Genomic DNA, 72,089 nt, shown 5'->3' on the forward strand with positions numbered 1-72,089 from the left:
TTTTTTTCATGCCTAAAGAGGAATAAAAGCACTCAGGAAAAAAAATCGACTGAGGTTCTCATAATTCATGCATGAAAGGGTTAAACTGGTCTGAATGTGGGACCTGAACTAAAATCATTGATATCTTCAGTGTAATTTTTGCGTTTCACAAATTCATCCCAGGGGCCAGACTGGACCCTTTGGCGGGCCGGATTTGGTCCCCGGGCCGCATGTTTGACACCTCTGAACTAGGGGATCTGGACGAACATCCATCCCACAGTATCTCTATAGTGAGTTCTGCTGAGTATTTATACGTCGTCATCACAAAACCACTCCAATGTGACCACGTATACAAAAGTCTGCTGCGTTTACTGCAGACGTCAGGCCAGTATCCGTGCTCTCTGACCCTAAACATATGAATGACACTGCGCCCGACCACCCAACAAGCCATAATGTGAGTGGTAGCCAATCATTTTTCAGGAACGCGACACTGCTACTTGACGAGCAGCCATTCTATCCAATCATAGTTTAACACCAGGCTTTACGTCCCGCCTTTTTTCCATGCGTAGCCAATCAGCACGTATCACTAATTACTAATTCATTACATTGCAAAGGGGAGTGACGCAGTTATTGTAGATCTATAGACACTCCATGCTTTTTCATATGACCCGAAATAACATTTTTTTCGTAGCTGTGGAAGTGTAGTATTTCGTAAATATTAGCGCAAAAAGTGGGGATTTCCGCCGTCATCTGGAGGCTGTATGTCGAATCTGTCCGCTCCTTGAATTTTATTTTGGATGCCACTCCGGTTGGAGGTTGCGGTAGACCCCGAGGACTAGATGCGATAACCAGAAGGAGATATGCCGCAGCCAAAATCACGAAAAATCGCCATCCTCGGGTACAGATCCGTAGGTGAGTCCCCGATGAGACGAGGCGCGGCGGGGAAAACGACAGGCTCGAACTGAAAGGAAAGTAGGATGGAATGGAGGAGGAGGTGGAGGAAGAGGAGGAGGGGGTAGATTTATTTGAGCGGCCTTTCGGGTCAGTTTAAGTCCATTATGAGAGCGGTTTACGCCTCCTGTAATAGACTTAGACCACAGGGGGCTAGGATGCGTCACGCGATCTATCAACAGCCTTGTCTGTTTTAGCATGCTAGGCCTCCTCCACATCGTCCAAACATACCATCATTAGCTTAATAGGGGGCCCTAGTGGTTCGTTTCCATCACTGTGACCCTAACCCTAGCGTTATTGGTGCCCTGTTCTGCTCTGAGGCCTTGAGAACTGCCGGATTTGACGCATTATTCCGCTCCGTTTTTTATCGTATAGGAATCTAAAGGGATTGCAGTTTGCGCGAGCTGAAAAAGGATGCTCACGATGGCAAGATGGCACACTCTGATAGCATGATGGAGGCCCGGGCAGCACAGCAGCACCCAGCAAAAAGAGCTGAATATTCACACCGGGACGGGGTTTAGTTTTATTGTTGCTGCTCGGTTTGTACATTACTGTAAGAAATATCGAATGGCAAGTAGTTAATAGTCTCTAGAAAGCCAGAAGTAGGTGGTTTAAAGTTCACTCCTTTCCAAGATGTAGTAATGCATCACTCATTTTTGGGTCACGCTATAGAAACGTCCATTTTTCTACAGTACAGTAACATTACACCAGGAAAGGCATCTTGTACTATTAGACCTTCAGCAACCATTACCCCTTAAATTGCTCATTCAGAATTATACATAGGAAACTTAGATCCATTCTTGAGTAAAAAAAAAAACTAATAATTATTAGTTTTTTTGGTACTTTGGTACAATATAAAGATCTTTTCTCTTAAATTATCTCATTTATTATGTTAGCTTTGAGTCCAAGTCGCCAACTTTATTCTGAGGGAGCTTCAAAAATATAAATGTCCAAAAAAAATCTGTGCTGTACATTTCATGAATTGCATTTTTTATTAAAATCACTGGATAGATAGATAGATAGATAGATAGATAGATAGATAGATAGATAGATAGATAGATAGATAGATAGATAGAAGTCCTGGAAAAAGATGTGCATGCATAAAGATTGCTCCAAAACAATCAATATAAAATAATAACAATAATAGCAATAAGTAATAAAAACTGCAATGCCTATATACAAAAAAACTAATAATTATTAGGGTTTTTTTTTTTTTTTTTTTTGGTACTTTGGTACAATATAAAGATCTTTTCTCTGAAATTATCTTATTTATCATGTTAGCTTTGAGTCCAAGTCACCAACTTTATTCTGAGAGAGCTTCAAAAATATAAATATCCAACAAAAAAAAAATCTGTGCTGTACATTTCATGAATTGCATTTTTTATTAAAATCATTGGATAGATAGATAGATAGATAGATAGATAGATAGATAGATAGATAGATAGATAGATAGATAGATAGATAGATAGATAGATAGATAGATGTCCTGGAAAAAAATGTGCATGCATAAAGATTGCTCAAAAAGAAACAATATAAAATAATAACAATAATAGTAATAAGTAATAAAAACTGTAATGTCTATATATATATTAAAAAAAACTAATAATTATTAGTTTTTTGGTACAATATAAAGATAATTTCTCTTAAATTATCTCATTTATTATGTTAGCTTTGAGTCCAAGTCACCAACTTTATTCTGAGGGAGCTTCAAAAATATAAATGTCCAAAAAAAATCTGTACAATTCATTTCATGAATTGCATTTTTTATTAAAATCATTGGATGGATGGATGGATGGATGGATGGATGGATGGATGGATGGATGGATAGATAGATAGATAGATAGATAGATAGATAGATAGATAGAGAGAGAGAGAGAGAGAGAGAGAGAGAGAGAGAGAGAGAGAGAGAGACAGATAGATAGATAGATAGATAGATAGATAGATAGATAGATAGATAGATAGATAGATAGAGAGAGAGAGAGAGAGAGAGAGAGATAGAAGTCCTGGAAAAAAATGTGCATGCATAAAGATTGCTCAAAAAATAATAAAAGCAATAAGTAATAAAAACTGTAATGTCTGTATACATATTTGCAACACAGTGGAATTGCAACATGTCAAATCTGAACTGTCCTCATTGTTTATAAAAAACTACCAAAGTTTGTATCCCTTTGAATCACTTCTCTAATGCATTTATTATAATAAATGCAATAGAGAAGTGATTTGAAGGGATACAATTTGTAAGCCAGCCTCCATCTTTTTTTTGGAGTAATGTATATTCTGATGTGGACTGGGAGAAAGTATGGTTATTACCTAAGAAGTTTTTTATTTTGACTAAGGTGAGAGAGGTATCTCTAAAACTTACACAGGTGTCATCCAGTTAATTCAGATTTGGTTAAGTATAAGATCAATGTCGACCCTCTTTGCTCATTTTGTCACTATACGGATGAAACATTAGCTCATTTGTTGTGGGAATGTGCCTTCTGTCAATTTTTTTGGTGTGATATCAGTCTTTTTTTAAATAGAAAGCTGAATATTTCTCTAAATTTCAAAATTGAAGATATTTTATTTGGTTTCTTTATTAATGATTTACCTGCTAAGAAATGGTTTATTCTTACTCTTATTTCCCTATTAGAAAAATTTCATGTACATGCAAGCAAATTTGCCAGTCAGAAACCCAGCTTTGTGGTCTTTAAATCTTACTTAATATCGTACTTGGACACACTTAAATTTTGCACTAACCCTAAAGCTATGAAGACTAAAGCCTTATTTAACAAATTTAAGTTGTAATATTTTAATTGTATTTTATTTTTTTATTATTTTTTATTTTTTTCTTGTTTATTCCTTTACTTTTATTTATTTAATTTACTTAGCTATATATGTATTTATGTTAAATTTCTTCCTGCCTCATCTTGAGCATTATGTTTTCTCCATGCCATGTTCTGTTCTATTGGTAAATGGTATTACGTAAATAAAGTTTGAAAAAAAAAAAAAACACCAGGAAAGGCCTCACAGGTTGTAATAAAAATATGTAACAGCATATTATTTTAACAAGTACAGCTCCAGGTATCAATGTGTCCATTTCCAAAGAACAGCTTTAGAAACAGTGATTACTAGCACCTATTATTTTCCATATATATTCAATATCACATACCTTTAAACCAGGGGTGTCAAACTCATTTTAGTTCAGGGGCCAGATCCTCCCAATATGATTTGAAGTGGGCTGGACCAGTGAATTAATAACATAATAATATGTAAAATAATGGCAACTCCAAATATTTCAGTGTGTTTTATTGTGAAAAAAGTAAAATTACATTATGGAAACGTTTACATCTATAAACTGTCCTTTTAAAAATGTGAATAACATGAACAACCATGAAAAAACTGACATTTATTAAGAAAAATAAATGCGATTTTAACTATATTTTGCCTCTGCTTATCATTTGTAAATGTGCATTACAACTTACAGATCACAATGGATCTGCAAATACACAAAATATTTTAGTAACTGGCAGAAAATTAGTAAAATTGCACTTACTTCTCTAAACACATTTCTAGTTTTTCATATTTTTTGTGAGAGGCTAGTTTGCAAATTTACACATTTTCATGTAATTACACTTTTTTTTTTTACACAAACAGGAAAAATTTGGAATTGTCATTATTTGTAGGTTTTTATGGTAGCATTTTACTGATCTGACCCTTGAGACTAAAGTAGGGCTTAATATGGGCCCTAATGTAAAACAATTGATTGTTAATATCTTAAGTGTAATTTTTGCATTTCACAAATTCATCCTACGGGCCAGATTGGACCCTTTGGCGGGCTGGTTTTGGCCCCCGGGCCACATGTTTGACACCTGTGCTTTAACACAACTGTTTGATAGTATGTAACTGTTTCTATAGCTCTTAAATTATATGTGACATGTCATTGAGAACATGGGGCGTCCTCATGAATTTAAATAGAGTTGATTTACTACAGTTAGTACAGTATGTCTTTTGTCAGATTCCCCGCCTCACATTTACACAGAAGAAAACTCTAATGGATTTACAAATCACATTTATGATAAATAGAAGTCCAGGTACCACATACATGTATAGAGTTTAAGTGTCATATTAGAAATTTAAACCACAGCAGTGGTAATATAATTTTAATTACATGATGGAAATGATGTCTTAGAATGCAGAGTATTATAACAACAATAACAATAAATACAGGGTGTCACTGGTGTGTCTATATACATATTTGCAACACAGTGGAATTACAACATGTCAAATGAGAACTGTCCTCATTGTTTATAAGAAACTACCAAAGTTAACATTTCTGTAGAATGACCCCCAACTAACTCCCACGTACAGCCACCACTGAACAACAATAAATACTTGAAAAGCTTCTGATAATATTTTTGTTGAACAAAAAGTGTCCAAGGGTTCTCCCTCCATTTTAACAGGCTGCTCATTGTTTCTACTTGCAGGAAAGTCCTCTTTGACAATTCAGTTTGTGGAAGGCCAGTTTGTTGACTCCTATGACCCTACAATAGAAAACAGTAAGTGGAGATTTTATGCTCTATTACATTTTGATGTGTAAATTTCTTTCCATTTTATCTGTGTATGTAATTATTGTGCCCTCCACTGATTTCCTTTTCCAGAAAGTAGTGTTTCATTTGTCATCACACTGACCCTTCAGATACACAACATCAAAAATGGCCAGTTGTAATTTCCTGATATTTCATGCATAGCTCAATTTTCCGTTCCTGTATCTTTTGAGGTTGAATTTTAAAAGTGTAATATACATGTATAAATTGCTTTTTCTCCAGAACAGATCAGACGAACAGATTGTAACATACCTTAAAAATTAGCACCTTCCAGATCCATAATAACAGTCCCAATCTGGATGTTTTTGCTTCTGATCCCATTCGATTTTTTTTTATGATTCGTTTTGCCGATACTGATCCGATACCGATACTTTTTACTATGAAATTTGAATTTGGAGGTAGTATTTATAGATTATGCTATTATTTTACTTGAGATCACAGTTGGGCTGAATGTGAAACCTGAACTAAAACAAGTATGACACCTTTGACTCTTAATAACTGGTGGGCCGGTTTTGACCCACGGGCCATATGTTTGCAGCCCCTGCTATAGCACGTCTACGGACAAGTCCATCCAGGGATTACATCCAGGGGTCCGTGCTGTACATACCTCACAATGAGTATGCACAGACTATATGACCATACAAAGTGAAAGTGAAATGTAAGAGGCTTTACTAATTCCTCTAAGTCTCCCGCTGTTGTGCAGCTCATTTTCCCTATCTTCAGAAACATTGATTTGAGGGGACAGGACATTTGTTTAAGGGGGTATTGCCCCCTCTTGCCCCCCCACAGAATCAGGCCTGCATGGGCCCGATCTTGTGACTAAATCTGATTTGATTTTCTCAAAAATGCCAGATCGGCAGCCGATACCAATCTTTAGATGGGATCGGGACATCCCTGCTATGTAGTGGAGTCATGTCAGATTTCACAATAGCAGCTCTAGCTAATTTTAGGTTACAACACATAAACAAACCACCAGCTTCCAGCACAACACAAACACAAACAGTATTTCTGTACGCAGATATGTACACTGGAATGTTACATATTGAATCTTTAATATTGCAAGTATTCATATCATATTCATGGTTTAATGATCTTAATAATAATTTTTGTTTTCCTTTTTATACATTATGAAAAAAAGAGCTTTGTATAATTACACACAAGTTATATCTATATTATCAAGGCAGAGTGACTGAACAGACTCATACGCACAGCGCTGAAGGGAATAAAGTGTTTTATTAACAGAAAATAACGTGAATAAACAACACAAAACCTGGGGGAGGGAGATAATGCAGAGTCCACAGGGTGACGAGGATCAGGACGATGGTGAGAATGTGCAGGTTATGGCAGTGAGGAATGAGTCTATGTAGAAGCAGTAGCAGCAGCAGCAATGATCTGGCACTGCACTGGAGCAGAAGAGCCCCGTATATGGGGCCCTGATGGAGATCTGCTCCAGGTGTGGTGCCAGCAGGTGATGATTTTAATGAGTTTGAGGGAGGGGTCAGCGGTAATGCACCATGACACATATACATGCAAGTGATTTGATAATACAAATTGAAGTGACTTTAATTGAACAAAATCACAAAATTTGTTAAATGACTTTATAATGACACTACATTTAATATATTCCAATACCTGAGGCCACATTAACACTAATGCATTTTCATTTTAAGATGCTATGATAAAATCTTCATCCCTATAAGTGTTGTGGTACACTCAACATTATTGCAAACAACTTACCTGCTGTGGATGTACTCAATATTGTCATGAATAGAAAAACAGAAAACACAAAGACAGAATAAGCTTTAATTCAGTAACCAAGTAGAATCAACGGTTTTGTACAGTTTTCTATGCAGGGGTCACATGAAAGCAGTGCAGTGAATCAGGGAAGGATAAGTAACGACTGATACGACCCAATCAGGCAGCAAATGTGGGTTTCCGCATCATAATTTCTCTCTATTTTGTCTGTTCATATTTCAGCAGCATTTCTGACCATTTACTGGTGAAGGGGGCTTAATGTTGATTATCTGGTTCCAGTGGCACCTTTCAGTGGGTGGGATACAATTAGGCAACAAGTGAACATTTAGTCCTCAAAGTTGATGTTTTTAGAAGCATAAAAAATGGGCAGCGTAAGGCCCTGAGGTCAAATTATGATGATCAAAAGACTGGATCAGAACATGTCCAGAACTGCAGGTTTTGTTGGGTGCTCCTGGTCTGCAGTGGTTAGTACCAACCAAAAGTGATCTAAGGATGGACAGGCACGACTACAACCCAGTCAAACATCTGCCTAATGTTCTGCAGACCTTTACCTGGCAGTGGTCAGTGTTTTGGCCGGTCGGTGTATATACTTATATATAAGCCACATCAGACGGCTTAATGTTTCTGAGTATGATGGCTCTAACATGTGGCTTTCATTAGCAGTTAGAGGAACACAGTTGCCATGGAGCTACTCTGCCCATTAGTGTATGATGGAAGTATGTGAAGTATTTCATGGGCTAACAGGTAGAGAATGTAGAGGCACATCAAGTGAAAGGTAATAAAGGTCAAGGTTTATTTATATAGCACATTTAAAAACAGACACTACTGCCCCAAAGTGTTGTACATAATCATGAAACAGTATTACTAAAAGACAAATAGAATAAAACAATACTGACACATAGTTCATGCATTAAAAATGTTAAAATAAATATAAACACTTAACACAATAATTTAAAACTTTAAGATAAACAGTAAAATGTCCAGCTCAGCTCATTAAAAGGCAGTGCAGAAAAGTTAGTTTTAAGCAGCTATTTGAAACTCAACAGAGGTAGGCGCTCTAATGTTCAGGGGGAGAGAGTTCCAAAGTCTAGGGCCAGCAACTGAAAAAACCCTGTCCCCTCTGGTTTTCAGTCTAGACCTGGGATAATCCAGGAGCAGCTGGTCAGCAGACCAAAGTGCCCTGACCAGAGTGTGCAAAGTTAGCATTTTAGTGAAATAGGAAGGTGCAAGTCCATGCAGAGATTTAAAAATAAAAAATAAAAATTTTAAACTTGATTCTAAAATCAACAGGCATCCAGTGGAGAGAGAAGAGTACAGGTGTGATGTGTTCCTAGTGCCAAGTCCCAGTGAGCCAGAGTGCAGCAGCATTTTGGACTAGTTGGAATCTACAGATTGCAGGGTTTCATTATAGGGTCTCATTCCCACTGAAAAATGCAGCAACTGAGCTAATTTTCGAACGTGGGTCTCTAAAAGCACTGTCAACTTTGTGAACTTATGTTGATAAGATATGAAATCCAATTATTTACATCAGCAGAGCTCCATCTTCACTTTATTTGGCTAAAATATTTTTTTCTCTATACATTTATATGTTTATTTTTACATATTTATTGCAAGTAACTGTGTTACTATCTTTTAATTGTTTTTATAATGCTTATATTTTATAACTTTTATTCTCGATTATATCTTTTAATCTTTTATACTTGTACTCAGAGAGCGAATAATGTACCTGAATGTGTACAAATGGCAAATAAACTATCTTAGTTCTTAGTTCTCTTTGGTTGTATTATTGATTTTTTTTTTTTAGTATTATTAAAAAGCACAATACCACAACAGTCATTTGATACTGATATCAGATTAATATTTGTGTCTCACATTTTACATATTCAAACATTCAAGGAATAACGTTACGCAAAAAATCTAATAATCCCCCTGATGTTTAATGTCACTTTGTTTTTCTTTTTTTAGATAACGCATGTCATCAGTAATGAGGGTTATAATTTTACTGACAAGTGATAAAACTAAATTAGTCCTTCTGGGCCATTGCGTTGAAACACTACACAGGTTTTTATTGCTTCGCAACATGAAGACAAGAAAAAGAACATGTGCAAGAACAAAAGAATAAAATTGCCACTAATGATGAATTGGAGGCTCATTGGTGGCGGAGAGAAGGCTGTTAGGGTGCCTTGCTTTAAGGCACTTTGATGGTATTTTCAGCTTGAGGACAGAACATTAATCATCAGCCTCCTAAACACACATATTCTTAGACACTCCAGAGGTTTGAGGCTAACTTTACCTGTAGGCTATTTCTCTTTCTCCTGGCATGTTCACTCACACACCACCCTGTATTTCTCAACTATGTGGTCTGTGTCTATAAATATGCTCTGCATGGTTAACATAGAGTGAAGTGTCATCGACGAGAAGCCGCAGGCAAAGCAGCTTCTCGGTCGTGAACGTACTTTATATGAACCATCTTCAGGAACATATTGGTATCGTTGGACTGAATGAACTCGGTGACGCAGATAGTGACAAATTAAAGGAAAAACCCAAAGAGGAGCGGAAAGTAGATACTTCCACAAAGCTGCAAGGCCCAACTGAACATTTAACTTCTAGTCAGGTCCAACTGCCTGGTGTTTCAGTAGAAGCAGTGACTGAAGTGACATCTGCATTATCATCTGTTATAAAAGTAAAATAGAGTGGTTGATAGCACGCATTTGATGCTGATACGTTAGAGTTTTTCTTGATTGCTCTGATGCAGTGGGCAACTCAAACTCCACATTTTTACAACAGTTGACACGCAGGCCTAAACAGTGGCACTCATGGTCAAAATGACACAAAAGGTTTGCAAAAGGCTCTAACTGTGCCAAAACATTGAAAAATATGAAACAAAAGCTAATTTTGCTTTGAAACAACACAACGTGCAAACAAATGCTCTTCCAATCAGTCATTACACAATGGACAACAAAATACAAAATATAGCCGTCAGTGTGAATTAGTGCTTGTAATTGTGTTAGCTCTCATGCCTGTGCCATTTGTTGTCTTTTCCCGTAGGCTATGGGCCAAATTTGCCATCTTTGCAAAGAACTGGATCCAGAATCAGAAATGCTTTGAAGCAAATTTTATTGATTTCATGGCATGCTTTTTTCAAATAGTCGCTGAAAACTGAAATAGTGTAAATATTACAGAAAATAAACCATAATAGAAATGAGTTTAAATGGCCACTATGGATACTCAGTCTCCTGCAGATAGATTGCTAATTGAATATTTGTGTGAAGGAGTGTCAAACAGGTGCTTCAGTGATTTCATATGAATCTAGGCAGTTTCTAATAGTTATTAATATATGGTTTCTGTTTGTTTACCATAGTTAAAACAATGGAGTTTGGGCTGCTTGAATGACATCCATGTTAAGTGTTTTGCAAAAGGGTGTAAAAAATGTGGCAATCCAGTAAGAAAGGGTTAATGCATTTGCAAGAGAGGCTTCTTCTCTGCTGAGAAAGTGATGATGAAAACCAAGTGGATCCCAATTTCTTAACCCTTTCATGCATGAATTATGAGAACCTTAATCACAATTTTTTTCCTGAGTGTTTTTATCCCTCTTTAGGCATAAAAATAATAATTCTATTGATTTTTGTTAGCCTATTTTTATGGAGTTACAAAAATGTCCACTCAGGTGGACACCATGCATTCAGTTTTAGACCCAAAGAAACATGTATTTACTGATATACTGTGTGAAAACTATGAAATAAAAACATTTTTAATGCTGCTAATCTGATGTTTTCTCACATTTTAACATACCTGCATGGAGATAATATGCAAAAAAAAAAACCCTGTTAATTACAGTCTAATAACAATTAGCAGTTTTTTTACCCTCAAACATCTTACTGCAGATCAGGTTTATCTAGACCAGCAAAGTTACAGTAACGGTATGAATTGCAGTGTATGGGATGATGCATAAGCGTCCACTGTGTTGGCTGATATGGAACTAAAACAACAAAATCCATGAATATACAAGAGAACACTTTTGAACAGCTGTCCACTGTAGTGACCAGTGTGCATGAAAGGGTTAAGCAGGTCAAAGCAATCAAGAAAAACTGAGCTATTGTTCCACAGCAGACATGCTTAAATGTTTTAATGTTATTTTGTGATACTCTTACTTTCATGACACTATTTCCTCTTCCCTGTGACAGATGGTGTTGTATTGATTGTGTTGTAATCTGTTTCTAGGTCTGGCCTTTCATTAATTAGGCTTTATTTTGATTACATTGTCAGCTAAAACATTAAAATATTTCCATCTTTTGCTTAGTTTTGCACATGTATTTTAATGCTAAGAAAATATTTATCATCTTTAAAACTGTGTGAATGTTCTACATCTGAAATGTTCCATTAGTTGATGAGTGTCTGTTATAATCATGAAACACAGTTATAAAACTGAATGAACCCTCTGATTTCTAACTTCAACTGTCACTCACGACCAAAATCAGCCATTTGACATTTATAACAGACTCTTCCACTCCAGTGTAACACAGTAAATCGACGCGAGAACCTGCAGTATACTAGGACAGTTTTCTTATGACTATATGGGAGAATGTCAGCGTGCTTACAGTATAGTGGCCCAGTTTTGTGTTATCAGATTCTTGGCAAAGCGTAGTCGTACTCCGCAGGTAAGAGAGACTGTAATCGCAGGATCAGAACTTACATACACAGGGATATTATAGTACGACTGCAGTGCATAAACCCCTCATTATGAAGATGAATGCACATTTATGAGTCCAGTGGTGCAAAAAAACAACAACAAAAAAAACATCACTTGTCTACAGAGGCTGTGGAAAAAAGTGATGGCCAGATGAGTCATCCTTCATCATGTTCTTGACAAGTGGGCGAGTGCAAGTGTGGCGTACAGTACAGTAAGAGAACAGTACAGGTCTGAATGTTTGACCCCCTCTGGGTGGGGGATCTGGGATCTGTCCTAGTTATGGTTTGGGTCCCTTTTACAGCAGGGGTCACCAACCCTGGTCCTTGAGATCTACTATCCTGCATGTTTTAGATGCTTCCTTCTTCCAGTACACCTGACGGTCAATATCAGGCTTCTGCAGAGCTGGATGGTAGGCTTATCGTTTGAATCAGGCGTGTTGGAAGAGGGATACATCTAAAACGTGCAGGATAGTAGATCTTGAGGACCAGGGTTGGTGACCCCTGCTTTAAAGCGTGGGTGTCAAACTTGTAGCCCATCTAAGCATCCAATCTGGCCCATGGGATGAATTTGTGACATGCAAAAATTACTTTTTTAAAGTCAGATGGCCTTGTGCAGTTATAATATCTGAGCACTTTCAACTCTAAATATGTATGTAATGTTTTACCCAAAGACAATCTAATCTAAATTATAGGGCAGTAACTTTAAACAGAATCTTACACTATATTTGGCCGAGGGTTTTAAAAGTGCGCAGCACATTATGTTTTCTTTTTGTTTAGTGCGAAAAAAGTATATTTACATGATGAAAATGTTTTTAAATCCGAACTACCTTTTCACAAAAATGTGAATAATCTAAACAACCATGAAGAACCTGAAAGTAAATAAGGGGGACTTTAGCAATATTCTGCCTGTTACTAAATGTTTTTAGATCCACTGTAATCTGTAAATTGTAATGTACATGTGTAAATGAGGAGCTGAGGCAGAGTATTGGTAAAACTGCACTTATACTTTTTGTGCTAAATAAAAGAGAAAAATTTGGAGTTTTATTTATGGGTTATTGTGTTGTTATTTTACTGGTCCGGCCCACTTGAGGTCATATTGGGCTGTATGTGGACCCTGAACTAAAATGAGTTTGACACCCCTGCTTTAGAGGATACAGTCACGTGAATCCAGTACAGTTTTCTTCACTTATTAGTTTGTTGAAAATGATGTGAATCATATGCTGTGGTGTTCACAGATACACTACAAGGACAAAAGTCTTGAGATACACTAAATGCAGAGGTTTTATATCTAACAGGGGTCTGACCTACAAAAACATAATGTCAAATGCCACAATTTTACATTATGGTAAATGTCATTGTAATGAACATTTTCGTGTGAAGTTTGTTGACATTTTCATCTGGAATACTTATAAAATGCTTCAGAGTTTTGTTTTTTTCTTCATTTTACTAAATGTTGATTTTGTTTGCCCTAATTATTATAATTGTTTTAAATGTCATACTTCTAGATTTCCGATATACTTGTCTTGTTCTAACCATAAATTATTGTTTTAAACCACAAGTAACCATCTGGTTTCCTCAACTCTCTGGAAGAAAAATAAGCCTTAAAACTTTGAAGAAACATTGATGTGACATTTATCGTAATAATTGACAGCAATTGAGAAGAACATTTTTATCATAATCATATTTCAGATCAGTGGGAATGGGAAGTCCTACAAGCGGAACATGGGATGTGTCTGATTATTTTAGTCTGTATAGTTTAACAGATGCCATCATCACACCAAATGAGGGAGTATGTTTTGGGAAGAGTGGTGTTTTTTCCTCTTGAATAGATCATTTGAAACTGTCAGCACCTTACTTATAATCCCATTTACAGTCACATGATCGTAGGACCAGTCCTGTGCTGGTCCTGGGTTTGGTTCAATTGGTGCAGCAGGGGTGTCAAACTCATTTTTGTTCAGGTTCCACATTCAGCCCTTTATGATCTGAAGTGGGCTGGACCAGTAAAGTCTTCTCTTTCTTTTTCTTTTGGCTGTTCCCTTCAGGGGTGGCCACAGTGAATCATTTTCCTCCATAATAATAAAAGTTAAACAAAAAAAAAAAAAAGGAAAATTACAGTATGGAAATGTTTACATAGTTTCCTGAAAAATGTGAATAACATGAACAACCTGAAATGTCTTAAGGAAAATAAGTGCAATTTTAACACTATCCGGCTTTACTTTATCATTACAACTTACAGATCACAGTGGTTCCACGAAGACACAGAATATTTAGTAACAGGTTTAATATTGTTTAAATCACACTTATTTCTCTTAAGACGTTTCAGGTTGTTCATATTTGTTCATGTTTTTCACATGTTTTTTAAAAGTAAACCTTTTTGTGTACTTTTCCTTTTTTACACTAACACAAAGACAAAAATTTGGGGTTGTCATTATTTATAGGTTATTATGATAGTATTTTACCGGTCTAATGCACTTGAGATCATATTGGTTTGTATGTGGAACCTGAACTAAATTGATTTTAACATCCTTGATTGTTAACTTCTTCTGTGTAATTTTTTGCATTTCACAAATTCATCCCAGGGGCTGGATTGGACCCTTTGGTGGGCTGGGTTTGGTGTAGAGAGACACTATTTAGCCATATAATTATGCCAAAGTTTTAGGTGACTTATTTATTTATTTATGATTTATTTAACTTTTATTTTACCAGGTAGGTTAATTGAAAACCAGTAGGCAGATAAAACAGAAAAAAATGAAACAAAACAAAGAAACACATTACAAAGTCACATAACAAACCTTAATAGTGTCAAAAGAGAATTATTTAGTTATGTATCTATATTTTAAAAAGAGTAGTTATTAACAATAAGAATGTAATAACGGTTAATACAGTTTTACATGCCGTACCAGTGCGAAAAGAAACCGATGGGGACATGTTAAAAAACAAAATGGCTAAAAGCAAGTGCAATGATCCTGTAGTAGCCTAATGGTTGTACAGAGTGTTGTAGGGAGTGATCACACAGTTCTTGGTTCTGGACCAGCAAAGTGTTGGTGCTGCACTGGGATCAGTTTTTGACTCTTGGTTGGGAAAACCAGATTTAGTGGTGTTGAAATGCAATGACCTAATAATTTGTCACCAGTATATACTATACAATTCAAAATAGATCCATAACTTGGTTGTATGTTTTGAAAGATTCAACATAGGTGTCAACTGATGGTTGATTTTTAAAGACTGATATGATATGATTGTGATTGTATGATTATTCATGTCTGAAATGATCTTTTTCACTTTAAAAACCAGATAGATAATTGTTGAACTGTACATCAAACTCAAATTATAAATGTATAACTGACCAGGAGTTATTTATTTATTATTTCCAATGTAGAAACCCAACTAGCGATGTCATCTTCTGCTGACACCAACCAGCTGTACCTCTTAACTGTTTGCCTTCCATCTATGTAAATACTTTCATTTGTTTCTTTGCTACAGGCTAACATTGAATGTCCTTTCCTTTTACCTGCAGCATTTACTAAAATGATCACAATAAATGGACAGGACTACCATCTCCAGCTGGTAGACACAGCAGGACAGGTATGACTCAGCCATGACTAAATGAGACTGCAGACAGTTTAGTAGTCTTTCAGTTCTTTTTTTATGGAAATTGAGGTGGATAGTCCTCAGGTGATTGTTGTTAAAGCCTGTAGAGCAGACAAGTACCTTATTTTTGCTGGAATGATTTTGCTTTTATTTGAAGGCCTCTAACTTCACATACTAATTATGTCATAATGTCTGTCTCTTCAGGATGAGTACTCCATCTTTCCACAGACCTACTCCATAGACATCAACGGTTATATTCTGGTGTATTCAGTTACGTCTAATAAAAGGTATGTTTTCAGATGTATGGATAATGTGTTTTAAATCACGGTCACAAACACTGACGTGCAACCTTTTTCTTGCAGCTTTGAAGTTGTACAAGTTATCCATGAAAAACTGTTGGACATGGTGGGAAAAGTTCAGTAAGTAACCGATTCCTCTTGTTTTGCTCTCCAAGGCTGTTCAGTATGTCGGCTCATTCATGCTCACTTTACATACGTAAATAGGTACGTCCATTTTTAATATTGTCAGGCGTCACTACCTTAATACTTCCATGCGTCTAGTGCATTGGAATGAGTGTTTCTCAATCAATTCACCAGAGGACGCCGTTCTTACTTAACATATTGACCGAATACCATGAAGAAGAGTAACGTTTTCTGAGAGGAAGAAGAAGAAAGTCAACAATAATAAATGTGGCGACGACAGAGGAGGTTTTACAAATGTGGATACTAATGTTAATATTGAGAAGCTGTCATAAATGTGTCAGTAGTTTTTCACTAACTCACACAGTCGCTTTTTGAAAAGTTCCACCATTTCTGGAAATTATTCTCTTCAGTCTCAGCACTACCTCTGTGGTTCCCGGTGGTACTGCTTCGTATTCTCCATTAGGGTTCGCATCTGCAAACTCGGACAGAAATACACACGTAATGGACCGAACGCTCCGTCCGTGTCCATCTGCGTCTTTAATGTAGAGCATGAATGAGCCTTATGTGTAATTTATCATGCCTATATGACAACATGCATTTACTTTTCCTCCGAAACAGAGTACCAATTATGCTTGTCGGAAACAAGAACGACCTACATATGGAGCGGTATGTCCTAACACACACTTATTTATGTATTTTAACAATTGAGTCAGTTAATTTGCACAACAAAACAAAGCCCAAGTTGTTTTATCTTTCAGTTACCGGAATATAAAACTTAAAATGACTGAAATATTACACACAAACAGAAATTCAGAGTAGATCGTACTGTTTGTCCTTTTGCATTTGTATAGCGCTGCAAATGCGCTTTACTCAGATTTATTAGGAATTGAACTCTGTTGGTTAGTCAAAGCTGACACTGCAGCCCTAGCCTGAAATATTTATGTCTTTTATCTGACTCACTGCCCCGCTGTCCCTGTATTATTTAGAGTAATCAGTTGTGAAGAGGGAAAAGCATTAGCTGAATCCTGGAACGCTGCCTTCATGGAGTCCTCAGCTAAAGAGAACCAGGTAAGAGCCAAAATTAGAACAACATACCTATAGACATGTTCTGGTATCCTATCTGTTTTGTCCACTTTGGATTTATTCAAAAAATAGGTGTGTCTGGGTCAGTAAAATTCATAATTATATCTAGAAAATCATTTTGGACCATGTTCAGTGATGCATGACTCAGTTGCTGAAGCAAAACAGAAATGTCAAGCATCTCCAAAATGGATCCCTTTTAGCGTGATAATGTCTGTAATACTAAGTCTGGAACTCTTTTGTATTAATAGCGACATGATCTACTCAACTGGAAAGGAGTTCCACTAACGAAACAAATACTTATGATCCTAATAACAACAAACATTTATAAATAAGACATGTTTAGGTGACCAACTGGGATGTTACATTCACTTCTGCATGGAATGTATAATTTTTAAACCTTCTTTGCCTTAAAATTGAACATCTTGCCCTCTTCATAGATTCTAAAGCTTGATATATTTTACATATAAATATAAATATAGTGTGTTTAACATATTTAAAACAATAGAATCTACAAGGTGGGCAAGAATGTTATTTTGGATTTTACAAGTCAAACCTAATGATTTTGCTGTATCTTCCAAAATGATATTCAAATGATGACTGAGGTCAAAGGTCATGTTTGGACATTATATGGAGCTGGATATGTATTAAAGGCCCTATTTAAGTGTTATATGCATGAATGATATATAAGTTGATAAAATTGCATAAGAGCTTTTTCTTTTTTTGACACTTTTTGTTTATAAACATTTTAGTTTCCCAAAACAAGAACATGAAAGTGAGGTGTAGGGATGACACTTCTAACATTAACATGCATACATCAGCTGTTTTTATTTAGTACTGTCACCGTTTGTAAAGTCTGTCCATTTTCTCCAGCGTCTTTTTCCCAGCTCCTCCTGGAGCTGCAGGGTGAAAGTCATCTGTTCCATCAGTCTAATGTTTTCTACAAAAATTGCATAAGAGTTTTGATGTGATTGGTAGGAAATATTACTGGTGTAAGGTGATGGCAAATGGGGGTGAGTTCAGCTGCTGCTGTAGCAACATCTGGAGGTTCAGATAGTTGGAAAATATCAATATATGGCATCATAAGATGGATCCATCTTGGAATCAAAGATTCAACTATTTCTGAGTAAGTCTATGAATGTGGGCCAGGTAGGGAAAGAAAGGAGACAAACCCTTACAAGTATTTATTTTAACATCATGGAATAGTACTCACATGCATCTGTTATTCAAGTAGGAACAAATGTGCAATGTTACTGGTCTGTCAGAAGAAAAAAAACAGCAGTGCGGTGTGTTGAGAACATGTTTAGATGTATCATGGGGAGCATAGGATCTTTATTCTTATTTTCTTTTTTGTTTAATTTCTTGGTGGTTTACTCTAAATGTTCTTATCTGCATATTTTTCGAAGCATACAGCTGTTCAATAGCAACAAACTAAGCTCCAGATTTAATGCTAGCCTCTCTGCTACCTTTATGCTAAATGTTGTACAGTAAGTTAATATTAATGGTGTTAGTCTCTGATTGGTTCCACACCAACAAAGACCTCAACTCCAAAATGAAGCAAACCACGAGTATCTTAAGGTACACTGCACTTCTCTCTAATCGTCAGTCATTGAGCCAGTCTCATTCATTTCATGTGGACCCTCTTATAAGAGTCTATCTGTAAATTTGTCTTCCATTAATCAGATCTCAGGTCCATTTGAAAGCTATGATATCTGCCGTGTTGTGCTTTGTTTGACAGGTCTGTATGACAGCTCATTCACCTGCCAAGTCAGAATTTGAAAGTTTCTGTTTAATAAAATAATAATAATAACAATGATTATAATAATATTTTTTCCCTTGACTCCAACACAGTTTCTGCCAACAACACTGTAGCATTCCCTTTGTTACACAGTGCGTAATTAAGTTTACTTACTTAGCATTAGCTCACTCATGACCCCTCACATACGGCCTTGAGCCCCCTCTCTCCTGCACCTCTGGCTCCAAGAAGCCAACATGGAAATAATCAAGTACATCATATACCTCATAACATCAATTCACCAACCAATAAAAAAGCAAAACAAAAGCAAAACAAAAAAACAAAGACAGCCAGAGGGAAAACACCAGGCCACATCCTATTTCCTCCATCCATTAATTAAATACATCTAAGCTGCAAAAGTAAGTGATGTTGTTTTTTTTTTTGTTTTTTTTTAGCGTTGACCAGTGATAGTCCACATGTCTTGCTTCCCTCCCTGCTAGCATTATGATTCCCATTCTACGCCTCAGTTAGTTCTCTCCAAGTGAGGTAGTGTTTTCCCTTTATCTTTCTTCTTTTTTTTTTCTTTTTGTTCGGTAATTGGCATTGTTAAGTTGAGGCAATGTTTAAATACATGCTATAAGTGTAGTTTAGTTCCATGAAATGAAACACACTTCATCCATAATAAGTGGGTTCAGTGTGACTGTCGCATTGTGAATGCTCTTATCTGCTTATTTTTCATTCTGTTTTCGGTGCAAAAGCTCTATAAAACCGACTGAGTGAAACCTGCCCCAGTTTTAGCCTCCCTACTAGCTCTCTTTTGTACGCTTTATGCCACGAGGTTAACTTCAGTTGTGTTGGTATTTTACCCGTCGTTGTTTTTTACAGTAATTGGCTACACTAAGGTGAAAAAAGGTTCACATGTTCACATACATGTTTTAAGTAGGGTTTCATGAGATAATAAGATTCCTGGAGAACTGTACAAGGCTGAGCTGAATAGAACTTTCTAGCTCCCAGCTGTAGCTCATTTGTATGTGTTTATTTTTCAATCGCAGCATATAGCAAAAAGCTCTAAACCAGTTAAACAAAACCCACACAAACACAAACCCGTCTCACAGCCAATGGCCAAATTTTGTCTTACCTTCTGCTACACGCTCCATGCCCTAGAGGTATTTTACTTCAATGGCCTGGTGTTTTCCCTCGAGCTGTCTTTGTTTTTTTTGTTTTGTTTTTTTTACAGTAATTGGCTCCCCTAAGTTGAAGTAAGGGCCATGTACATGTTTTCAGTAGAGATCTATAAGATCCAACAGGATCTATCTGGATTTAGCGAGGCAGAGTTAATGCAACTTCCCAGTTTCCAGCCATCCCTCAGAGTCTTTGAGTAGCAGGTTTTCATTTTTCTTTGGGGAAGGGTTAAGACAGCTAAAATGCTGAGTACATACTGAAAGGAATATTTCAGTGTTGTGTTTGCAGGTTATTATGCATTCCTGTTAAATATATGGCCTGTATAAGTGTAAAGTAAACAACCGACCTCTAACACAGGCCTGTTCAACCTGCAGCAGATAGGCCTGATCCAGCCCTTTGAAACTTTCTGTGACCCACAAAAAGCTGCCCATACAACAGGGTGGAGTCTAATGTGATAAATAACACTAAGGTCTCTCATTTTGAAACATCTGGAGTTTTATACCTGTCTCATCACCTGCCATTCGTACAGAAAACCAGCGTTAGTCGTGAAAACATCCCCAATTCCCCTGAATCTTAGTAAAACATCCTGTCTGTGCTGATTAAGTGACTAAACCAGTGAATCAGCTTTTAGCTCACCGGCAGACAGGCTGTGAAGGCGCTGTGTCCGGCATCGTCTTTGTCATTGTCGTCGTCATCGTCATTGTCTTTGATAGTAATTTCTTCACACATCTTCTCTGATGAAACTACTGGTCAGGTTTATATCTAATTTAATATGTGGCTTCCTTGGGACAATGTCTACAAAATTTGTTCTCAGTTTTGAGATACTTTGATTTTTGGAATTTTTGATGCATTTTTTTATACATTTAAAATGTGCCTCTCCTTATAATGGTCCATATTTTGATGGCTTATAACATGGAAATGGTTACAGATATCAATATAGTTAGTATTGAGCACTGATAGGAAGTCATATATGGACTTTCATTTAATTAGCTGAGTTCTCCTCCAGTGAAAATACCACCCACATTCATTGGGAGATTGATCTCCTGCATCAAGACTACAGAACGCCAGCAGAACCTGACAACCTCACAAATTCAACTTGTTATTGATTCTTGATAGAGCATGGCGCTGAGATACAGAGACGTCGGTCCTATTCTGTTTAAAAGCAGCCTACGTGTCTACTTATGCTTAGTCTGATGCCTTCTGTTTTACATCTGGCTTTAAGTAAAAACACCTCACGTCTGCTCATAAATGTACTTTTTTTACAGTTCTGTATTTAGGCCGTTCTGTGGAATTGATTAAAATACAATTAAAGAAGAAAAACGTGAATGACTAGTGTGTTCCACGTAGTATCTGTTAATATGCTGCCAGCTGAGTCACTTATATTCTGTGTGACTAGATACTGAAGTCAAACCGCCCTGCTCTGACATGTGCAGCACAAATCCATCACCATACCGTGTAAATGCCTTTTCCCATAAGCTGTGTTTCACATTCATGCATTCTGCTTTGGTTCCACGTCTCTGTCGCTGAGTCTCCACTGGGCATAATGTGCACCGCTGTAAATTTCATAACACTACGACTGAAACATGCATTCTATAATTGTGTTTGGTCTGTCTCGACCTCTCTCAGACGGCCGTGGAGGTTTTCCGGAGGATGATCCTGGAGGCAGAGAAGATGGACGGCGGCGTGCAGCCAGGAAAAACGTCCTGCTCCATGATGTAGAGCCGCCCAATCAACACACAGGACACTGCACTGGGATATCCCGTTACTTGAAGGCTAGCTGCCAGTTCTCCTCCACCTCAGCTGATTCCACCCCAACCCAACCCACCCCACCCCTCCAGGGTCCTAAATAACCAATACTGTCTATTTATGGCTCTGATTCCACTGTTATTTATCAGTATTTCCTCTTCCCTTTTTGTCATCCTTGGTTTTCTTTGTGTGTTTGAAAAAAAAAAAAAAAGAGGATGAGTGGCGGTTCCTTTGTCTTCTATGTCCCACAGTCCACCCCTCATCCATCTCTGTGCTCCGCACTGATGCAAAACACAGAATATCATTTGGATGTATCAGAAAAAATGTTTTTTATTCCCCATGCTTGGTAATGACAAAGGCCAGAGATAGCAGTGGCTCAATGCATCCTAGCTTCTCATTATGCAGCTCCCATATAGGCTTCTCTGTTTAAATAACAAGAGATAAGAGAAATGTCATGTCTGCCATGCATATGCTCTGATAATGGATAAGTAAACACAGACGTTTCTTCTGATACATCACCAGCTGTTTGGTCTCTCAAATATACTACAGCTCTTTTTCTACTTCATCTCCGTGCAGTTCAACCCCCTCCCCCTTCCCACTTCTCTGTCCCTCAGTTTGTTTTCATAGCGGTTACTGTCAGCCAAAAAAATCTGCATCCATTTTCTAATGTTGAAAATGTTGTACAAATGTTTTTGATTGTAATCATTAAAGCAAAAAGTGGTTATGTAAAAGCAGGGTTGAGAGTGGGTTATTACTTCAGAAAAGAACTGAAAGAAAGAGTAATGAATTTGTTTTCTGCCTCTGAAGTGTAACTTAGAGAAGGGACATAAATGTACTGAAGTCTGAACATGGTCAGATTGAAAGCTGCCACAGAGATAAAGAAACAACTGCAAGAAAAGTCGATAAAATAAGCCAGCCATCTGATGCCTGCTATTTTTAGGATGAGGTGGAGATAGACCTTGTTAGTGGCTGTGAAAAGAAAACGCTTAAGGATTTCCAGTCAATAAAACAGCAAACAGGCTTTTTGTCGTACTTTATTTGTCAAGTTAAAAGCACTGGCACGGAGGTTTTCATCCAGAAGGTAGCTGCTTTGGATTCAGATGTCTGTTTACACCTGATTCAGTTTGTAGGAGTCTGGCCTCGCACAGCTGTCCTCCAAATACATGGCCAGGTTTTAGACAACTTCATATTGACTTTTAAAAGGTGTTGCACATGTCGTCGCCGCAGCACTTGATATCGATGTAGGCATTTCTCTTCAGCATTTCACAGTCTGTCTGACGCATGCATTTCTGGTACTGGGCAACTGGAAAAACAGACAGAAATCGTTAGCCTCAGCATAATTACCTAAGTCATACACTATATGGACAAAAGTATGGGGACATGTTGAATTCAGGTGTTTCTTTTCAAACAGAGATCTGGGATACAAAACAATGACAAATGTCATACGGCTAAAATTTACTTAGGGGGTCAGATGAGTGGCCATTTTTGTCAAAAAAAAAAGTTGTAAGAAATGCATAGAACTGTGTTGAAATAATGCTAATCCATTTGTGCACAGACTACTGATATTCTTTGACAGTGGAAGCTATATTTTCAGAAATATTGGATTTTGAATAGCACGTGTATGTGAAAACTTTTGCTGGTGGACAGACGTGACATTACCCATGATGCTCTGGTCAGTACCAGTACTTTATTAGTAATAAACTTATAGACTTACTATTGCTAATTCTCTTATTCATAAATGTTAGTATTGTGGATCTAAAACAATAACAGCTGACACAAAAACACAAAATGTGTCAGTGGACGGATGTGACATGGTTGTTACAGATCCCATCATACTGATGCTCGGCAGCCATGTCACCGTTTCCACAAATGATCCCTGTGCAAAAACTAGGATCAGAATTATTTATTGTATAGTTTATCATCATACTAAAGAGTAAATAACAATATAGAATTGTTATTTCTTTATAAAAATGCTTATTATTAGAAAACTGTTGATTTAAAAAGTGAGGTGTGACATTCTTAATGTATGTATTGGCGTAACATCAGCAGGATGGATCAGCACCATACTCCATATTGCAACCTGTCAAAATAAAACATGTGATATGTAGGATAGAATCTTGTAAGAAAAACTGGGGAATCTAAAAGAATAGAATATTTGTTTTTCAGGTAAATTCAGTTCAAATATAACTTGGCCATTTGTAACATGAAAATATAGCATTAATTGCGATGAAACTGGACATTTTTGAGCTGAAAACATAGTTCATATGACCATCAACATGTTGCAACAGAACTGAAATCCTGTAAATGTGCATAACTTGCATTTACCAACACAAAGTTCCTTTGGGGATTCACTTATATTGATTTCTTATGCACAAAGACAGAAATAAGACCTCTAAGCAAATTTTAGCTGCATAGTATAGTTTTATATTGTTATTAACCCTTTATTACCTGGCCTCCCTAGTTTTGAGGCTTTTATTTAACAAATGCTTATTTTTAATAGTATGTTCACCTCATTAAACTTGATGATGGGTTTAATTTTAACGTGTTGACAAACTCACATGGATGCCTGAGGAACTTGGCAGCAGCACAGGCATCTTTATCTGGTGGACATGTCTCTAAACTGAGTTCACAGGCTCCTCCAGCGACTCTGGAGACACAACGGTGACACTGCAAGGCTTCACCTAAAAACGACATGTGTCATTCATTCAGTACATTTTCCTGTGTGTATTATACCAAAATTATACCAACATGAAGCATCTGATCTAGGGAAGCCAATACAGAGCTGTTAACCGGTGACAATGATATTGGCCACAAAGGTAAGGAATAGAGTTAATTAAATAATATTATGTTTAGTTCATCAGTTTTATGAGTAGATAAGTTGCAATTAAGTATTATAAAGTTAGAATTATGATCAGTAGAGTTACTCGTATTTAATAGTTGCTAAGTCATAATTATGACCTGAGGAGTTGATATTGTGAGTTACTCAGTCATAATAATGAGGTAGTAACTCACAAATATAAGTTAGTATGTAATTATTCTAAAAGGCCAAATAAGAAGTAACTACGAGGAACTAATTCCAGAAAATCATTCATAAATAAGTCATTTTTATGAGTAGTAAACCAAGATTATCTGTAAGCAGGTAAACATTTCCAGTTACTAAGTCATTATAATGAGGCAGTAGCTCATATTAAAGGTTAGCATGTAATAATGAGAGGCCAAAAAGTCTGATAATTCATACTAATCTTTTTTTAGTGGTTAAAGGTTAAGGTTAATTTGTATTATTATCCTCATAAGGAAATGTGGTCTCTGCATTTTACCAGTGATAATACACAGTACCTAGCATTAGCATGTAGCATACATACAGGGGTTGGACAAAATAATGGAAACACCTTAAAAAATCAACAAAATATAATTTAATATGGTGTAGGTCCGCCTTTTGCGGCAATTAGAGCCTCAGTTCTCCGAGGTATTGATTCATACAACTTGTGAATTGTTTCCAAAGGAATTTTAAGCCATTCTTCAGTTAGAATACCCTCCAACTCTTTTAGAGACGATGGCGGTGGAAATCGACGTCTTACTTGAATCTCTAAAACTGACCATAAATGCTCAATAATGTTGAGGTCTGGGGACTGTGCCGGCCATACGAGATGCTCAACTTCATTAGAATGTTCCTCATGCCATTCTTTAACAATTCTAGCTGTATGGATTGGGGCATTTTCATCTTGAGGTGAAGGTGTTTCCATTATTTTGTCCAACCCCTGTACTTTGTCATATGAATTCATCATAATAGTTACTGAGTCATGAGTTAACAAGTAAATGTGAGATATTAAACTGATATTAAAAGGATGTAATTCAAAATTACATGCTAGTAAGTAATAATTATCAGAAATAAAACATAACCGTGAACTAGCAAGTACAGTAGATGTTGACTTACTAAGACTGATTGATTGATTGTTTGATTGATTGATGTATTTATTTCGAATACGAATGTCGAACAGAAGAAAATACATAAACAAAACACTTAAACATAAGATATATAATCCATATTCGAAAAGGAGTGAGAAGAAGTACAACTTATAAACTCCCACCCCTTCTCCTTATATAACACTGGTCAACAACAAATTTATTGTTTAAGATTTTTGAGCTGATTTAGGATAATTTTGGTGTGCTGAATCCAAAAATCACATTAATTTTGCTCTATCAGGTCAACTTTCTGAACTATGCTACATATTGGCTTTTTAACATTTTTGCTTACATTTATGGGCATTTTCACATCATATAATACAAAATTCTTTCATATTTCTTGCAAAAAACGAGTTCTGAAGATTTTACTTTTGCCAATTTATGATTAATGTTTTTTTTTTTAATATTACAGGTGAATGAAATGGCTTCGACTAGAAGATCTTGCAAAAATAAGCCTGATGTATTCTGCTACATCTGCGGTGAATACACCATTGTACCTAACAGGAATCAAGTCACAAGTTTCATAAAGTGTGCTTACCAATCTTATTTTGGTATTAATTATTATATTTTGTGAGAAGATCAAATTTTTCAAAATCAAATTAGCAAAAAAACCCTGACCTGATTGAGAAAAACAGATGTCATTTTTGGATTTAGTGGTGCAAAATGGTCCCAATTCAGTTGAAAAAACCTAGACAACTTGCAAAAAGCATTTTTTTGTAACGCAGTGTAATTCATAGCAATAATAACCTTCCTAGTCTAATTGTATCTCTACTTATATACCATAATATGACTGATACTTACTATTAAATAATTTGGTTTCTGGCTTTATATTATTATGAACAAATATAATATGATTTACATAAACACATAATACAATAACACATACATGTAAATACATATTCATACACAGATCTATACACCCACACATATACAGATACATATATATACACACACACACACACACATACACACCTATACATACACATACCACATACTTGTACATCTTTATAACACCCAGTGATACCCAACACCTCCCTCATCCCTGTACCTCTGAAAAATTGTGTCTTTGTACCTCCTTTTAAATTCTCTCATGCATGGATATTGCTTTAACTCTATCTTGAATCTGTTCCACAGTCTCACCCCGCTGACAGAAACACAAAAGCCCTTCCTAGTCGTGCGTATTAAGTGAATTTTCAAGTTAATTTTTCCCCTTAAATTATAACCCCCCTCATGAATACTGAATAATTTCTGTATATTTTTTGGTAAAAGATTATTTTTTAGCTTTGTACATTATTTGAGCTGTTTGATAGTCCACAATGTCTGTGAACTTGAGTAATTTTGACAGTAAGAATAATGAGTTTGTGTGTTCCTGGTAGCCAATGTTATGAATGATCCGTGTTGTTCTATTTGAATAATAGTTAGTGGCTGTAATGAGGTCTTGTAGTTGTTGCCTCAGACCTCAGCACAGTACTGTAAATATGGTGAGACTAGGGAACAGTATTAAAAAAAGGGAAAAAAAAAAAAGGAGAAAAAAAAGGCCCAATAAATGGTTAGTTACTAAGTAATAAATATTAGTTATCAAGTAAACATGAGATATTAATTCATAATTATGAAGTAATAACGCAGAATTATCAGATAGTAACGATAATTATGAGAGGGCAAGGAAATCATAGTTATGAGATGGGCCCTAGTTTATCATAATTACACTGGTGTACAAGGTAAATGCTTCCAGAATAATAAAAGTAATGACATTTTACCACATGAGAGTCACTGATAAAGAAAAATCAAGTAAAAAATGCTGGTTGGCTGAACTTTCCAAGATACAGCCTTGGGTCAAAATGTGAAATTCAAGAATTAACGAGAGAATGGGTTTGACTCAAAAGGAATATTTGTCTCAGAGCCACAAGATCTACTTCAAAACACTGTCTGCACATTAGAATACATTCACTTTACAGGTTCTATTTAGTGGAAGATTTATAAAACTATTATATAAATGTACATAAACCAATATGTATGTGTAATAACACTTAATCATATACCTTGAAAACATTAGCAAACCGGCACTTTTGTCATTTATTTTCCAATTAATCTTATTAAAATACATAACATTTAGCACATTTAATGTCTGAAGCAAATCATTCCTAAAAAATTGTAGACCAGTGTTATTAGTTAATGTGTTATAAGTCTGACATATTACATAATAATTATCAGATATTGAGTCATAATTATGCGCTAACAAGTAAATATGACTAAATTTAAATTACGATGACGTTATAAGATAGCTAGGAATAATTATCAGAAACTAAGTCATAATTTAATCTAAATAACCGAGAGCTGGGAAATGAATGTTTAGTTACTAAGAATAAAAAGGTCTTATCAGTACTAACTCATAATTGTTAATAATTAATTCACAGTAATAAGCCAGCAAGTAATTGTTTTAAGTTACTAACATGTACTAATAGGAACTAGAAGTACATTTCCCAAATGTGTGGTCAGGCCCCAAATGGGCAGATGTGTTTTTACTGGAGTATAATGTAACACAATGCTTTTGCTGTGGTAGTTAATTTTTTTAACATCAGTCTGTTCTGTCTTTCTCTCTAAGGCAAATCTGGAAATGAAAACATGATTCATGTCAAACTGAGGTAACGGTAATTGGCTGAAAATGAATGTAGAGGAGATAATGAATGTGCGTTTAGTGGAGAGAGACTTTGTAAAGAAAGCTAAAACATGAACAAATTGGACGGACTCTCTGTATCCACATTCAACCATTCAAATCATTTTTCTTGAGTAAACACAGTTTTGACAGTGGAAAATAAATCACTTGTGTTTGAGTACATTAACATTTGACATTGTCGGTGACTAGTGGATGGACTAGACGACTGACATTCCTTCCGCTAAAAGGAAAATTATTATGTGTTTTTGTAAGATTAAATCCTGGAGGGGCATGCAATTTAGGAACCACTGGTGTTGAAAGACATAATTATGATTATTTATGATTATCACTTACTTAGTGAAGTAATAAATATCATCTGTTAACCCTTCCATGCATAGTGGTCACTACAGTGGACAGCTATTCTACAGCTGTTCTCTTGTATATTCATGGATTTTATTGTTTTAGTTCCATATCAGCCGACACAATGGATCATCCCATACACTGACATTCATACCATTACTGTAACTTTGCTGTTCTTGATAACCCTGATCTGCACTAACATGTTTGAGTGTAAATCAATTGCTTGTTGTTATTATTATTAGACTGTAATTAACATTTTTTTTTTAACTTTTGTTTTTTTTTTTGCATATTATCGACATAAAGTGAGTAGTAACTAGTATTAGAGTATGTTAAAATGACAAAACATTAGATTAGCAGCATTAAAAAAAAAAAAAATAGTCGATAGTTTTCACACAGTCTGTCAGTAAATACGTGTTTCAAGCAGGATTACTATTGCAACAACACATCATCAGTCGGGTAAAACTAACCTATCTCATGTCGGTCTCATTGAAATGTGATTCAACAAAACTCATAATAAAGACAGTAGAATATCAAGGGGAGCCTCATTAAAGTTTCCCTTGGCAAAGCAAATTTGTTCAGCACAAAAAGGCAGCCAGACTACCATTCTACTGTTAAGATGCTGGACAAGACAGGTTAACAAATAAATAAATAAATAAAATAAAATAAAATAAAATAAAATAAATAAAATAAAATAAAATAAAATAAAATAAAATAAAATAAAATAAAATAAAAATAAAATAAAATAAAATAAAATAAAATAAAATAAAAATAAAATAAAATAAAATAACAGGGTAACACTTTACTTGAAGGTCTAGTTTATAGTGCATTAAGCACACATTCATAAGACATTATAATGCATTTATAATGCATTATAAAAGTCATTACAACAGTTTATGATCATGTACAACAACTTATACCAAGGTTAATACAGCATTATAAGTGTAGGCATAATGTATTATAAATTCAGCTTTCATAATGTTTTATACATCCATACCAAAGCAGTGGGAAGGAATTCATTTTTTTAGGTGGAGGACTTTTGTTAAGTTTTTTCACTGGTCCCTATAGCCATCTATTTTAGCGATTTCATATTTATTTTTAAAAAAAAAGTATGTGTTTGAATTAACAAAGATTTAGAGCTGCCACATTATTTTTTATTTATGTATAAAGCAACATGTAACACTTCTATTTACTGACTCTGTTCTTTTAATGTTTTGTTTTTGCAAAATAAAGAGTTATTAAGAACACTCTGATGTATAATTTTTGACTTACACTTTACTTAGAGCCAGCAGATAGTGCTCATAAGTCATCATTCTTGTGTTATATCATACAATTGATAATGTGTTCTGTAACTGAGGACTTGAGGTTCTTCCTACAAACACTGTTGTCACTTTGGTATGGATGTATAAAACATTATGAAAGCTGGATTTATAATACTTTATGCCTACACTTATAATACTTTATTAACCTTGGAATAAGTTGTTTTACATGATCATAAATTGTTGTAATGACTTTTATAATGCATTATAAATGCATTGTAATGTCTTATGAATATGCGCTTCATGCATTATAAACTAGACCTTCAAGTAAAGTGTTACCAATAATAATAATAATTCCATAGTTTTCACATAGTATGTCAGTAAATACATGTTTCTTTTCTTCAAAAATTAAATGCATGGTGTCCAGCTGAGTGAACATTTTTGCAACTCCATGAAAAATAGGTTCATAAAAAAAATTTCAATGGCATTATTTTTTTCATGCCTAAAGAGGAATTAAAACACTCAGGAAAAAAATCTTGATTAAGGTTGTCATAACTCATACATGAAAGGGTTAAAGATTAATTGTGTTTTATCAAGTCAACATGAGTTACAAAGACAAAATTACAGGTAGTAAGTAATAGTTACAAAATACGTCCTTATATTTCATACATATATTATAAATTCTGCATATCTTCTTTGTTTCTAAGTGATGAAAATAGACTTCTGTACAACAAAGACTGTGTTCTCGTACAGTACAAACCCAGCCCTGCTGTTGCACCAGCAGCTGAGTTGGTGTTTATTCAGTGGAGAATCAGTGACAGACTTACCGGCTGTAAACAGCAGGCTGATGGTTAAAGCCAAGACTAACAGCTTCATCATTCTGTTGAGTTGACTGAGTTCAGTGACTGAGAGATAGAGCACACATTTGATAACATGTACAATACCGTTAGCAATAAATACTTCATGAGCCAGACGTGACTCCGTACTGTGTCTTAGTGGAGATTATCTCATTATTTTAGAGAAGTGATACAAAATCTATGGTTTAAATGAAAGAAAATGTCAAAAAAACACACAATTGATGTTGACATTTTGATAATGACGTTGCCATAGGAATAGTAGATATAACTGAAGCTAATATGATAGTTATTATAGACGTGTCATAGTGATATTTAAGGTTAAATACATGAAGTCAGTGAAATAAGTGGAGTTTGAATACATACCGTGCAGGTTTGTCTGTGTCAGCTTCTGCCTGGAACTGAGATAGATTTACTGAGTTTCCCTTTTTATACTTTGCCCTGTCACTGTAACGTCATTTTATGGGGTGTATCTCTGTTAAGTCTATATACTTTACAGCTCACGCACCCTAGACACACTGTACAGGGTTTACACTTTTCTAATGCTTAGATTTATTGCGCAAATGTCCACCCTTTGTCTACTACTATATGTTATATATGAGACTTTGGCAAACATTCATCTTTGCATTTGTCACAGACTCAAAGAGAAATGTGTAAAAATGGAGTTTCCAGCATAAAAGCACCAGACGATATTAGCCGAAGGTACGGTTTGTTTGCTTTCAGGTGGGTTATATGTCACCTGTATGAGTTGTAATACCTTCATTTAAGTGTTCTTTAAGAGTGACATGACAAGAACTTGAAGTAGTAGATGATATCAGACTAATCAAAGAGAAAGAAAGACTGTGGCACTTATAAGCTGTTATGCACTTAAAGTAGATGCCTTTAAGTCTGCAGGAGTGAGTAACATTTAACACTGTACAGTAAGAAGATGATAAGAATTTGCATTCCCTTCAGCCTCCTAAGGTTCAGAGAGAAGTGAGTTTGTGTCAGTGTCATTCCTGCTAAAAGCCTGAAAGCCTGACTTGTTTTCAACAAACCGAATACCTGTAAAATGACAAAGTATCAGCGTAAAGGGTGAAAATTTGTGTTAAAGCTGCAAACCAACAATAGAACAAATGCTGAGATGTGTTGTGTTTACTGACCTCTACAATTCCAATCAGGTTACATTTTTATTCTTTTTTTTTTTTTTTTTTTTTACTCCTAGTTGCTCTTGTATTAGGGTCAAGTCACGCGCTTATTGACTTTGAATCAAAAAATTAGAATTGAGATAATGATTTCAAACTGTATAGCATAACATTTTAAGTTTCTAAATCCACTAAAATTTTTGCCAAAAAAGGATTTTCAAGAAAATTACGCAACTTTTTATATGAACTAAATTCAGTCCCTTGGCTAGTTTTGTAAGAATGAATAATAACATAACTTATCATTGCTATAATTTGAAATCTCAACTATATATTTCTGTTTTTAACCCTTTCATGTATACTGGTCACTACAGTGGACAGCTATTCTACAGCTGTTCTCTTGTGTATTCATGGATTTTGTTTTTTGTTTTTTGTTGTTTATTTTTCCACATATCTTTATTAAAGTTTTAAGACATTACATATCTTTTCTGACATGAATTGGTAACCTTGTGTAGATCTCCCCTGAACATAAACCCCCAGAATCACAAGCCCGCCCTCATAGTTTTCACACAGTTTATCAGTGAATACATATTTCTTTGTTTCAAAAATTAAATGCAAGGTGTCCAGCTGATTATTATTATTATTATTATTATTATTATTATTATTATTGTTATTATTATTATTATTATACTTTTTTTTTTTTTTTTTACTTTTTTCGTTTTTTTAATGTTTTTTTTTAAATACTTTTTATTTATTTTGTCTATTTTTTATGTTTTATATAAGAAATTTTTCAATCACATTGATTTTTTTTTCATGTTTAAAGAGAAATGAAAACACTCGGGAAAAAAAATCTTGATTAAGGTTCTCATAATTCGTGCATGAAAGGGTTAATATAGTTCTATGACTTTTTTTTTTTTTTTTTTTTTACATCCTTTTATCATTATAAGAATCATTTTGTCTGAAAAATTGGTGTGAATTGCTTTTTTAAGCATAATATCAGATGGTGCCGGTTATGTAGGGAATTTCACTTTTCTCAAAAAACGTGTTTTTTTTTTTTTTTTATCACTAATTACTCAGTTGAGCTAAACCAATGGAAATTTCTGAAAGTAAGCATTTAACCCTCTGTTTAAGCACGGTTTCATTGGAATTTAAGATTATTTTGTCACTAATGTAAAAAAAAAAAGTGTTTTTTTTCCCCTACATAACCAAAAATAGGTCTCAACATGAAATAGCTAGCTTGTGAAGGATTTTTTTCTTAAAAATGCATCCATAGTTTATCAACATAGACACCTTAAAGAACATCTCAGCAAATTTTCATAGCTAGGAGACACTTGCAACCGCACTTTTAAAACGTTTAGAAATAAAGGAAAATTTAGATGTTAATTTTTGTTCCCTACATAACCATGCAGTTTTTAAAATTTTTATGGCAAAAGATGACACTATATCTTTTGCTTCTTTTTATGAGCATCAAGTACTAGTTCATACCTTTAAAATGATGTATTATTCATGTCTCTATCTTAAATACTTTTTGAATTACAGTATAAAATGTAGTCGGGCACTCCCTACATAACTGCGTGACTTGACCTATTAGTTTATTCATTTGCCTTATATTTTAATGGTTCCAGTTATTCTTAGTATTTTTTTTATTGATGTTCTACTGTTTTTATCCCTTGTTCTTGTTGTAATTCCTCTGATTAGTCTTGAGTTTTCAGTGTGTACAGAATTACCTTTTCATTATTTTATCACCGCTGTTACTTGATGTTTCTCAGATGTGTTGTAAATGAGACCTCTGCTTCAACAGATCAAATAAAGATTGAACAGAGCTGCAATGAATCACTTCCCACACAGTTTAGTAACGTGACCACTCCTGTTTGTCTGTCTGTCTGGTCACGAAGAATGGGTGGAGGCTGACATTGTTCCTGTAACAATAAAAAACACTGTTATCTCAGATCATTCAAAACTCAGACACAGACACAGACATACAGAGTAAAGCTGCAAACAAAATGCACAGATTATTGATCATTTCAAAATGTGCATTTTTTCCCCAAGCATATCAATTTAAATGAGTTACAAATAGCTATAATAAGCTATATAGAATAGACATTTTACAGTGTAGCACAGTTAAATTTGGAATATGTAATATATAATTAGAATCAGAATGAACTTTACAGGCCAGGTTTGTGCATACAAACAAGGAATTTAACTCCGACTCAACCTTAACTCTCGCATAAAAATCTGTATAAAAATATAGATTAAAGACTAAGAGTTGTAATGCGAACTGGTTCTATTACTTCAGTAAGTTTCAGTATGACTGTGTGTATTATGTCTGATTTGTGGTTCTATGCTGTATGTCATACTTGTTTTAACCCATCCACCATGAACTGAAAGTATCTACTGATCTAATATGTTTAATAACTTCTGAGCCACTAATCCTATCAATACTTGTAAATAATTGATGTAAAATGCAGTTTGTCGTCTTCTCATGGTCATCAGATATGACCTATTTGGACGTTCAGAGGCTCCGTAGTGAACGTGGAAATTCAACACTGATTCACCAGTAAAACCCATGGAGTTTGATCACTGACAGTGGATGGAGACATTTGTTTGTATATATTTGTATATGTTATATATATTGTATATTGTATATATATATATGTTTGTATATGTTCAGTTATTGATATCTTGGCTGAAAAGGTCACTTTTTCTTCAGTTCTCTCTATTTTTGATATAGTAACCTTCTACTTTAATCTGAAATGTTATGAACATTTACGTAAATTACATGTAGGAAAATGCCTGGTTTTCACTGAAAAAGGCAAAATACAGAGGATAATTTTATAATAAATGGTGATAAATCACTTAACAGAAGTAGCACTGGGTCTTTATGGGTTAAAATAAAACAAAATAGCATGCAAACTTAAACACACACACACACCTACACACACACATATATATATATATATATATATATATATATATATATATATATATATATATATATATATATATATATATATATATATATATATATCTCCCACATGTACGGCGTCTCCTTCAGGCTCAGGTCCTGTCTACCAGAGGCCTGGGAGCCTGAGGGTTCTGCACAGGATCTTAGCTCTTCATGGGACTGCGCTCTTTTGGACAGAGACCTCTGACGTTGTTCCTGGTATCTGCTGGAGCTCCAGCATACAGTATAGAATCAATACGTGTGTGTGTGTGTATATATACATATGTATATATGTAAAAATAACAAAATGTTAAAGCAACAAAAAATGTGAACTTTTTATTCCCATAGTAACAGTAAAAAAGATGGAAAACATTGGTCATGATGGTTTGATTGTCGGTGTATAATACTGGAAAGGAGGAAACAAAAGAGGAAAAACAGAGTTCTACACTCTTTAGTTTTAAAGGTTCAATGTGTAAGATTTAACATCCAGTGATGAAATAGCATATTGTGAACATCTGAGTCCAACACACCGTCACATACATTGGCCTCAAAAAGCCCAACATTCTGTTTTGTCCATTCTGTTCTTTAAAATAAAGACGGTATTAAAGTTACAAGGACTGAAATAAGGGAGAAAAGCATAGACTACACACAACCTGTTGTCTTTTCATGTTGTCACAGAAATGTGAGGCTGCTTTTCTTAGCTGCATTGTTGAGACACAAAGTAGAGACAGAATCTGATCAGCGAAGGGTAATTCCAGCTGTCCTCACCCCCCTACTGGTGTAGAAACACCTATGATTACCTACAACAAATACAGGCAGAGAAAATGGAAAAGTCTTGTGTTCTCTTAGGTCACTTGAATTAAGATAAGCTCAAAAGAATTAATACATTTCTGATGAGTGACACTAAAAAAACCTCCAAGCAGCACAGCTCAAAACTCAAACACAATAATGAAAGAAAAGGAAAAGAGGAAATCCAGTTGGAGACATATGACAGCCACTCATTCTGTAGATATTAACTGCTCGTTATACGATCATCGAACACAACATATGTCATTTTCCTGTGATTTTAGACTAATGAAAATATAATTCTGAATATAACATTCCATTTCTTCAGTTATATCCTCCTAAATCTACCTTCATTTTACACACTGGATCTTTTTTCTTTTTGTTTTTTCCACAATATTTTTTTATTTAAGTTTTACCGACATGATACAAAACAATATCCACAACATAGCTTCTCTCCTACACTATACAAAAAAACCCAACAAAAAAACAGTAAGCAATCTACCATAGCAAGTGTACTGTACATAATGAAACAAAACATCAAATTGTACATCAAGAAATTATCTTGACGAAATGGATGGAATTGAAAACAACAAATAAATAAATAAATCAACAAATAAATAATAATGAACACAAAATAAAGTTGAAGTACACATTGAATCTTTAAACTGAAAACCTCTTGTTCCACCTGTCAAACATTCCACCACTGGTCCTTGAGTCTGTCCTCCAGGATTTTCATTTTGGTTTGAGGTCTTCATTGACTGTTCAGCAGCAGAAAAACAGCAGAAAGAAAGAAAAAATACAGAAAAATCTGCTTTAAAATAATACACCAAGCTGTGGTTCTCACATGGATTGCGATCAGACTTGGTTAAATCACTTCAAACATGAACCCAAAGTCATTATTTCTACATTTGTCCAGGTTCTCGGACGACAAATGTGTTAGTTGTTAATGTCCTTTCACTCCCTGCTTTAACCCTTGAAGACCCAGCGCTCCTTTTGTGGCAGTTCCCAAATGAATTTTTCTTTGTATATAATCAATAAAGTGATTCACCACCATTTATTGTAATATTATCTTGTTTAGTTTGCATTTTTTCAGTGAAGATCAGGTATTTTCCTACATTTAATTTTCTGATCATGTAGATGTTCATAAAAGCTCAGAGTAAAGTTGAAGGTTATTATATCAAAAACAGAGAAAACTGAAGAAATAAAGATTTTTTTTCAGCTAATTGTATCAGTAACTGAACACAAACTAAGTGTGTCTATCCACTGTCATTTATCAAACTGGTGATAAATGACAATTTTTTTGACTGATGAATGAATGCTGTAGAAGATGAATGTTTCCACGTTCACTACGGAGCCTCTGAACATCCAAATGGGTCATATCTGATGACCATAAAAAGATGACCAACTGTATTTTACACCAATTATTTACATGTACTGACAGGATTAGTGGATCAACAGTTATTAAACGGTTTAGATCAGTAGACAGTTTTGGTCACTGGTGGCTGTTTGGGTCTTTATGGGTTAACTTTCCCTCTATGTTTGTTTTCTGAGCGCCTCCCCTCATCTGGATGCAACCCAAATATTACTCTGCAACCCTGACTCTGGGCAACATCACTCTCAAAGCCCAATCAAAGCAAAATCTCTCTCACTCTTTTGTTTCGGTCTCCTGAGTCAAAGTCCAATATCAGCACTGGTAGATGTAAGGGAAACTGTCCATGTTGCAAAATGTCTAAACCCCCCTTTGTTTTGCTTTTGTTGCCTTGGCCTCGCGATACCACAACACTCTGGCTTGGCCATATATATCTGGGTGTCCAAATTTTTCCACTCTTATACCGTGTAAATAGTTTGGGACAGCTAACTGTGGAAAATGTCTCAGTACTCAGGAAAGGTAAGTCCAAACACAAGTACAGTGCACAAAGACACTAACAGTACACAAGCTTTTAGACAGTGTTAGTGTGGACAAACATATTGAGAGCTGAAGAAATGGAAAAAAAAAAATGGGAGTGTGAAGTGTTCTGTTGCTGCTGTGGTGAAAATAGATCGTGTTCTACGAGGGGAAATGTTTCACGGGGAGGAAGCTGGAGATCTGCGGCGACTGTGACAACTTCCAGGACCGTGGCTTCATGAACAGGGTCAACTCGGTGCGTGTGGAGAGCGGGGCCTTCGTCTGTTTCGACCACCCGGACTTCAAGGGCCAGCAGTACATTTTGGAGCATGGGGAGTACCCAGAATTCCAGCGCTGGAATGCCCATAATGATCACATGGGCTCCTGCAGGCCAATCAGGATGGTACATTTTTCTTTCTGTGTGAGACTCCAGGGACAGGGTTTAGGTCTGAGTATTTGAGGCAGGTTTTAGGCTGTCAGACAGACTTACAGTATGTATGGGCTGGTTTTATATTTACAGAACAGACAGGAGTTATAACCATATATGCAAAAAACAGAAAACAGCCCATTATAAAGAATCCAAATACCGATAGATAGATAGATAGATAGATAGATAGATAGATAGATAGATAGATAGATAGATAGATAGATAGATAGATAGATAGATAGATAGATAGATAGATAGATAGATAGATAGATAGATAGATAGATAGATAGATAGATAGATAGATAGATAGATAGATAGATAGATAGATAGATAGAATACAGTAGATATCTTAATACTATACTGACTGTGAAAGACCAAAATGGACTTTAAAAGAAAAAATAAATAAATAAATAAATAAATAAAGTTGCCCAATTGCTAAAAAGTCTTATATTTATAAGTTATGTAAGATATGGAAAATTCAGATCATTTTATTTTGAATATGCAACAAATCAAATCCTACTTTAGTGCCTACAAATAAAATAGATTTCAAGAAAACTTGAAAATTTACAAATTATCATGACAACAAAATGTGACTTCATTTGCATATTCTAAAAGTAACATGACAAAATAACACTGGTCTCATGCTGTGACATGGTGCAAAACATTTCAGAGATTAAATATAGCTCAATATAATTTGGCATAAACATAGAAATATTGCATTGTCTTAAAAAAAGAGAGTCTTGAAATTGCTTTTTTACACTGTAAGACGAGCTGAGAGTAGTTCAAAGTGTCATATTAACAAGGTAGGTTTTTTTTTTTTTTTTGCTATATCATCTTAAATAGGCGGAAGAAAAATGTTAGTTATACTTTGCAGCCTATAAATATAATCCTCTACATTTAAACACTGGATTTTTATAGATTCAAGTGAACACACGACACAGTCACCGTCACATAAAGGGGAATAAGGCCATGGTGTTGTACAGTGGTGGTAAAAGCCAGTGTTGCAGCTACCGTATGACTCAGCCACTGGACATGTATGTCATTATAATCCGCAGCACGGAGAGCACTACAGGATGGAGCTGTTCGAGGGCGACAACTTCACTGGCCAGTGTGTGGAGCTGTGTGACGACTGTCCATTCCTGCAGGCACGAGGCCTGACCAAGAACTGCATCAACTCCATTAAGGTCTACGGAGACGGAGCGTATGTATCTCCTTAGCAACTGCAAGGTGGTGATTAATGAAACCACTGAGGAGGAAATGAGTCTCTGAGCATGTGTTCGACAACCCACTCATTCATTCACTTTTATATGTTTGAGTTGTAATAATCATTTACTTTTTTTTTTTTTTTGCTGAACCAGGTCATCGGCAGTCCAGAGTTAGGGTTATTTGAGCCAATATTAATAATAATAATAATAATAATAATAATAATAAATAATAATAATTATAATTTATATAGCATTTTTTCCGAAAGAATCCACAAAGTGCTTTACAATAAAATCAGAAGTAAAATACACAGGCATAAAAAAACACAGCTACATACACAGATGTAGACATAAAAATATAAAAACTAATTGTCATAAAACCCACACCTAACTAAAAGCCTGTAATTAAATACAGAAAATAGACATTCCTTTTCAGATCAGGTCAAATAAATACATGCATATTAGCCTTACATGTATTTTGTTACAACCCTAAATAATAACCTTGTCACTATTTGTTTCTAATATCTTTGAAAAACACTAATATGAAACAGATTAATATTTTTGGTGATGACTGTTATTTCTCATCAGAAGCAGTTTTTCATTTTACTCTGAACAATTCACAGACTTCTCAGTCAACAGATTTATTTTGGAATATGTCTTTATTGGAAATCAGTTCCAGTGAGGTCTGTAGATTTAAGAATGGTGGAGTTGGAATAACATGAAATGGCCAAAAAGGCCAAACCCTGAGCAAATGACAAAAAAAAAAAAGTCTATGACTTGATGTCAAAAGGCTATTCTGTATTCTGTTCTGATCTGTATGAACTGAACCGTTAACTCAGGATGCTTCATTTTAATTGTGAATTTATCTATACATAATTCTATTTTAAATGCTTAAAGGAAACGCATAAAAGCCCATGTGATACAATCCATGGTCTGGTGTGAAAGTGGAGATGTTATCCATATTTCCCAAATGTCATTGAATGCATCTTCATGCTTTTACATTAAAGGTAGAGTGTGTTTACAGGGACATGTAAGTACAGAAATGTGATATAATATTCACAGTTATGTTTTTAACTTTGTATTTAATAACTTGTTGTCCTTTTCTTACCGTAGAATGAGTCTGCCATATTTCTACCGTAGCCCAGAGTCGACATTTTCTTCTTTTTTTCTGTTGCGTTACCGTCCCCTATGTTTGAGTGTGGACCACAGTTAGAACCCCCTTAACTAAAAAGAGAAAAACAGATAAAACAACAGTGGCCTCTGTGGTTTTAACAGCCACAGTGGGTTAGTGTGTGATGAAGATACAAAGACAGAACAGTGCATTCTGCAACTCCACCACTAGATGTTACTAAAAACTACACATTGGAACTTTTATCCATAAAGACCCAAACACCCACTGGCGATCAAAAGTATCTACTGATGTAAACTGTTTAATACCTGTTGATCCACTAATCCTATTAGTACATGTAAATAATTGGTGTATAATACAGTTTGTCATCTTTTCATGGTCATCAAATAAGACCCATTTGGACGTTCAGAGGCTCCGTAGTGAACGTGGAAACACTGTCATCTTCTACAACATTGATTCCCCGGTAAAACCCACGGAGCTGGATCAATGACAGTGGTTCTAGACACTTGTTCTATGTTCAGTTATTGATACCTTTACTGAAAGAGTCACTCTTTCTTCAATTTTCTCTTTTGATGTAATAACCGTTGAATTTACTTTGAGTTTTTACGAGCATCTAAATTAAATATAGGAAATCAAATATAGGAAAATACATGATTACAATGAAAATACCAAAATACAGAGGATAATAGAATGATAAATGATGTTTAAGAAATGGTTAAATAGAGCGAAAAATTCATCTGGGAACTACCACAAAATTAGCACTGGGTCTTTATGGGTTAATTCTCAACATTACATAGACACTGCATTATGAACCAAACCATTTCTTACTTTGCTGCAAATGTTATTCTTAAAACATACTTATTCTTGCTCCTCTACACAAGTTCAACCAGGTTCACCTACTTCAAGCTTAAAGTTGCTTTTGTTGAAAAAACCCTCCTGGATGCTATGAATTGACAACTAAAATAAGATCACAGCTGAGTAACTGACAATTAATTTCAGACACTATTCAGTCAGACTCGTGAAATAAACCTCAGCATCTCTGCGATTATTTCTGTTCATTTTCTGACAGCTGGGTGCTGTACGAGGAGCCCAACTACCGTGGCCGCATGTACATTGTGGAGAGAAGAAACTACTGCACCTTCATGGAGTGGCAGGCAGAGAACCCCAACATCCAGTCTGTTCGCAGGGTGGCTAACTACTTTTAAGAAGAAGAAGAAGAAGAAAAAAACACACACACACATCACAGTGACTGAAAGATGACTTCAATACAACACTCTGTCTGGTGATGTGAAAGCTGACTCTGTGGGGTTGTAAAATAATAAAAGCTGAAGAAAATGTTGGACATTGTTTGTTGCTTTATTTTTGTATTGAATTATTTAAAAGGTTGAAATAAAGTACTGTAGCGATCGTATATTATCTTCACATTTTTTTATTCGATGTTTTTTAATGCTCAGACCATATAAAACCATCACATTGCATTGCAGTAATGATTACATGCTGATTCGGGTAGTTGCTTTCTATTATCTGCTATAAATACAAAACCTTTAAGTGCTTATACTAATGGACCCATTACCAAGTTATATGAGATATCCACTGAATGCACTGCACACAGATCAATAACAACGCATTTTGTTTATCTAGGTGGGAAATTAAACGTGCTGCCTGATAATCAACACAACGTTACAATTACACAAAACAAAGTCGTCTGCAGTTTGAAGCCCACCTTCCTGATACACATGAACATTTGGCAGGTCTGCGGTGAACAACACAAAGCGTGTGCCGTCCCTACACAGTGTATTAATCAAGAGTGAAAGAGAGATATTGCACAGGTAGAAAGAGTGTGTGCACCTGCCCCAGGGAGCTCTGCTACCACCTAGTGTCATTTATCTATTTTATCCACAAGTTGTGATGTGCTCACCTCAGGGTTTTTGTGCTCATCCCAGTGGGGGCTTTCAATGTTGACACATACACATGCCTAAAAAACATGATAGATGTTTGCGAAATTCATATATATTAAGGTAAGAACAATGACATTTTCAATTGTCTGGGTTTTTTGTTTTTGTGTTTTATTTTGGCTACCAGATATATACTTGTTAGTACAACAGTTCTCAGTAACATTTCCCACCAGGTATATACATCTAATTTTAATTAAAATTCTATATTTATGTAAATATTTATATAAATACCAAATTTATTATTTTTCTCTTTATATTCCATTCTTCACTTGTTTGTGGTTTTTCTACCAGTATTTGTCTCTGCACTTGTTTGATGTTTGTTACTGCTCTGCTGTTAACTGTGAAATTTCCCCATGGTGGGATAAATAAAGTCATATCTATCTATCTATCTATCTATCTATCTATCTATCTATCTATCTATCTATCTATCTATCTATCTATCTATCTATCTATCTATCTATCTATCTATCTATCTATCTATCTATCTATCTATCTCTTTTTTTTAATGTATTCTATGTATAGATTTTTTTTTTTTACATTTTCAAGAACAGACATAGGATATATCACAAAACAGAAAAAGTAAGAAAAAGAAATCCACTCCTTCCCTCCTCCGCCCACTCCTAAACAAATAAAACAATCAGAGGACAACTACAAAAGCAACAATAGCAAAAGAACTATCTGCTCTAATGGGATAGAAAAGGAAAAAAAAAAATCTGTAAAGTCAGCACCATTTTTGAGTAGACGTCTACAATGATTTACAGTCCAGTCTAAAAAAAAAAAAAAAAAAAACAGTAATAATTATGAGGGTGAATATACAATACATGGACTTAATACAGTGTGGTAGGCAAAATATGTACGCATTTAGAATGTGTTCAGATTTATTTGACAAATAAAATGGGAATGGTTACCACATCACATCCAAGTAGATTGACTGAATATTTGAGAGAAATGGTGTATCTGATCATCTCCGTATGCATTAAGTTGGTCATTTCAGCTATCTTATCTTATCTTTGCTGACTCATTTTAAAATAAATATTAAAGAAAGATATTTTGAAACATACAGAAAAAAATATATGACAATGCATGAAAAAATAGAGCTTTAAACCAAGATTCCTGCACCGCTTATCTACTTTGACTAAAAAAATAAATTGTGACCTGCACAAAGGCAGGAAATGAAATGAAAGGGTTATACTGAGGAACCCTGGTGGTTTACCTGGTAGACCAGTATCACGTAGACCACGGCCTTGTCACAATGGTCCAGTTTCAATGCTGATCTGATTCTGTTTGTTGCATGTCACACCCATGTTTACATTTCCAGTCTCTCCATGTAGTCTATCAAATAAAGACAAAATGCCCAAAAATAAATGTTAAGAAAAAGGGTTGTTTCATATTTGCAAAGTGTACATAATCACAGTTGACCTCAACTCAACTCTGATCTGTCTTTCTGAAAAGAAATGTTTTATTTTAGATGAATTCAAGTAGTTAAGAAATGCAGGTATTTCAATGAACAGATGTAAGACTTGAACTCAAGAGGTCTTCTACAGTGAACAAAAAAACACTTGATTTTTTAAAAAAAAATTATATGTGGTTAGAGTCACCCTGAGCTCAAATCTATTCTTCATTCACAGGCATTCTGCTTCAAATTCACTGGACCTTAACTTTCAGAAAAGGTTGACGCAGACAAAATGCTCAAACTCGAGTGTGTACTTACTAGTCGCCCTGAACTCCTGCAGGGAATATTTGTATTTTTCCATTAACAAAAAGTGATGTAACTCAGTATGAACGGTCCAGAAATGTGGGATTTTTTGACCTTTGCTGCAAATTTTCTCAGTTACTGAAAATAAAAAATGTTCATTGATATAAAGCTTAAATATATTAACCTGACTGCATGACTGTATGATGATTTTTTTTTTTTAAAAGAAGACAAAAATTGACATGAGAAAAATATACCTTTACTCCCTCAAATTGAGATACATTTAATCTTGCTCTGCTGTGAAGGTTTGCTCTTTTAGTATGTGTAATGAAAATACAGACTTTTATCATTTTGCAGCTGACTATTTTTTTGTGCCTACATTTAGTCCTTAAAACCATTTGGACCAGCTTTTCCTGAAAAAAATAATCTGATCGTTTATGCAACCTGTATGCGCTATATATGTTTAGACTAAGGGGTGAGTACAAATACATTATTAGCTCATTATTTCATGGTATTATTTCTGTACCACCTGCTTCACTCCCCTCACCGAGCTGTTTTTTTTTTTTTTTTGAGGAATGTCACACCAGGGTTGTGGCTGGTGAACCTTTAATGAGCACTCATGTACTTTCTCCTCCAACTGTCATGACAACAGAACATCTATCTTTACAAGGTTTCGCTCATGGCCTCGATTGAGTTACAGGGTCAATATAGGACGGCTTAATGAGGAAATGCTTTGTCTTGAGTTACACTCAACACCACTAGTTTAAGGGCGATTACCTATAGCTAACCTTATTCTTAGGCCATTTGCTGCATGTATTGGGCGGGTGTCACCAACATGCCATTAGTCTGCTTGTCAAAGATGAGAAAGAGAGGGGGAACGGCGAGGATGAGTTAATGGCCTTTTAACAATGTCATTGCTGATTTTCTGCCATAATTTGGTTTATTATTTTTCAACAAAGGATTTCAATTTGACCAGAGCCTTATAAAGCCATAAGAATCAGCATGATGTTATACCATTATAAGCAACTGCTAAAAATTATTATATCAGGATTTCCTCCTAAATAGTGAGATTACAAAAGAAAAGAACACTCAAGTAATGAGTAGAAAAGAACTTGAACATTTTCGAAGGAAATACCTCTTAATAATTTTGATTTTTGACATAAACATACATTTTTCCAGTGCATGCCACACATTCAGCACTGGTGAAAAGAAATACCACAGATTATCGAACTGATACTGAGGACTGTGTTAGATGGTTCTCATCCACATTTATGTCAACAATAAACTAAAATAAATGAATTTTTCCTGCATTGAGGACTGTAGTCTGAGAGTATTGGCCCTGCTGTGTGAGATACAGTTTCTATTAAAGGGTTGGTGTGTTAAAAACAGTTATTGAGGAATAGAGTTTAAATAGCATTTATTGTATCCTGTTACTTCAAATTAGGTCAGCTATTTTTAGCACTGCCACTTATGCATAAAAGATTATGCAGATAGAAAAAAAAAAAAAAAAAGATTTTACCTACAACTTGTGAGGTTCTGTGTCATACTGTGGCATCGACAAAACAATACATTTCACATGTAAATATATAGACCTATATTTTTACATTTCTAAGGTGTTTTCGGTCACAGAAGCAGAAATAGCCTCAGTTGGTGCCTGGCGGTGCTGCTTTGCATTTAATACTATCCGCGGTTATAATAATAACGTGTAATTTTAGACGCGCGAACACTTGTGAAAATAAACTAAAAGGCTGATTTCACCGATAAAATCAACACCATTCCTTTCTAAATGTCATTTCAAACCTCGGTTAAATGATAGAAAGAAGCCGAAAGTGGACTATAAAATACCAACTCTGACCACAGAAAGTGCAAGTGTTACACCAGCTGGAACCGGGACAAATACAAACGTGAAAGCACGCGCACATCCTCCAAACGGCGACACATTTCTCCTCTAACGGACTCTAAACGGGATCAAATGTGCAGAATTTGCCACTCGGTGAGAAAATAAAGTCATTTCAGGCGTCTATGTACGGTGTCGCGTTAAGGTCACTCGCTGGCTGCCTGAATTCCCCTCTTTGTGTTTACACATCCGGGTTTCCCTGTTTGCAGCCCATTCCCCATTTAGAAGCCATTTTGGACACAGATCAGTAACATGCATGTAAACCCCGACCGACCTCCCGACGCAGCGGTGCTACTATTCAAGTGAATAACCTTAAAAAAGAGCGCTCAGCTTTCGTCTCGGATGATTTAACGGCTTCCCACTCGGCTTTTGGATTCACTTCCGACGCGAAATGCTGCACCTATTAGCGGACTAACAGTGTGGCAGTCAATTAATCGCTCCTATCTTTTTTTTCTTGCAACATTGTTGCAGCGTCGCGGCTATTGACACGCGCTGTGGTGGTTAGGCTGCTGGAGGGACCGGAGGCCTGTGGTCGTTTTGATCCTGGACTGATGTTTTGGACAACCTGAGTTTTAATGTTCGCGACGGAAAGCGGGGGAAATCTCTGTCCTGTATTTAAATCGGAACATGTCTTTTTCATGGCTGACTTGTTCACTTCTTCTGGGAACTTTATGCGCAGGTAAGCCGCTATTGTTGGTTCCGAATTTGCAACAGTTTTTCCCAGTCTCGTGCAAACAACACACATTTCTGTTTTTTATTTCTGTGTATCCGTCCGCCAGTGGAATTTCGCCCCGAGTTGTCATTTTGCTAGTTGTTTTAAACTTTGTTACTGCGGTTCAGTTTTATTGTCTTATCCTTATTTCCCCTTTTCTGTGTTTGTCCCCGAAATTCGCTGCTACAACGCCCCCCCCCCCTTTCCCTTCCCTTCTGAAGCATCTCACCTAGCTAGCTGCAAACAACTCAACCCCGTCTTTTAATTCTTGAAATTGACTTAAAAACAGGCAAACGTGAAACTGTTGCGTTGCCCTGGTCTTTTCTGAACAGTGGCAGGAATAGAAGGCAGCAGCTGCATCAACATCCTGAAACCTTAGAGGCTCCATCTCAGGTCTGGACTCTTGTTTGTGGTCACAGCTCTGAACAAGAGCCTTTGAAAAACACACTCCTCCTCTTGAAATGGTTTTCACAAATCAATGGCGTTTGATTAGAAGAGACAGCAGCTGCTCCTGGTGTTGTTGTCTCAAGTCAGGTCTTTTTACCCTGGATTGAGGTTACTTGTTTTGTTGTTCCACAGCTCCATTACCAAACACAGTGACTTGGAACCACGTGAAACTAAGCATAGGGCTTGTTTTTCTTTTGTTTGGGATATTTTTCCCCCTCCCATGTCAACTAATATGGCCGATTTTTATTCACCCAGGGAATAACTCTGCCCCCCAGCTATAGTAGGTATCCTCTTCACCTGCTGGGTTACACTTATTTTCACAACAATCGCATCCTTTCTTCTACACCTTCAACATTTTTTTTACTTCTTCCTTTTTATTGTGGTGAAAATTTCATTGAGGCGCAGCTGTCTCTGGTGTTCCAAACAGCCCCGGCCTAATGCCTTTATGGTTTATAGATTAGAGCTTGTGGAGTGTATAGTAAGCTGCTTCTCCAGAATTCATGTTGTTGTTGGTGTAAGCCTCAGTAAGTGACACAGGGAGGGGGGTTGGGGAATGATCTTGTAGTAAAAGTCCTCCCAGATCATGTGACCACAGATATCAGAAATGCCATCTCGGCTCAATGGAGCATTGAGCATCTCTGCCGCTGTGTATATAGCCTCCATGTGTGTGTTTCTCTGCCCTTTCCGTCTATAATAACCAGCATGATGTTTGTTCATTGCCTGCATACCTGTGTGCCATAATGAAGTCTATTATACCCTGCTGGATAACTAAATGTATGTGCGCCTGGGTGAGTGTGGATATGTGTGAGTGTGTGTGTGTGTGTGTAATGGGTTGGTGGGGGTAACACTGGGGGATGGGCAGCCTCCTATAGGCAGGGATTTAAAGAGACAGGCACTATTTTTTCCCTCTGAACAAAGATTAGGCACAAATGTCCAAGAGGTATTGTGAATGGCGTGTGGAGCCTGTGCTATCTGCTCTAAACGTTAATCAAAATCCTTTACATATTCTTCCAGTGAGTCCAGTGTGAAATCCTCTGAGAGGAATAAAGAAATCCCTGTTTTTTTTTTTTTCTTTTTAAGCAGAAATAGTGCAAAAAGGAAGAGACTAACAGCTATTGTTTTTATGGGTTTGGTTAGCAAAACTTTCTACTAAATGACAGTAAAAGAAAAGAAACAAAAAGGGTCTTATCTATCTTTCCAGATGTGTCACATTCAAGCTGAATCCTTGAGTGCTTATCTATAGAAGTAGCTCACCAGTGTGTCGTTCTATAGCACGGCAGGGCATATCATTGTTTTTTGTAGTTAATTAAATTCTGTCAGTTCCCCCCTTTTTAAGTTTTTGAAAAGATCTGTACTGAATGGGATTACTACTACTCGGGAACAATTTCGTAGCCCAGAGGAACTCCCTTTTTACTACAGAGAGCTCCCAACCTTGGCCGGATGCCAAAGTGATGATGGAGTCTCTCTGTTGCTCAGGAGATGTTTCTTGTGGCACCATATGTCCATGCTTCCTTTCTGCTGTTGAGTTTCAATTCATTACACGATGTGAGCTGACTGAGGCATTCTGTCCATCCCATCCCAGGGTACAGCCTGGGCGAAGCAGAGACCCGGGAGTGTGTGTACTACAATGATAACTGGCGTACGGAGAGGACCAACCAGAGCGGCTTCGAGCGCTGCGAGGGGGAGAAGGACAAGCGACTGCACTGTTATGCCTCCTGGCTCAACTCCTCAGGGACCATCAAGTTGGTGAAGAAAGGCTGCTGGCTGGACGACTTCAACTGCTACGACAGGTCAGGTCGCTGTGCGAGGTCACCGCGCTAGTGCATTTACATTTATATTTTAGGTGTCTGTCTTGTACCCAGTGTGAGTGGCAGCCAGTACATGAGGAAAACAGAACTGGGTGTTTGAATGTAGTGCATTACAGTGATATTTCACTGACCTGGGACAGAACAGGGATGGAAATAAAAGGCCTAGTGCCAAAAAGGTTTGTTCATCTCACAAAATTTGGGTAAAAGGTCTGGTATCAGCCTTACAGGTGCCAGAGTTTGTTGTTTTTATGTCTTTTTGTAGCTCTTCAATTCTAAAATCTTGGTTAGGTTTGGGCTTAAACGCAAACCTCACCTGTTAGAAAGCAACCTGTGCTTTTTACCAGTATGTTTTTTCAAGCCTGCCAATACGGCAGGGGGGAAAAAAAAGATAAACTGAGGTTTTTTACTTAATACAGTTTCCAAAATTGATATGTGTTCTTGCTGGAGACTTTTCTTCATGAATAAAATATGCTTTATTCAGTGTAAAATTGTTTGTATTTTTTAACAAATGACACATAGACCCCATCTCAAGTATTGCTATTCTCTTCGTTGAAATTGAACATTACAGTTTGTGAAGAAAACTTTTGAAAGGCTTTATTCTCCTTGAGTTCATGTTTTAAAAAATCTATTTTAATAGTGATTTCTGTTTCCGACATTGCCTAAAAAATTTGAAATCAAGGATCCACTGACAGGTTTTTTTTTTTAATGTTCAGGCCTGATAGACTTACTAATATTCAAGGACACTAAATAAAATAAACCAAAACTGATATTTGGGACTGATATACATGCAGTAAATATTAAAATGTTTGAATCTTGTGGAATAACACTAAAGTCAATGTAAAGCTTTGTTGAAGTGCCTTTAAGGTCACAGTCAAATCAGGTCAAGTACAGTTTAGTCATATTTTGACAGTATTTATTTCTATAATCCCTATAAGAAATGTGTTTGTAGTCTATGACTTGTGATATCAGTGTGCTGTGAGGAGGACTTCTAGAAATCACAATGTTGTAGCTGAAGAGTCTGGCAAAAAATCTGATCTTGTAATGTGTCATCTGATCAATAATACACAATAAAGAGACACATTTCGGTCATCTATTAAAAAAAAAAAAAAAACAACCTAGTCTGCTGCTCATTGCTGCAATTGTCTAAACTTTAGAAATATGACATAATACACAGAGTTTTCAGATTCTGAACATTCATTTTAGTGCATATACAAGAATAAAAAGCACATGACTAAGGTAAGCCTATATGGAGTATATGTGTTGAGAAGTAGGGTTGGAGGTTTTAACCAAGAATGTTATAATGAACATGTTTATACCAGTCTATATTGATAGTTATTGCAAAGGAAACAAGGGATTTGATTGTGGTTCTAAACTGTTCTTTATCAAAGCAGCAATGATTCATCATCAACTTGTTGACTACTTGCTAATTATAACTAACTATAATTAATAACTGCTTTCAGTAATTAAAAAAAAGTCAAAGTTGTGTGCTTGCAGCTTCTTAAACATGACTATTTCCGGTTTCTTTCCTTCAGTGAATATCTTTTGGTTGCTGATCAAATGGCAACAATGATCAAAACGACATTCATGGACATTATTTGGAACTTAAGGAAACACTGCTTTTTTATTTTAATTAATGTATTTCCTGGCAAACTATTACTTGATTAATTGAGAAAACAAGGATCAGACTGAATGGCAAATAATGGTTTGTTTCAATCCTATTACTTTGAGTCTGAACATGACAAATAAGGGAACATTTTTGACTTGTTAGAGTTACAGAATTTAGGTTTAAAGATAAAATATTAAAATCAACTTGAAATAAAGTAAAATAAAACTGACACTTTTTGAAATTGTTTTAGCTGACGGTATAAATAGAATAATTCATGCATATAGATGTGTACAATCTTGTCGTAAATTGAAATAAGACTTACAAGAAAACGCAAGCATATGTAAACTCTATTCTGAGTGTATAGTATGATAGTATGTTCCTGTTATGTCTCTAAATCCACAGTGGTATAAATAAAGGTCATGAAACCAGATATAAACTTGAAGGCTTTTTATGTACTGTGTGCACACATGCGAGCATCCAGACCAGCCCAATCCTGAGCACACGCTATTGAGTATAAATTATTCAGAATGTTATACAATACAAACCATTCGGCCAGTCACAGGAAAATTAAGTTTCCAGTCCCGATATGAAAATATTGGAGGTTATTTTTCAGAAGTAGGTATTTCTGTCAGCCAAAGTGGCCAGGCAGCATAACCCTATTTATTCTTCCTGGAAATAACCAGATAGTCTGCGTCCACAGTGCAGAGTACAGCTCAGTGTCCACAGGCTGACGATGGCAGACAGATATGGTGGCACCAGGCCACTCAGGATGAGAATTTTTAAAATGAGCTTAAGGCTTCATCAGCAGGCACAGCAGAGTGGAGTGGATCCATTGAACTCTGCTTGTTAATCTGTTAGTTCAAGTGTTTGAACAAGTCGGAGACCTTCGGTGGCTCACAGAGGCGAAACAGAGGAAAGATCGTCAGGACATGTCGCACAAAGAGTTTACAACTTGTTAGCAGTAAAATATATGTTCTCTGGAGCTCCATCCTGAACACCTGAGTATGTCACTCAGACCTCACCTCCCTGGCCTGTGTGCTGATAGATATGCATATCACTTCTGTTTGCAAAGGCCAAATGTGATGTTTTTAAGCTGGCGGGTGGCAGTGATGCACACACAAGTGCTAAGTCAGTTTGAAATTATTCTTAAAAGACACAAAAACCTGAAAATGTTGTAAAACAAGCAACAAAACGACAAAAAAAGATTTTCTGTGAGCTAAATTGAGTTGAAACAGTTATTTGTGCTGTTAAGCTTAATCTTTTTTTATTGAACCTGACACTTTCCAAGCAGCGGAACATTAAAAGATAATTAGTAAAATGAAGTAAAATATTGCAACATATTGTTTTCTAGCTGAGAATGTGAACAAAATAAACCCTATAGACCAGGGGTGTCAAACATATGGTCCACGGGCCAAAACTGGCTCACCAAAGGGTCCAATCTGGCCCCTGTGATGAATTTTCAAGTGCAAAAATTACACTGATGATATTAAGGATGTTAAACTCCTTTTAGTTCAGGGGCCACATACAGACTAATATGATATCAAGTAAAATAATATCATAATAATCTCTAAATAATAGCTCCACTTTTTCTTCTTGGTTTAATGACACTTTCCAAGCAGCAGAGCATTAAAAAGTGAAAAAATTGTTGACATTATTTATAGGTTTTGCTATTATTTTACTGGTCCACCCACTGGAGATCAAATTGGACTGATTGTGGCCCCTGATGTGAAAGCATAATATTAAATTATAAATATATTTACATTAACAAACTATCCTTTAACAATAAAAAGTGAATAACCTGAACAAATATGAACAGCCTGAAATGTCTAAAGAAAATTAAGTGTAATTTTAGCAATATTCCACCTCTTACTAAATGTTTTATGCCTCTGTCGATCTGATCTGTAATGCACATATGAAAATAATAAGTTGAGGCATAATATTGTTAAAATTGCACTTGCACACATTTGTTTTTTTCAGGTTATTCACATCTTTAGTTCATAAATTTTCATAATTTAATTTTGGTTTTTTTGCATTAAAAGAAGGAGAAAAATTTGTAGTTGCCATCATTTGAGGTTATTATGCTAGTATTTTACTGGTCCGGCCCACTTGAGATTAAATTAGGCTGAATGTGACCCTTGAACTAAAATGAGTTTGACACCCCTGCTATAGAAACAAAACAATAATAATATAACTTTATACATGACTGTCAGATCCATTTTTATTATCACTCAGTATCATGTATCCCTATGAGCTTTTGAAGTTTTCATACATAGTAGATTGTGCCATCTTAAGCAGTTCTTAAGGATAAAAAGACATAAGAATAGGGGAAAATTTTAGAAATGTTGAGATACTGAATGAATGGTAAAATCCCATAATACAGAATGTGGATCTAAGACCACTCCATGGTCCGCCAGGCCCATCAGGCTCATCGTTGTCTGGGAGAACCAGAGCAGCCTGTCCTGTCAAAACCAAGTCCAGAACGGCAGCTCTTTATGCCAGTTCTCCGTGCTGAAACGGTTTGATTTGCATTGTTTCCAGTTCATTAAAAAGGACCACTCAGCTGATAGGAAGGCCAGCGCTGTAATGTAATGATAATAGTTTCATATAAGGCAGTCAGTGCTTGAATAAGTATGTACTTCCACTTACACAGAGGATGTCAGATGAGTCGGTGGTCTGTATTTGTTATATACATTTGCACTTTCACTACTGAAAGAATACGCCAAGCCCAGCTGGGAATGTGGTCCATACGGTTAATTCTCACTACATCTCGTATGCATTCACACCAGTGCCTACACATCAAATTACCCAAAATGCATGTTAATACCAGCTGTGAACACGGCCTCTGACCGACCTGCACTTTTACATAAATGAAGTGACAGCGGCTGCATATTGATCAAGATCAGCATGTGACTGCTCTAAACCAAAAGCAGGGTTTTAAAAAGACTTTCTTGATTGTAGGGAAAATTGCTTGAACCTCAAGTGCTGTGATTATGGCTAATTTAATCTGAGTGAAAGGCTGTATGAAGTAATGAAGAATGGTGAACAGATGGGCACTTTTGATTAAGTTATAACTAATTGAGACAAAGATGAATTGTGGTAGTTAAGGGGGAAAGAGATCTGCAGCTTGTTAGAATATTTGCTCACAGCACAGTAATGGTCCCTCGAGCTCCTAATTAATAAGGTTAAAGAGACAATGTATTCTTGTATTCTGCTAAATGAAGTACATGTGGAGTACATTGTCGATATTACCTGCTGCCAGTAACACTGCATGTTTGTGAAAGCAGAATCCATACAGTAAACAACCTTTGTCTCTAGTGTCTTTGTAGCTCTAGTTTGACAATAATAATGCATGTCTGTCGCTTCGCTGTTGTAGGCAAGAGTGTGTCTCCATGGAGGAAAACCCTCAGGTCTTCTTCTGCTGCTGTGAGGGCAACTATTGCAATGAACGATTCACCCACCTTCCTGACATGATTGGCAGCGGCAACCGAGGTAAATACATCCCACATGCAGCACAAACAACAAAAACGAAGGGATTTCTACTCAGATTAGCGGGAGGGCAGCTTAGTGATACAGGATGGTTTTTCAGTTTTTCTCTTGTAAAATGCAGGTGAGCACATCGTAGTTTTTAAAATCTTTACATGCATTCCTTTGTTGCATCCTATTCATTTTACGGGAGGTCTCAGGGTCAATGAGGGTCAACTTGTGATGCCGCCAACATGTCATGACACTGTAAATATTGTGTGCCTCCTCGACAGTGAAAATCCGACCTCCACCTCGAGTGCCATCCCTGCTCAACGTGCTGGTGTACTCCCTGCTGCCTCTCTGCGTGCTGTCCGTGGCCCTGGTCTTGGCCTTGTGGATGTACCGTCACCGGAAACCTCCCTACGGCCACGTAGACCTGAGCGAGGTGAGACGAGCATCCCGCAAATGTTTTACTACATCCATCATCAAACATCACATCCTTAGGCTTTTTACGGTTATAGCACGTCTAAACAATGGATCAGGTCATGAAGTTGACATGATTATTAACCCTTTAGCCCCTGATGTGTCTGTGGTGAGCGTTCTATATGTATGATTTATTTTAAATATTCATAAAAATTCAACCATTTGCTCATTAGTTAAAATTTCAAAACATGCTGATAGAATAGATGTTGCGCTTTCCATAGACATCTGAGCATGCTCAGTGCACCCCCTGTCACCTGTGGAATGAGAGACAAAGCAAAGTCAAAAAAATTAAAGAACAAAATAAATCAGATTAACATGTATACATGCAGGAAGACATCGGAGTACTGGGGAGAAATTCAGGTGTGTTAATCTGATTTCTCATACTCAGATTACTGCTGTAATCTGATACAACATATCAGATTATTCTGTTTAAATGATCACTTGAATAATCTGATAATTTCAGAAATCAGATAATAATTGGAGTATTGGTGTGCATGTAGACAGGCTCACTGACTTGTTCTCTTTGTTCGTCGTTCAGGATCCTGGCCCGGCTCCTCCTTCCCCCTTGGTTGGTCTAAAACCACTGCAGCTGCTGGAAATCAAAGCTAGGGGGCGCTTTGGTTGTGTTTGGAAGGCCCAGCTGATGAGTGAATATGTTGCTGTGAAGATTTTCCCCGTTCAGGTGTGTAAATGTTCTCCCATGCTGGTCTGTGTAAGACTCAGCTCGTTAATTAATCCACTGTGACCTTAACATAACTCTCCATTTTATGCACATGTGCGTACAGGACAAGCAGTCATGGCAAAATGAGCGGGACATATTCATGACTCCAGGGATGCGGCATGAGAATATCTTGCGGTACATTGCTGCCGAGAAGCACGGAACTAACCTTGAGTCGGAGCTGTGGCTCATCACAGAGTTTCATGAGAGGGTGAGAGCACGTCTGCCTATAGTATGTGGTTTATAAATACCCACATATAGCAAATTCATAAGATCCAGCGCTTTAGTATTGACTGGAAACGCTGGACATTCTCCAATAATGTCAGAGGCTTTTATTTACCTCCACAAAAGAGCATAACAGCTTTTATTAAAGAGAGGGTTTTATTACTTGCAGCAGGTCTGCAGTGACCAGTATGTCTAATGTATAGTGAATGTCATTGCATGGATTTATTGCTACATTATGCTTGTACTTGAAATAATACGGCAATTTACTCCTCAGTGATAAAATGGCCATTATGCAACTTGTTGATTTACCTTGTCAACGAACGTATTAATATGTTAAAACTAGATAGAACAGTAATTGCCATAACGGCAAATGGGAAATGTAGAAACATGTAATGACTTGCTAGTGTTGCACCTTATCTGTGGCTTGAACACAAATGTGTGTGGTTATTGTCTCAATGCCATCAGTGTCAGATTAAATGCATTTTATTTGTGCCAGTGCTTTTACTAATATTTAACGCAGTAGGTGATGGATTTTGATGATGAGTTTCCTTTAGAAAGGCTAATGATTTTTCCTTTTCATTTTGGGGGAGAAGAACTATTGTTAAATGGATGTTTTGCTCTATTGTTAATCTGTGCTCCTTTATGCATGGCCAGGGCTCGCTAACGGACCACCTGAAGGGTAACACTGTGACCTGGAGTGAGCTGTGTCACATAGCAGAGACTATGTCCCGGGGCTTGGCCTACCTCCATGAGGACATTCCCAGCTACAAGGGAGAAGGGCCCAAACCCACCATCGCACACAGGTAACAGAAGCATGATGACACCTTGGCTGACATTAACCCTTTAACACCTGACGTGTCTGTGGTGAGCATTCTGAATGTATGATTTAGTTTAAGTATTCATAAAAATTCAACCATTTGCTCAGTAGTTAAAATTTCAAAACGTGCTGCTAGAATAGACCTTGGTCTTTCCATAGACATCTGAGCATGCTCAATGCACCCCACCCCCCACCCCCCGTGGAATGGGAGGGGGCGAGACTGACTCACTATAAAAATAAACATTTTGGTCATTTTTTTTACACCGTTTACCTTGCCGTTTGTTGTTTTTACTGTTTGCAATGTTGTGGTGATTTTCTTTCTTTTTTTTTTTCTTTTTTTTTTTTTTAAACTGTTTTTACCGAGTTTTAACCGTGGAACTGTTTTTTGGAGTTCAGCAAAGTATCAAAAAGCAGCTGGACTGATTTAGGCCCACAACAAAAACTACTGGGCCAAACTTCAAATACTTGTTGTTCAGTGTGTTCCAGTTCACAGTTCATGGTCAACATCCTAAATCTCTTATTGATGTACATTTTGAGTGCCTTATTTAGTAAAAACCTGTAAAAGTTCAATTCCTGGTTTTGTCTTTTTTCTGTTATTCCAGCCTGTTTTGACCCTAAAACACACAGTAAAGAAAAACCACTGAAGAAAAGGAACACAAGCACAAACTCGCAACAGCCTTTATGACGCTGAAACAGATGCAAATTCACAGCAGGACGTTTACCTGAAATAATGTCTCAGGGGTTAAAGGGTCAATGAACATTTTCAGTTATAGTGCATTTTCATCCTTTAGGCTCGTAGGTTAATCTGTGTGGAAAAACAAAATGATACACTGAACATCCGTGTAATTATTTATGCCTTCGTCTCAAATTCGACTCCACAGAGATTTCAAGAGTAAGAATGTGATGCTCCGAGATGATCTGACTGCAATCATTGGAGACTTTGGGCTCGCTGTGCGGTTCGAACCAGGAAAACCTCCAGGCGATACTCACGGACAGGTATGAAATGGCAGAGTTTTCATTTCTACATTGGCTGATGCAAGTTCATCTCATTTTCTGAAACAGTCAAGTCTTTATGTAGTTGTTGTGCAGGTTCTCTGGTTTGAAACAAGTAAATATCTATGAGGTCAATGACTGTGGCCTTGGTAGAATTGTGCAAATTCAACCATATGTGGTCTAAAGTAATTAATTTAGTTTTTGGCCGAAGCCCTCTGAAGTTAATGTTAAAAAAAAACCACAACACTGAAATTCTGAACTTTGACTATAAAGCCATTAGAGAGGCATGTGAAATCAGAAAAAAACATAAACCACAAGCCTTCACTCAATATTCTGTACTCACTAATGTCGCACTCTGTTTTTCCTTCATACACAGTAAAAAATGACAATTAAGTGACATTTAGGCTATTATTACTAAGTGCATGTAAAATTTTAGAACAATTAAATATATACTATCTATATTAACAGTTAATCAGTGTGATGCTTAATGGTAAATGGATATTTATATAGTGCTTTTTACTTTATTGGCTCGCAAACTATACTAAATATTTCAGACAATCTAATTTAACCAGTTTCACAGAGACAGGAATGGAACAATGTGTTATGATGCTCAGAGGTAGATATTTCTATATTCAGTTAATCTCAAAGTGACCATTAGATTTACTTGAATAATTTTAGATCATGCTCTTCACTTTTTAAAGCACAAAAACTCCAACTTTATCAAACCCTCATTAACTTAAGGAAGTCAACACAAACACTAAATTACTGAAACAGTGAGTTTAAAAGGAGCAAAAAAAAACGGCAAACTATTAACTAAAAATTAACAATTGTTAGATTTTACTATTGAAAGAAGATTCGGTCAACGCTTTAATTGTTTAATTCAACTTAATACTTGTTAAAAAAAAAAAAAAAAAACGGGGGGGGGAATAAAAACAAAGAAAAAACATAATAATTGTCGCTGCTTGTGTATTAAGTAAATCTTGCATTTATTTACTGACCATGTAAGAATTAATGCAGCACAGTCACAGTTTTTAGAGTATGTCGTGCTTTTTTTTTTTTTTTTTTTTTTTTTTTTTGGTATTGATATGAAAGTGAATTCATAATGATCATAAGTGTCTTAAAATTCCACTTGTTGACAGCAGAAGACACCCACTAAGATTCAGTGGTATTATGATAATAATTTGGTCAATAATGCACATATTGGCTTCAAAAAATCTCATCCTGAAATCTATTTAAATGATTACTGGAGGGAGCCAAGTGACAAATAGCTCCAAGTAGAACCAGTTTAACAGGCAGCCGGTCAGGATGTTTTAAAGGGGAAAGCAATGGTTCGTTTTGTGTTGCTTTCATTGGGTAATAGTTCAGCAGTACAAGTATCTGATAGATATTAAAAAACGAGACAAAAAAAAACAAAGTTACCAGCGCGGGAAGCCGACATATGACACAGAATTGGCACTAATTTGCATAGACAGCTTCAGAAATTAAAAGACTTTAGCTAAAACATTGCATTATGTTGTTTTCTTGTGTTGTTCAAGACTTGAAAGCAGTGCAGTTTTAATATTTTGACAAGTTGTCATTTTTTGCAAATAAATACATCTTCTTATTGTGTGGGAATGTGTTGTCAGTAGCGCCCAAAATAAATGAACGTGTTCATTTTGTTTGAACACTTACCTATAAAGTCTTGCACTGAGCTGCTTTATTCCTCTTTTTATATATACGATGTACATATTTTTATAGTGTTTATATTTTACCTGACTCAAGAACTACCTACCTAAGTTTCATTATGTGTACAATTAATGACAATAAACATTCTTGAATAAATAATAAAACAAGTGATTTAACTGTTTTCCACAGCTGTCTTTATATATTATTCATAGTTGGTTTTATAGCCGTTTTCCTAATTCTTAAATGTTTAAATGTTTGTCGTGTCCAGGTGGGTACGAGGCGGTACATGGCTCCAGAGGTGTTGGAGGGAGCCATTAACTTCCAGCGAGACTCCTTCCTGAGGATCGACATGTACGCCATGGGCCTGGTGCTGTGGGAGCTGGTGTCCCGCTGCACGGAGACAGACGGTGAGTTAAACAGTGGAGGAATGTGGCCTGGCCCGCGGGTGAAAGGTCACCTGCTGATCAAATAAACGAGTGATTAGTTTTGGTTTCGTCAGGGAGGGCTGAAGGTTAAAGCTGTTACGTGCTTAAATTTAATACAGGTTTAGTTTGTTTTTTTACCCTGTCTCCTTAGAGGTGGAGTGCCATATCTCTGAGTAATGTGATTTCCATCCTGTGGCCTTTACCGCCCTCGTTCAGGTACAGTTGGAGAGTACATGCTGCCGTTTGAGGATGAAATAGGCCAGCATCCCTCCCTGGAGGACCTGCAGGATGTGGTTGTGCACAAGAAGATGCGTCCAGTCATCAAGGACTGCTGGCTCAAACATCCTGTGAGTAACCGTGGAAGAATGGATCCTGCATGTTTCTAAAGCAATGACAGGATGTCAGGCATCCGTTTTTCCACTTAATACAATTCAGTCATCTGGGCCATGGTTCGATGAAATGGTTGTTTCTGAAAGCATGTCACTGTTTGTCAGGTTTCACAAGCCACAGTGTGCAACAAGGCCAGGCAGGCTATAATGCAAGTCAGTCATATAAGAATAAATCCCCAGCATGCATTGTTGATCTGTGCTGCTATTGTGGGAAACAATGAAACAAAATTTTGAGTTGTTCTCTCTGGCTGTCTTTAGTTTGCAAGACAATAGTCGTCTGTATACATATATCACACCATGACAACTGTTTTAGAGCCATGGCCAAATATATTTTGTCATCTTTCATCAAAATCAGAGTGTATACTTGGCTTTCTGAAACACATTTTTAATTAAATATTCTGTGAATTATTTTCTGATTGTCTTATTAATCCTTTGGCTGCTTAAAAATAATTCACATAATTTCTACCATTATTCTTCTATTTACTTTTATCAGTTAAGAGAAAGGGGTCAGTTGACTATTCCTAAAAGAGAGGATGGACAATATTGAGGCACTGAATCTGTGTCTTTACAAACATTCAGTCTAAATCGGCCCACTGTGTGATCTTGAGATGTGCTACAAAAAGAACGGAGGTGGAAAGGAGACTGATCTGAAAGTCCAGGTGTAGATATGAGAGACGAGGAGTTCAGGGACATCAGTAGGACAGAATAACAAGAACCCTATGCAGAAACATATGGAGGTCTGAAAGGGCTGGTGAATATTTTCACCACTTTACCTTCACATGATCCTCAAACTGTCACAGTCCACCAGCCTGGTTGTGCTACTGTAGGACTTTGATGTTTTAACACATTAATTCAGATCCAGACCAACAAATGACAAGTCCATCACGACAGTAGTCATTTTGTTATTTATGTATTTTTTTAAATTAAAAAATCATGAAATAGTTATCTCAAATGGCTGACTGTATACATGCACACTAATACTCCCCTCACTATCTAATTTCTGGAGTTATCAGGTTATTCAACTGATCATGAAAACAGCATAATTGGATATCATTAGCCTCATAGCATAAATGCCTGTGTCATATTTTCGGCCAAATTGTGATATCTGCGTAACTTTACTCTCCTATCACTGCTGATTCATCACCTTATGCTATGAGGTTGATGTTATGCTTTATCAGATAAGGGTAGAGAAATCAGATCAAAACACCTGGATTTCTCCCCAATACACTGATGTCTTCATGCATGTTAATCTGATTTATTTTGTTCTTTTATATCTGCACATGCATAAAATCATTGAAATCATAGAAAATGGAAGTGACATACTCAAATGTGAGTGGAGGACATGTTTGATTCTACCATCACAATGTACATACATACTCTGAAAGAAATCCAATAATGGACTGAAATGTCTAAACCAAGGTTTTTCGATTATTGCATTTCTGAAGTGCATGTAAACATGTCAGACCTGATTATTACAATTATTTGATTACTCCCAGTTATTGGGTTTTTGTAATCCATGTAAACAGGGTTAGTGTCAAAATCAAGGTAGAAAGGTTCAGAGGGATTGTAAGATATGGACATGTTGAGTTGCTTTCAGTAAATGCATTTTTTATACAGTGTAAACAAAATATAAAACTGTAATTATGTGACTGTATCACTGATGTCTTGGCAAGATCTCCCATGAGAAAGAGATCCCCCATCTCAATTGGACCAACCTGGTTAAATAAAGGTTAAATAAATAAAAATTGTATCACCACCACTAATGTGTCATCACCGTTAAATCATCATTCAGTTTGCAGCTCTGAAAAAAACATTAAACATAAAATATGACTTATTTATCCTCACCTGTCCAGGGAACACAGATGGAAATCAGCTTGGAGCTAAATCTGGTGCAACACATATTTACAATTACAATGTAAATATAGATATAATATTAAAATCTAAATTTATATATTCACTTATATAATAGCAGATTTATAGTGTATATTTTCTGTCTTCCCCACACTTTATTTTTGTATTTGCTGCTGTCAGCTGTGCATTTTCCCCATGGTGGAATTAATAAAGTCTTATCTTATGTTAATTTACCTTCCCTTCCCCTACCTATCAGCTTAATTACCATGATTATAAACTGACCATTTATCATTTGAAGAGAAGCCATGACACAGGAAACAGGTTGAATTTGACCATTTTTATCCAGACTTGTGTTCCTTTTGTTGATAAAATTTTTTAATACATACTCCTCTAATGCCCTTTTTCGTCGCTGTAGGGTCTGAGCCAGATGACCGAGACCATCGAGGAATGCTGGGACCACGATGCAGAGGCCCGCCTCTCCGCCGGCTGCGTCGAGGAACGCATCGGCCAGATTTCCAGGACGATCAGCAGTACTACCTCAGACAGCCCCGTCTCCATTGTGACATCTCTCACCAACGAGGACCTACCTCCCAAAGAGTCCAGTACCTGAACGGGTGGCACCATCCTTCACCCCCAAGCTCCTGACTTTTTGTGTTTTTTTTTTTTCAAAATCCAAACTCAGCGGATCTCCGTGAATATTTGAAAAAAAACAAACAAACAACTAGCAACATGAATGCAGCTGCTATTTTACCCCAATACTGGTATTATTTTCTGTTTTTAATGTTTCCGGTGTTTAAAGTTGGATCTTACTAACACATCCATCTGCTGTAGTTTTGAATAGTAATAAGCTATGCGATGGGCACATCTGATTACACCCATGTGTCAAATCTTAAATGTCGTCATTACCTCATGTATTTCTTTTGTGTTAGTCCATTTTTATTACCTCATATGTTGTTTTATCTTCGTCATTTTCCTGTCTGGTCATGATCGTCTGCGGCCAAATGAAATGAACCTTGCTCCAAACCTCGGACGATGTGCTGCACACCTCGGAGGAACCGCTTTGAGACTGTTAGACAAATATATTCATCTTCCTCAGGGGTCGAAGCTTCTCAATTTTTTTTTTTTAACTTGAGCGTGCTCCCTTATTTTAAACCTGTGAATGCCTCAGAATGGAAAATGAACAAAAACGGAAGCAAATCGGAGCACAGCTGTTTTAATTGTAAGGGAGGGAGCATCGGACACGTGGACTTTTTTGAAGATTTCGGGACAAGCGGCTTGTCCTCGAGGAACTACCTCTCAGGTATTCAGTAGGCTTCTTCGGAACATTTTTCTCTAATTTGAGAGCCAAGCTATCTAGCTAGCTATCATCGACACATATTCCTGGATTTTTATTTTTAATTGTAGAATTTCAGAGTTACTCCTTTGCCAGTGCCAGGGGCATTGATGAATGCTGTCTGGAGTTGCAATGTTACACATTCTTGATTTTAACAGTGTGTGTGCGCGTGTGCATGTAAGAGTGCGACAGTGTATGGGGGCAATTTAGGTTGCAGAGGATCTGAGACTAAACTCTGAATTTAAATTTACAAGAATAATAGAAAGAAAATAAAAGTCTAAAATCATGACAAACTCACATTTGTACAAGGGGAATAAGTTTCTCTGCCACAAGTTTGCAAGAAAAAAAACTTACCCACAAAGGCTTTGTCACTTTTTGTTACAAACTCATGTCTTTAATCATAGTTTGGTTTTTTGCTTTCACTAACACTACTTCGCTACGTTTAATGACAGATTATGCATAAAACCCAGTAAGTCTGGTCGCTTATCGTCCTCTTTCTCACAAATTGAAGGTTTTGAGAGTTTCCATGTTTTGTCTCCTAAAGGCACAAACTCTAAATTTGTTCCTTTATTTCGGCTTTTGTTCAGGCGTCAAAACTAGTTGATTAAATTAAGAAAAGATTACGTGCACAACCCATTCACCGAGTGAATTCTTGTTCAAATCTGAGCTTTTATTTAGTAAATTTGTGACCTCAGTTGCAAATAATAAAATATTATTATTGTTATTTTTAATCATTTTAGTACATTGTTTACTTCAGTCTTAGTCCGGTCATATGTAGGTTCCAGAACTAGCTGGTTATGTTCAAGGAAAGATCACTTGTACAACACATTCAATTAGTAATTGTTCTCTTTTGGCTTTTTTTCTTTTCTGACTTAAACTATTCCATTTTTTCCTCCTAAATTAGAAATGTTAATCATACTTTGCTTATGTTTAGTATCAAAACTAGATGGTAACGTTTAGGAAAAAAATCATGACCTGTTCAGATACGGAATTCTTTTACTCTCTTACAGACTTTTCTTACAAATTTACCACTTTAGTCTGAAGAATATTAAAGTACTTTTGTAATTTGGGCTTTAATCGCAGTTTATTGTTAATTGTTAACCACTAATTCTAATTCTGCAAATTTATGACCATTTTTGTCTCGCTCGCAAAATTTTTGACTCAAGTCTCTGGGAAAATCTGAGGTTTTTCTTGTAAATGTGCAACGTTAACCTGTTTTGCTTACGTTTAGGAATCAAAGCTGGTTTAACATTCAAGAAAATACTTATGCAACCTATTCAGCCACTAACCATGTGTTGTCTTGTGAGCTTCTTTTCTTGTAAATTTGCAGATTTCAGAGTTTCTTTTTTTTTTTTTTTTTTTTTTTTTTTTGTCCCCTGGCTCATAGAAATCGCCTAAACTGGTTCCCCTGCACCATCGAACTGGAGTGTATGTATGTATGTATGTATGAGAGTGAATGGAAATGAGATGGATAGAGCATGTGGGCAGGTAATTGGGGGTTTGTACTTGTGAGGGCCATACTTGAGTAAGCAACATGTCTGTGTGTTTTTTTTTTGTTTTTTTGCGTCTGTGTATTTTTTTCTTTTCCCCTTCGCCGTCGTTGGTTGAATAGACTCAGTCGGACACCGGTCCCCAGATACCTCACTCACTGTATGTCATGCAAGGAGAGCTCAAATGGTTGCCTTTGTCTCAAATGCAATGCCATAGTTGTACCATAACATAAATTTTACCATACATTGAATGTCCGTTATGCTGCTGTGACTATTCCACGATACTCAAGGATATGTAGATGTACATGTATTCTTTGTTAATATAACTCTAACATGTGATAACTATCCATGATATTATGTGAGGCTAATATTCTGTTTTTCTTTTCTTTTTGTTTTTTTTTTCTTCTTTTGACTGGGTAAGCCCTCAGTTGCTTACTCCTCCAGACTGACCTCAGATATTCTGACAAGTACCTCAGGCTTTTTCTACATGTATATCAAGTTGTGTTATGTATTTTATTGTGTTTTAGTAGTCGAGATATTTTATTGCCGGTCGGGCCTCTTTGTCTGTGGAGATTTTTCTTTTTAAAAAACAAAACAAAACAAACAAAAACAAAACAAAAAAAAAAAAGCAAGAGCCTGACCAGTTGGTGTTATAAAATGCTGTACAAACCTAAAAGAAGAGAGGCAGATTCTTGTAAATAGACCTGGACACACAGTGCTGAACACAGATCTGGTTTTATACGAACACATAATCAGGGCATTACTGTTGTCATCTCACAGAAAGAAAGGGATTTGTCAGTTCCACCCCTACATATTTATGTAATTTTGACAACTTTAGCCCAGTAGATGTTTTTTTTTTTTTTTTAATATTGATTTCCATGAATAATGGTATCAGTTGCTCTGGATCAGAAGCTGTGTTAGGTAGCACTTGCATTAGAAAGCTTATTGTGTATATCATCGAGAAAAAAAAAAAGAGAAAAATTTTTTGGTGTGGGTGGCTTCTGTGACCGGCCCCTTTTGCCGGAAATGCCAGTTTAAACAGTATTACCTCAATATTAACCCGCTGATGTGATGTTCAGACCTGTAGTTTTAGCCACATTGGAACAAGACACAGGCTCATCTGTTGTGCTTTGAATAGTGCTGTGGAAAGATGGTGATTTTTTAACAGTGGTCTGTAACGCTTGCTCGTGTGCAGTTTTGGTAAAAGAACGTTTAAACAAGAAGAAAAAAAAAAAAGACATCCATCAAAACGGAATGATTTTCTAGTGTTTGAAACCATCAGTGTGTCTAACTACGACTGATCGATGATGCATCCCCATTAGGATTTGTGTAAAACAGTGGCACATGCGTGGTCCAGGGGTCCAGCAATATTTATTATACAGCAATAGTCATTTGAATATCATACTTCGAGTCATTTAACTGAGCTGTGACTTCGCAGTTTTCTTCTGCAGATCAATAAAAAAAAAAAAAAATTGCATCTCCACACCCAGATCATGTTCCGATGAGGCATTTATTTACTGGTGGCCCAGAAACGCCATGGGTTCTGAATATTTTGTATGCGAGCTGACTGATAGTGACCCAGGTGCTTTCACGTATTGTGCCAGAAAAAAAAAAGGAACAACAAAAAAAAATTTAAAAAAACAACAGCGATCAAGCCGTAAAATCTGCCGTGATCGGTTGTTTTTACCTCCAAATGCTGTCTTACACCAAGCTCTTCTGAACAGAAAAACCAGTTACCTCATGCAGTACCTCGTTAGTGACACTAACATGGAGTCAGTCTCATCTTCAAAAAAAAAAAGAAAAAAAACAAGAAAAAAATCAATTATGTATATATTTACTTGACAAATGTAAAGGGTTTCTTCCTTTTCATGTGTGAATCCTGTGAAAGCAAAATCCTTTTTATTATTTTTCTTTTGATTTACAGTCAACATATTGTTCATTTCTCATTGTGCGAGTGGATGGATGTTTGACTGAACTGTGTGACCTTCCCTGTGGATGTGAACTGTGTGTGTGTATGTGAGTGTGTGTGTGTGTGAGCGAAATGTGTCGGTTTCACTAAAAAAAAATGGTGTGAATGAAAACTTTATCTGTGCGCGGAAATGCTTAGAAATATAAACTAGAAGAGAATACATCCATCTTTTTGTATATTAAAATAAAGACAAACACTGATTAACCATATAACTGGTTCCTGTTTTTATTACTTTATGAACAAACTAAACCTTGATAATAAATTCTTTTAAGTTTTTTATGGTGCATTGTTTTGTAAAGTTTTACTTCATTTTTACTTTAAAATAAAAACAAGAGGGCAACAATATGAGAAAAAGAAGCAGTATTTAATGATCTATGTCAGAGGTGTCAAACATGTGGTCCACGAGCCAAAACCGGCCCACCAAAGCGTCCAATCCAGCCCGTGGAGTGAATGTGTGAAATGCAGAAATTACACTGGCAATATTAATGATCAAAGATGTTAAAATCATTTTAGTTCAGGTTCCACATTCAGACCAGTTCGATCTCAAGTGGATCAGATCAGTAAAATACTATCATAATAACCTGTAAATAATGACAACTCCAAATTTTTCTCTGTTTTAGTGAAAAAAGGAAAATTATACAAAAATGTTTACATTTGCAAACCACCCTTTCACAAAAAAATGTGAATAACCTGAACAACCATCTACAACCTGAAATTTCTTTACTTTTTTTTTTTTTTTTTTGGTAATTTTAATATTCTGTTACTAAATGTTTTGTGTATTTGTGGATCCACTGTGATATGTAAGTTGTAATGCAAATGTGTAAATGATAAACTGAGACATAATTTTGTTAAAACTGCACTTTTTAAAAAAAAGAAATTTCAGGTTTAACATGATTGTTCAGGTTATTTACATTTTTAAAGGATAGTTTGTAGATGTGAACATTTTCATAATGTAATTTTACTTGACTTTTTTTTTTTTTTTTTTTTTTTTTTTTTACTTCACTCTGAAAAGTAGATAAAATTTTGGAATTGACATTATTTTATAAATTTTTATGGTATTTTTTACTGGTCTGGCCCACTTGGGATCACATTGGGTTGTATGTGGCTCCTGAAGTGAAATGAGTTTGACACCCCTGATATACAGTATATAGTAACTATTTACTGATATTAGAAACAAAAAGAATTAGACCTGTTCTTCCTTTGAAAACATACTGGCTTTTTTTTCTACAAAGACATACAACGGCTGTATTTGCCCTGATATGAATAACTTATGCTTCACCTCTCATAGTAAACAACATACAAGGCAGTTGATTCCCACCATATGCAACACTAAAGCGATGAATTGATAATTATAATGCAATAACATAAAGATGAACATCTGGACCATTTCTACATGAGTTCCCACAATGCATAACACACAGATATCCCTTTCATTAAGATGTATGATTTTAGGTGTGCACATGGGTTCAATGGTCGTGCTTGTACACTAGATGGCAGCAGTAGCTCCACTGCCTTGGTTTGATATTTCAAAGGTTTTGTGTACAATAATGCTCACATATCAAATCTTTACAAACCAGGATATTGTTTTTTATTACTAAGAAAAGGATGAGAAGTATGATTATTATTAGAGGAAGTAAAGACATTTGGTTGTAATTTTGATATGGGATCTAAATTATCCCAAAAAGATCCAAACAGCCACTGGCAACCAAAACCATCTACTAATGTAAACTGTTTAATACCTGTTGATCCTCTGATCCTATTAGTACATGTAAATAATAGGTGTCAAATGCAGTTTGTCATCTTTTCATGGTCATCAGACATGACCCATTTGGACGTTCAAAGGCTCTGTAGTGAACGTGGAAACACCGTCATCTTCTACAACATTGATTCACCAGTAAAACCCATGGAGTTGGATCAATGACAGCGGGTGGACACACTTGTTTATATGTTCAGTTATTGATATTTTTGCTGGAAAAGTCACTTTTTCTTCCGTTTTTTTTGTGTGTTTTTGTCACAATAACCCTCAACTTTAATCTGAGCTTTTAGGGACATTTTCATGATCAATAAATGAAAAATAGGAAAATTTCTAATATTCACTGAAAAAATGCCAAATACAAAGGATAATATTATAATATATAGTGATAAATCACTTGAGAAAGGTTAAATGGAGACAAAACTTAATTTGGGAAATGCAGCAAAAGTAACACTGGGTGTTTATGGGTGTAAATGGTACATTACAACACAAAATGGTGCATGGTGGGCTGTTACCTCGCATCCAACATGCTGACCTTTAAGTGTGTGGATCAGAGGTGTCAAACATGCGGCCCGGGGGCCAAAACTGGCCCACCAAAGGGTCCAATTTGGCCCCTGTGATGAATTTGTGAAATACAGAAATTACACTGACGATATCAACAATCAATGATGTTAGAATCATTTTAGGTCAATTCAATCTCAAGTGGGTCAAAGCAATAAAACACTATCATAATAACCTATAAATAATAAAAACTACAAATTTTTCTCTCTGTTGTAGTGTAAAAAAAAAGTAAAATTACAGAAAAATGTTTACATTTACAGACTAGCCTTTTGTAAAAAATGTGAATAACCTGAAATTTCTTGAGAGAAGTATGTGGAATTGTACCAATATTCTGCCTCTTACTAAATGTTTTGTGTATTTGTAGACCCACTGTGATCTGTAAGTTGTGATGCACATGTATAAATGACAAGCTAAGGCGTAATATTGTTAAAATTGCACTGATTTTTCTTAAGAATTTTCAGGTTCATATTTGTTCATGTTATGTTCAAGTACGGTTCATAGATGTAAACATTTTCATTATGGAATTTGACTTTTTCACTCAAAAACAGAGAAAAAAACTTTGGAGTTGACATTATTTCTAAGTTCTTATCCTATTATTTATATACTAGTCAACATTTGCTAGGGATCAGTTTTATATTTGCACAATAATTGATGTTGTATAATATTTTGGGTGACTTCATATATTATGTGTGTACTTTGGCTAGTCATGTAAAGAAAAATGTACCAAAAGGTAAAAAAAAAACATAAATTTTTATTGCACTTTCAGGCAAAAGGGTGATACAACCCTAGAAATTAGAGTTCACAACAATTACTCTTCCAATTTTGTTTTCACTGAAACCACTCAGAATGTTCTGAAACACATACGGTGTGATGTCAGTAATGTGTGTGTGGCCACCATCCGCATCCGCAGGCTGTACTCCACTGGGAAAATAAACTGTCAAGTTTCCAGAATTACACCCCTGAATATAGCAAAGTTATAGTCCTGATCCCTAGCAAATGTTTACTAGTGTATTATTTTACTGGTCCGGCCCACTTTATATCATATTAGGCTGAATGTGGCCCCTGAACTAAAATGAGTTTGACACCCCTGGTGAAGATCCTTCTATTTTCCGCTGCTACATACAGTACTGTGAAAAAGTCTTAGGCCAACTTTAGTTTTGTTGTTTTTGTTCAGGGTTGAAATAAGCATACATATTCATTTTTCAGTCTCTCTAATTCACATACAACAAGAAAATACAGAAAATAGGTGCACAGCCTTAACAGACACACAAAAAGCTGAGCTAAATGGATCTAAATGTTAAAGTCAAACATCTGGCATGTGTTGAATGAGCCTTATAAAACATCAGAACAATAATGTACTAAATCTTTGCTCATTTTAACTGCAAAGGGAGGTCACATTTAAAAGTACTTCTTTGGTTTATAGAAGCTGTTTTTACCCTGAAACTTTTGTTTTTACTGCTGTACATACTTCCCATATGTTCCATATTGTATCTTAACACAGAGATTGACAAATGCACACATGTGGCTGTTAGACTTTTACTAAACCAACACACAAAATGTTGGAGTAGGACCGTTACACAGAGCTGTACATCTAAGAGGCAGGTTTTCATTTTACACTGCTTCATATATCGGACATGTTTACTTTTTGGATTACAGTTTTTCATCCCCTTCATGTCCAGTGAAACATCAAGTGTTACTAAATGTGATTTTAAGGATGATAAACTAAAGGATGAAGTATTACTTGAGCTTAAAATTCTCCTCATTCTTAAACTATATAAACTCTTACAAAAAAAAAAAAAAAAAAAAAATCTTGGATTAGCTGGAAAATATAATGCTTAAAACCAGCCTGTGAAATGTGACTCACAGGACAGTGACATTAGAAACACATCAAATATGATGCAGTGATGAAGGTGAAACTCTAAATAGTATATAAAATGATACAAATTAGCTCAACCTTAACATCATATGTAATCATGCAACACTGCCAGGGAGCATTTTACATCTACTATTCATTTTTCTACATTTTTAGAAAAAAAGAAGAACTTCTCCAAGAGTCTGAATGCAGGACTTGTACTGGTGTTGGATTAAATACTTAAGTAAAGGATTTGTCAACTTGTATACTTCCACCACAGTATAAAAAGGCTATTGTTGTGTCACAAATCCCATAGGATAAATTGTTTGGATTTACTGTAACTGTCAATTACCTATTGTTCTTTTCACACATTCAGGGGTCATTGGAGCAATTGAGTTTCCTCTGACGTTATCATTATTATAATACTGACATAGGCTATTCACACTGGCGGGTTAAGGCGGGAATGAAATCTCATATTTTATTTGTTTAAATGTTCCAGGTATGACACTTAAACGTACTTTACTATCTCGCTGAAATGGTTTACAACTACTCCACTGTCTACAGCTGTTTCTGACGTTTTCTTTGCGCTTCAAACAGAGTCGCCAAAACTCCTCCAGGTTTCGAAAGCATCACAGGTCAAACCGCTGACAGAGGATAGCCAATCAGAAGGCACCTATCCCGTCATGTGACAAGCCGACAAGTAAATTACGATTGACTTGAGAGTTGCCGATAGTAGCCTTCTTCTCGATGTACAGTGACTCTGAGCGGAGAAGTTATTTTTGCCTGTTGTTGGACGTTGTGTATCAAGCGGTAATGTTTTGGGGTTTTAACTTGCTACGTTGAGAAAAGTTTTGCTCGGATATCGTGGCCATTATGTCGCCGAACAGGTGAGTTTAAATAGCGTATTTTGGCTGTGCCAGCAAAAACAGTTTATGACCGGGGTGGACTTTTTTTCTCGCCGGGGCTGGAGTAGCATCACTGTTTCATCGTAAACCGTCCTGACAAAAACATGTTTAAGTTGCATATTTGTATAGTATTGTGTATGTGTCTTAAATGTACCTCTTTGGGGCTCTTTTGTGGTATTTTATCATTGAAAGTACATGTTTTTATGTATGTATGGTAAAATGCAAATGCTTGTTTTTTTGTCTTGTTTTCTACAATCTTAGCTAGCTAACTTTACTTCAAAACATCGTGCAACACTTCAACAATGTTAGATGAAGACATATTACATTTATCTGAAGTTTACAAAAACACGTTTAATTACTTTAAATGACGTTTATGTGAGACTAGGCGACCGTTAACTGCTTACTGTAAAGTCAATACTGTATGCATTACAGTAAGAAGGGAGTGAATAATAATCTGAGACAGATGTAATGTACTGTATATTTGTTGTTAAATGGGAAATCTGGTGTAATTTGTGTTAACTAGGTATTCCATGTGCCTGTTACATTGAATAGGTTGGAGAACAGGATGATTATGATAAATACATGCTCATCCGTCTGACTCATTCCTCTGTGTCTACTTGTTATGATTACTATTATTATTATCACTTTATTGTAACTTTTTATTATGTGATTATTAAACTATATACATACCACACACATATACATACTGTGCAAGATATAATATAATATATTTTAATATTATAACATAATAAACTACTTATTGTATTATTATTATTCTTACTAG

General features: G+C 36.0%; 5 protein-coding genes and 1 long non-coding RNA gene across 6 annotated transcripts in view; 5 read left to right on the top strand and 1 right to left on the bottom strand.

Moving 5' to 3' along the window:
- The first annotated feature begins 571 nt into the window (after positions 1-571).
- Positions 572-22,010, top strand: rheb (Ras homolog, mTORC1 binding). Its single transcript, XM_030160557.1, has 8 exons — positions 572-891; positions 5,397-5,468; positions 15,478-15,545; positions 15,756-15,838; positions 15,914-15,970; positions 16,592-16,639; positions 16,960-17,041; positions 21,597-22,010. The coding sequence occupies exons 1-8, from the start codon at positions 840-842 to the stop codon at positions 21,687-21,689; spliced, it is 555 nt and encodes a 184-aa protein (XP_030016417.1). The 5' UTR covers positions 572-839; the 3' UTR covers positions 21,690-22,010.
- Positions 17,753-20,425, top strand: LOC115437336 (uncharacterized). Its single transcript, XR_003937933.1, has 2 exons — positions 17,753-19,656; positions 19,991-20,425. It is a non-coding gene; the product is annotated as an uncharacterized LOC115437336 (long non-coding RNA).
- On the bottom strand, positions 21,876-31,186 carry ly97.3 (lymphocyte antigen 97, tandem duplicate 3). Its single transcript, XM_030160558.1, has 4 exons — positions 31,169-31,186; positions 30,776-30,853; positions 24,275-24,397; positions 21,876-23,019 (listed from the first exon to the last, which is right to left on the bottom strand). The coding sequence occupies exons 2-4, from the start codon at positions 30,825-30,827 to the stop codon at positions 22,913-22,915; spliced, it is 282 nt and encodes a 93-aa protein (XP_030016418.1). The 5' UTR covers positions 30,828-30,853; positions 31,169-31,186; the 3' UTR covers positions 21,876-22,912.
- Positions 31,187-37,324: 6,138 nt separating this feature from the next.
- LOC115437714 (gamma-crystallin N-A-like) lies at positions 37,325-41,635 on the top strand. The gene is made up of 4 exons (XM_030161033.1): positions 37,325-37,541; positions 37,693-37,941; positions 39,021-39,166; positions 41,366-41,635. Exons 1-4 carry the CDS (start codon positions 37,521-37,523, stop codon positions 41,499-41,501), a joined length of 552 nt encoding a protein of 183 aa, XP_030016893.1. The 5' UTR covers positions 37,325-37,520; the 3' UTR covers positions 41,502-41,635.
- Positions 41,636-46,468: 4,833 nt separating this feature from the next.
- Positions 46,469-66,443, top strand: acvr2ba (activin A receptor type 2Ba). Its single transcript, XM_030160569.1, has 11 exons — positions 46,469-46,520; positions 48,583-48,790; positions 53,788-53,903; positions 54,170-54,321; positions 54,898-55,041; positions 55,145-55,288; positions 55,957-56,105; positions 57,001-57,115; positions 59,046-59,184; positions 59,419-59,549; positions 61,858-66,443. Exons 1-11 carry the CDS (start codon positions 46,469-46,471, stop codon positions 62,050-62,052), a joined length of 1,545 nt encoding a protein of 514 aa, XP_030016429.1. The 3' UTR covers positions 62,053-66,443.
- A 4,685-nt stretch (positions 66,444-71,128) lies between these two features.
- Positions 71,129-72,089, top strand: part of LOC115437343 (rho GTPase-activating protein 29-like) — a 55,206-nt gene continuing 54,245 nt past the window's right edge. The window contains exon 1 of the mRNA XM_030160566.1: positions 71,129-71,287. The gene's annotated coding sequence lies outside the window, so the exon portion shown is untranslated. The remainder of the gene's footprint in view (positions 71,288-72,089) is intronic.

Source organism: Sphaeramia orbicularis, chromosome 17, assembly GCF_902148855.1.
Source record: "Sphaeramia orbicularis chromosome 17, fSphaOr1.1, whole genome shotgun sequence".
Taxonomy (NCBI): Eukaryota; Metazoa; Chordata; class Actinopteri; order Kurtiformes; family Apogonidae; genus Sphaeramia; species Sphaeramia orbicularis.

Bases quoted from the DNA above. Each gene is read 5' to 3' on its own strand.
- rheb (XM_030160557.1), top strand. From the start codon at position 840: ATGCCGCAGCCAAAATCACGAAAAATCGCCATCCTCGGGTACAGATCC. The intron at 16,640-16,959 runs GTATGTCCTAAC...TGTATTATTTAG, and splicing joins AACGACCTACATATGGAGCG to AGTAATCAGTTGTGAAGAGG. The intron at 17,042-21,596 runs GTAAGAGCCAAA...GACCTCTCTCAG, and splicing joins CCTCAGCTAAAGAGAACCAG to ACGGCCGTGGAGGTTTTCCG.
- LOC115437714 (XM_030161033.1), top strand. From the start codon at position 37,521: ATGTCTCAGTACTCAGGAAAG. The intron at 37,942-39,020 runs GTACATTTTTCT...TATAATCCGCAG, and splicing joins CCTGCAGGCCAATCAGGATG to CACGGAGAGCACTACAGGAT. The intron at 39,167-41,365 runs GTATGTATCTCC...ATTTTCTGACAG, and splicing joins AAGGTCTACGGAGACGGAGC to CTGGGTGCTGTACGAGGAGC.
- acvr2ba (XM_030160569.1), top strand. From the start codon at position 46,469: ATGTCTTTTTCATGGCTGACTTGTTCACTTCTTCTGGGAACTTTATGC. The intron at 55,289-55,956 runs GTGAGAGCACGT...ATGCATGGCCAG, and splicing joins TCACAGAGTTTCATGAGAGG to GGCTCGCTAACGGACCACCT. The intron at 57,116-59,045 runs GTATGAAATGGC...TGTCGTGTCCAG, and splicing joins CAGGCGATACTCACGGACAG to GTGGGTACGAGGCGGTACAT.
- ly97.3 (XM_030160558.1), bottom strand. From the start codon at position 30,827: ATGATGAAGCTGTTAGTCTTGGCTTTAACCATCAGCCTGCTGTTTACA. The intron at 24,398-30,775 runs GTAAGTCTGTCA...TGTCGTTTTTAG, and splicing joins CAGCCTGCTGTTTACAGCCG to GTGAAGCCTTGCAGTGTCAC. The intron at 23,020-24,274 runs GTGAGTTTGTCA...CTGTTTTTCCAG, and splicing joins CAAGTTCCTCAGGCATCCAT to TTGCCCAGTACCAGAAATGC.